This window comes from Leopardus geoffroyi, chromosome C1 (genome assembly GCF_018350155.1).
Source record: "Leopardus geoffroyi isolate Oge1 chromosome C1, O.geoffroyi_Oge1_pat1.0, whole genome shotgun sequence".
Lineage (NCBI taxonomy): Eukaryota > Metazoa > Chordata > Mammalia > Carnivora > Felidae > Leopardus > Leopardus geoffroyi.
Window position 1 is genome coordinate 194,578,471 of NC_059328.1, and position 72,089 is coordinate 194,650,559.

General features: G+C 39.0%; 1 protein-coding gene and 1 long non-coding RNA gene across 2 annotated transcripts; one reads left to right on the forward strand and one right to left on the reverse strand.

Annotated features, from left to right (window-relative positions):
- Window positions 1-45,859: 45,859 nt before the first annotated feature.
- On the forward strand, window positions 45,860-48,480 carry LOC123599391 (gamma-crystallin F). Its single transcript, XM_045481012.1, has 3 exons — window positions 45,860-45,971; window positions 46,063-46,305; window positions 48,141-48,480. The coding sequence occupies exons 1-3, from the start codon at window positions 45,963-45,965 to the stop codon at window positions 48,411-48,413; spliced, it is 525 nt and encodes a 174-aa protein (XP_045336968.1). The 5' UTR covers window positions 45,860-45,962; the 3' UTR covers window positions 48,414-48,480.
- A 249-nt stretch (window positions 48,481-48,729) lies between these two features.
- On the reverse strand, window positions 48,730-57,552 carry LOC123599392. The gene is made up of 5 exons (XR_006713130.1): window positions 57,429-57,552; window positions 51,937-52,231; window positions 51,538-51,673; window positions 50,167-50,311; window positions 48,730-48,910 (listed from the first exon to the last, which is right to left on the reverse strand). It is a non-coding gene; the product is annotated as an uncharacterized LOC123599392 (long non-coding RNA).
- Between the last annotated feature and the right edge of the window lie 14,537 nt (window positions 57,553-72,089).

The following is a 72,089-nucleotide window of genomic DNA, read 5'->3' on the forward strand; positions in this document are numbered from 1 at the left end:
TGACACAGCACATCTTCACAAGGTCAAAACCCATAACTGGAAATTTCCTCAACAGACGTGGAAGTTGCATATTGACCAGCCAGAAGAATGACAGAATGTTTACCACTGATCACATTCAAAATTCTCTTAGGGAAATTCATCAAATCATTATCAAAACAAATACTATAAATAATAAAGTTAAATTAATAGGACATTTTGGGGAGGGAGGCTGACTTTCAAGCAAGAGCTGAAAAACTCAGGACATTAGGTATGCAATCTAGCCCCTAATAGGGTCAGACCCAAGAGCTGGGTGTCTTTGCTCATTCAGTCTGTGCTGAACAGAGGGAATTGTGGCTCTGAGCGACTGTCCCCCCGAAAAGAACCACCTTCCTTCTGTGTTGTCCCAGGGGACTCATGAATGCTATGCCCAGCGTCAGCGAGAACTAGGTGATTTGGGAGCCAGTCCCTCCAGTGGCAGCTGTAACACTCGGGGTGCTGGACAAGTGGAGGCTCTGCTTCCAGGAAGAAGCTGGAGGCTTGGTTTTGCTGTTAGAGCAAGCGGTGTGGGCTTGGGGGAGACAGCAAGGAAGCTGCCTGCCAACTCCCGGGAGAAGCCCTGTCAGCTCCCACATGCAGGCTGATTAGAAGCTGGAATCCCAGCAGCAGCTGGAAGGACTGTAGTCGACTCCCATCAGGGAGCACCTCAGAAATGGATGATTTCGCTTGCTCTCTCTGTCCTGGGCCCGGGGTGGACAGCTGAGGCAAGGGCTTGCACGCCCGTTTGAAAATGACCTTTTTTTTTGTTTAACATGGTCCTGTGGGACTTGTAAATGCTGAGCCCCACTGGATCCTGAGCTAGGTAATTTGAGGGTTCATTCCTCAGGTGACAGCTTCAAACATTGGGGTGCTAGGTGTGCGAACAAGCTTCTTTCAGGGAGAAACTGGAGACTTGGTTTCACCTTTGGTGTAAGCCAGGGGAGACAGCGGGGGAAGAGCCTCCTGGCTCCCATAGGCTCCCAGCAGGATCCCATTGGGCACCTAGATGTAGGCTACTTAGAAGCTGGTCCCTCCTGCAGCGGCTGGGAAAATACGCAGTCGAAGCCCTTCCAGGGAGAAACTGGGCGACGAGTGTTCTTGCCTGCTCCTCTGTGGTGAGCCCTGGTTTACGGCCAGGTGGGGTTCTGGTGTGCCTATTTGAAACCTGCTTCTGTGTTTACTATAAAGTCCTGTGGGCCTTGTGAATACAAGCCCCACTGGCTACCAGAGCTTGATGATTCGGAGGCCCATTTCGCGTTTCTTGGGTGGCAGACGCTGGGGTGCTCGATGTGCAGACAAGCGGTTCCGGGGGGGTGCTGGCAAGTTGGCTTTATCACTGGAGTGAACGAGAGGGAGAAAGAGGGAGAACTGTGCACTATGTACACTAGTTCCTTCGGACTCTCGGGAGGACCCCACTCAACGTAAAACGCAGGCTGATTCGAGGCTGGACCCTCAGGCAGCGGCTGGGAGAGAATACAGTGCCCCCGCCAGGGAAAAAAAAAACTGGAGATGGGTGTTTTTGCCTGTTTCCTCTGCCCCGAGGCCAGCCGTAGAGAGTGCGCATGTGCCCACTCAACAGCTGCTTCTATATTTGCCATAGTTCTATGGGATCATTATGGCAAGTCCCCGTGGCTCTCACAGCTAGGTGATTTGGGGGCCATCCCTCAGGTGGCAGCCTTAAAAGTTGGGGTGCTATATGTGTGGTCCAAACCCTCCTCTCCTCCAGGAGAAGCTGGGACTTGGCGGGGAGTCCCTCCTGACTGTAAGGCACTGTGCCTTGGATGGGGTTTATGGGGAGCAGGTGTCTCAGCCTTTACCGGTTTTGATGACTCAGTGCAGCAGTCGCTCAACCGGTTTCTGGATTTCTCTTTGTGTATGAATTTTTGGCGCATCTGTGGGTGGAGAGAAATTCAGGAGCCTCCTATATCATCATTGTGGTGACATTTTCTAAAATTTCTTTTTAATATCACCAAAATAGAATGTAAAATCACAAATTAAAAGGCAAAACTTTTTTTTCCTTGAGAACTCATCAAGTTAGTGTTGTAAGTACAGATGGCCTGTTTTTTCTTCACTGAGTTAATAAAAATATAATCAATTATTAAATGATACAAAGGCAACTTTGTTTAGGAGGTAATTCTATTCCCAACCTCGCTGGCATTTAACAAGACTTTCTTAAAGTACTGACAAAAAGACACCCTGTGTTTCATAGATACTTCGTATCAAAACTTTCATCTCATATTTTCTCTTAAATTGAACAGGTATGACTGTAATAAAACTCTTATCAACAGATAAAGTCAAATTACAACTGTCCCCAAAATAACCAGGGTTAAACCCTGATTAACTTTTGTGCTATATTACTCATTTACAGAGGTTAAATTTAAATGAATTATTGATCAGTTAAATGAATTATGCATTTATCTTTGAAATCAAATGCTCAATTATGTATGTTTAAACTTTATAATTCTATTTTTTTTCTAAAAATATTTTCTTATGACAAATTTAGGACAAAATATGATAAATTTAAGCTGATGAGAACATGATTGGTTTTCTAAGAGAATTAACCCCAATATTCAAAAAACATTTAAAAAAAATTTTTTTATCGTTTATTTATTTTTGAGACAGAGAGAGACAGAGCATGAACAGGGGAGGGTCAGGGAGAGAGGGAGACACAGAATCTGAAACAGGCTCCAGGCTCTGAGCGGTCAGCACAGAGCCCGACACGGGGCTCGAACTCACGGACCGTGAGATCATGACCTGAGCCGAAGTCGGACGCTTAACCGACCGAGCCACCCAGGCGCCCCTAATATTCAAAAAATTTAAAAAAACCCATCATTCAAACACAAAGGTAAAGGAAGAAGTAATTGTAAAAGATAAATCACTTAAATTCTCTTCCTTAAATAAGATTATTTTCTTCTAAGTAGGTTTCTGAGATAATATGAGTCAACTTACTCCCATTTTTTCTCTGAAAACTAATCATCCAGACTTTATCTTTTATTCACACAGGTAGAGGTGTGCATAATGTGTGCATAATGTGTGCACAATGTGACTCGGTAGCCTAATGCACCTGCTTATGACATTTGGCAGTTCAGTACCAAGTGATAAAAATCCATTTAAGGTCAAAAGAAATTCAGGATCCATTAGCAATACCTCTCTATAAGCATTTGAATCTCTCTCTAAAGCTCTTTACATGCTTAGTCTTAATAATTTATCCTCAGATTTTTGGAGTGTGTATCACTATCTAAAAATGTGTTAGCACATGGATGCCTTCCCAGGAACCGCTTCCCATTTTTTTGGTCGTATTAACTTTCTGTCTCCTGGTATCATCTCTCACGCATTTTCTGTTGCCAGGGCTGTCACAGACTGAATGCCACCTGGAAGTGCAGAAGTTCTCACCCTGGAGACATGAGTTCCCATCATATTAGAAGTGATTTGGTTTGTAACGAGACCGTCAATCCATAGTCACAATCTGTGAGCAACTTTTTGAATCCATGGGGATGAATACGTTTTCTGATGAATAAATCATAAATATTAAAGTTTTCTCAAAAATTCTCCAATCGGAAAACCACTAGCGAGCTATTAAGCCACGCAGACTACGAAGACGTGATTGAATCTTTTTTTTTTTTTTTCAGTGCCACTGCTGTTTTTCTTTTAATTGTGATAAGGACTTTCAACATGAGATTATCTACTTAAAATTTTAACTGTAGAATACAATACTGTTAACTATAGACAGTTGTATAGCAGTTCTCTAAAACTTACTGGTTTTGCATAACTGAAACTTTATACCTATTGAACAATGTCCCTGTTTCCCCCTCCCCATCACCACCTAGCAACCACCATTCTCTCTGCTGCTATGAGTTCGACTATTTCAGATACCCTCATTTAAGTGAAATTAGTATATTTCTATCTGTGACTGGCTTATTTCACTTAGCATTATGTTGTCCAACATGTTATTGTATATGCCAGGATTTCTTTCTTTTTTAAGCAGAATATTATTCCATCGTGTATACAGTTAACCCTTGAACAATGTGAGGATTAGGGGCACAGACTCCTCGTGCAGTTAAAAATTGGCTTATGTTGGGGTGCCTGGGTGGCTCAGTTGGTTCAGCTTCCAACTTCAGCTCAAGTCATGATCACATGGTTTGTGGGTTCAAGCCCTGCATTGGGCTCTGTGCTGACAGCTCAGAGCCTGGAGCCTGCTTTGGATTCTGTGTCTCCCTCTTTCTCTCTGACCCTCCCCTGCTTGTGTTCTCTCTCAAAAATAAATAAACATTAAAAAAAAAGTTGGCGTATAACTTTTGACTCCCTCAAAATGTAAATATTAATAGCCTACTATTGACTAGACGCCTTACTGGTAACACAGCCGATTAACACATACCTTATGTTATATGCATTATATACTGTAGTCTTACAACAGAGTAAGCTGGAGAAAAGAAAATGTTATTAACGAAATCATAAGGAAAGCAAAATCCATTTACAGTACTGTATTTATCGAAAAAAATCCACATGTAAGTGGACCTGAACAATTCAAACCTGTGTTGTTCCAAGCTCAATCTTCTGTTTCTTTTATCTGTTGGTAGACATTTAGGTTGTTTCCATGTCTTGGCTCTTATGAGTAATGTTGCAGTGAATATGGGCGTGCAGATATATCTTCTAGAGCCTGATCAATCCTTCTGGATATATATCTGGAAGTGAGATGGCTAGATCATGCAGTAGTTCTATTTGTAATTTCTTGAGTTACCTCCAAACTGTAGCTACACCATTAGCAGCTACACCATTTTACATTCCCATCAACAATGTGCAAGGGTTCTAATTTCTCCACCTGAAAGGCATATCTCTAAGTGAAAACGGGCAGTTTGAAAAGGCTACATACTTTATGATTCAACTTATATGATATTCTAGAAAAGTCAAAACTGCAGGGACAATAAGCAAATCTGTGGTTGTTGGGGTTTTAGGGGAGGCGGGGGGGGGGGTTGGGTGGGAGGGGCAGGGGGGTAGGGAATGGTTTAGGATGGCGGAACTATTCTTCATGACACTACACATGTCAAACCCCACAGAAGAGAACTTTACAGCACAAAGGGTAAATCTTAATGTATGCAAAATTTAAAAATGTTTAGGAGGTGGGGGAACCCCCATAGTGAACGCGGACTGTGACAGAAAAGTCTAACTATATTAAAAACGTATGAAACAGTTTCACTAAAGAAAGTGATGGGAAAATGTGCTGACATAAGCAACTTTGGCAATGAGAGGAAATCTGTAAGACTCAAAGCAAAAAGTACCTTACCACTTCAGTTGAAAAAGTTATTTCGCATGGGGTACAGTTTAATAATTCTGATCATGCATCACATATATATTTTAATTGAACAATAAAGTAAATAGATGGAGGTTGGGGGGAGCCAGATTTCTCATTGTTGCAGAGGGAGGTCATAGGAAGAAGCAAAGGAAGAAGGCTCAGAGTTGGGAAAATCAGTAGGAATTCATATTCGGCATAATGCAGATAAGGATGGACATATATCTAGAAATATTTAGAGCTATGTGTTTATAAAGAGGTTAGTATAAAACTGTATGTATCTTTTTCTGTTGGGTAATGTCATAAAAGATGTGACCCCTGAACTGACATGCGAGTTGGACCCAGGCACTCGGAGGTTCCTTATTCTCTCCCCTGTCCTCGGAATGTGGGTTCCACTTGTCTTTCCTGCCCCAGAGGTTTCTCCAGGGACACAGACTGCAGATGGTGATGTGGTGTCGAAAACATCTGCATGGTATACATGACTGAGCCCAGTTAGGGCCTCTTTATAAGCTTCTATGATTTGGAGGGCAGGTGTGGGTATCCATTTGTCTTGCTGGCACCCAAGAAAAGCCTCAGATGTAAGTTCCCTTTGCTGATTAACCCTGCCACCTGCCAACATAGAGTGGCCTGCCTCTTCTGTCTCTGGAAGCCAGTTTCAGATTACACCTGAGAAGCTCCTAAGAGAGTTGAGAACCAACACTTCCTCTGTCAGCTGAGAGGCCAAGCAACAATATCCCAGTGACAGTGAACAGGATAACCTCCAGATCTTGGTTTCTAATGGCATTTCCCAATCAAATGAACCAATGCTCCTTATAGAAATAAATGATTCTATGGAAGGGTAAGGAATATATAAGATGAGCCTGGAGTATCTTCTAGCCTGACAGAAAGGAGGTACTTTGAGATTAAAAAGGAAAAACAACAACAACAAGAACAACAACAACCACCACCCACAAGACCAGTGGTATGCCATAGGAACTCAGGTGCCAACTGAAAGAGCTTCCAATGGCCAAAGCTAGAATAATTCAAGTAATAAGATAAATTAAATAGCATTGGATTATAACCCAAAGTATAAAATAAATATCCATGAGCCTTACTGGTATAAACAAATGATTAAATAAACAAACACACTGAGGAGAAGAGACAAACCTCCTAAACAGAAGTATTCCAAATAATTTATGTAAAAATACTACCCTCAAAGAGATGGAGTATAACTCTCAACTCCCTAAGAGTAGGATTCCCATATGACGTCCACACTAAAAGTACAATATGGAAAGGGGAAAAGGAAAGAAAGGGCAACAGTATAGTGGAGAATCTTGACAAACACTACCTCAGCCAGAGGACCAAGATTCATAGGAAGAGTGGTAGGTCATATTAATTATATGTACCCTATCAAGGGTGGTATCTCTGTGGTCTGCCTTCCAAACACTTATAAACCCAATACAATCACAAGAAAACCATCAACAATTCCCAACTGAGGGGCATTCTACAAAATACCTGACCACTATTTCTCAAAGCTGTCAAGGTCATCAAAACCAGAAAAATCTGAGAAACTATCCCAGCCCAGGAGGAAGCCAAGGAGATATGAAGACCTACTGTAACCTGGTGTCCTGGATGGCATCTTGGAATAGAAAGAGGACAGATGGGGCGCCTGGCTGGCTCAGGCATTGGAACATGCGACTCTTGATCTTGGGGTTTTAAATTCGAGCTCCATGTTGGGTGTAGAGATTACTTAAAAACAAAACTTTTTTTTAAAAAAAAATGTTTAATGTTTTTATTCATTTTTAAATATAATTTGTTGTCAAATTGGCTTACATACAACACCCAGTGCTCATCCCAAGTGCCCTCCTCAATGCCAACCACCCATTTTCCCCTCTCCCCCACTCTCCCCGTCCCCCTCAGTTTGTTCTCTGTATTAAAATCTTTCTTTTTAAGAAAGAGGACAGATGTAAACTAAGGAAATCTGAATAAGGCATGGGCTTTAGTTAATAATAATGTACTAATACTGCTTTATTCGTTGTGACAAACGTACCACACAAATGTAAGATGTTAGTAATAAGAGAAATTGAGTTGGTGGTATAGCAGAGAGTACTGCCCATACTGTCATCACTTCTGTGTAAACCTAAACCTGAATATTTATTTAAAAAATAAGACTCAAAAAAAGGTTAATGTAAGAATGATAAATTGCCTATGAATCATTCAGCAAAATAAATTACTTTTCCTTTGAATTCTGCTGAGTAGGTTATTTCCTGGATTCAAGTGCAGTGGCCTGACAATCACTTTCTAGAATTTATTCTGAGAACAAGAATTATATAAAGGGAAAATCTTCAGGGGATCAAAAGGAAACAAATCTAAGCAATACAAATGGGTGAACCAATTTAGAACCAAGAAGGGCTGACTTCTGTACTTAGAATTCAAATTAGCTCTCTAAGAGTCAGTCAAGAAAAACAGCGATGAAAAATAACTGTGATTTTTATATGCCTGAAAAGTCAAGAAATAGTATTGAGGTGATTAGAATATACCAGTGGTACAATATTGCTGAAGAGGTAAAAAGTATATGAATTTAGCTAAGAATTAGAGTTTGGAAGGAGAGTACCGAAGAATTAAAATATGAAGTTAGGAGAAATTAAGCAGAGTAGATGCTAAAAATGGAGGATTTTATTGTGAACTCTGAGTAGCAACTTACATGCTCTTACATCTAAAAACGCTATTTGAGGATATGAGGGCAATCTGGCTGTGACATCTGTCACCCCATTGATTGCCAGGGTTGATTTGGCTGATCTGGCTGGCTAGGCAGGTGTCTCCTTCCTCCCTCACCTCTCCATGTGCGTCCCTCCCAAAGCTGTGCGTGCTCAGTCGAAGAGGACAACCTTCCCCGATAGAGGAGGACTGTTCTTCCTTCAAGGGTATACGAATAGCTGTACTCCCCTCCTAGAACCTCCAAACAAGCTTTCAAGGTCCATTTGTAAGAGAGGGTAGGGTAGACAAGCTTCCAAGACTTCAGACACTTCCAAATGAGGTGCTGCACGTGGCAGTCTGCCTTTCTTTATAAATAAATAAATACATTATTTGAGCCCAATCAATCAATCAATCAGAATGGTACTTGTTTACCTTATCTTTTGGTCAACACCAGGATCAGAAAGTATCATTATGCTGGGGAACGAATAAAAAGAAGAAAAAAAAAAAAAAAAGAAGAAGAAAAGAGATCAAGAGAAAAGACATAAGAAAAAAGGAAGATATTGAGGATATGAAAAGGAAACTGTAAAACCAGAAGACAGATCACAGAATTCTTTGGCATTTTCAGAAGAGTACACAACTTTTCAGATGTGGGGGAAAAATAAAGAGAACTATAATCCCTAGGTAAGGGACAAAAATGACATAGAAGGAGACTGGATGGAATAAAAAGGTGATAGAATGTGGGGGGAGCAATGGCAAATGAAATAAAATAAAAATTTTAAAGAAACATTGAATTTACTTACACTGCAAAAGAAAATGTGCAAAAAAAGTGTAGCATAGAAATTAAAATACTGGTATAGAACATACACTTAAACATATATTAGGGTAAAGGACAAAGAAAGGAAAACAGAAAAAAAAACACTAGTTATAGACAGCGAATAATGCAAAAGCAACAACAGATACAACTAGTCTTTGAGAAAGATCAAGAACATGTTAGAGAAAAGAAAAAGTTTTTATAATTTATGGAGAAATTCATGGGAAGTTTACCCTTCCCCCCTAATTATTATTGTCAATTTTTAAATGTTCTGATTTCAAGAAATAGTTTAAACTCATTTTTAAAAGCAGCGTAGGTATACTAAATTACTATGACTTATACAACATATATACTCACATAGAGTGTACACACAATATACAGTAAAATCTTGGTTTGTGAGCATAATTCATTCGAGAAACATGCTTGTAATCCAAAGCACCTGTATATCAAAGCAAATTTCCCCATAAGTAATGGAAACTCAGATGATTCGTTCCACAACCCAAAAATATTCATATAAAAATGATTACAATACTATAATATAATATAAAATAATCAACAAAATACAAAATATAAAGCAAAATAAACAAATTAAGCTGCACTTACCTTTGAAAACCTTTGTGCCTGGTGTGAGGGAGACAAGAGAGAAGGGTTATTGTGTAGGACGACTTTCACTATCACTAATGGAATCACTGCTATCTATCTATTGGCTCAATGGAATCTTTATCTTTTCATGCAACTTTAACAAGGAACCTATCCAATGACACTTGCTTTTGCCTCCTTTTGAGGATTTTGCAGAAATGCGACATTGCATTACCGTTAAACAGATTCATTGCTCGTGCAGCTACAACCTTATTCGGGTGGTGTTTTCTACAGAATTTTTCACTGTTTCCCACATTTTACACATCTCTCTAATCTCATTTAAGTGAGGGATTCCTCCACCCTTTTCTCCTCTTCCTCTGCAGACCAGCTGCAGACATAGACTTCTTATAAAATCTTGCAATTTCAGCCACTCGGATACCTTGTTTGTACTTCTCAATGATTTCCTTCTGAACTTCTACTGTAATCATCTCCTTCTTACTACCTTTGTTTTCAACCTTTTTCTGCATGGGGGCCATTGTATATGTTCAAATGGATGTTGACTATAGTACAGTATAATAAACTCTTGTCATATACTATATTGAATGTAATTGGCAATAAGGAGCAGAGGAAAGGGTCTATGTCTGCAGGCAGCCTGACCTAGAATGAAGCAAAGCATTCCTAAGCTTACTCTTGTATGGAAAAGCAAAGGACTGTCCAGAGGTGCTTTGACATGACAAAAAAATACACTTCCAACGAAAAATCATTGATTTATGCCAAACACCGCAGCCTGAGAGCAAGCATCTGAGCATGGGAGAGATCACCCACAATCTCACAGAGAGAGATAGAGAGAGAAGAGACAGAAGAACCATTGACTCAGTTGTGATGTTCGGCATCACGTACTACTCATATTGCAAGATATCATTCATTTATCAAATTAAAATTTATTAGAAATTTTTGCTTGTCTTGTGGAACACTCACAGAACAAGTTACTCGCAATCCAAGGTTTTACTATATACATGCTTGGTTTGTTTTATTTGTATAATATATTATATATGTGTGTGTAAATATATATACACATTCCAACATAAAACATTAGCAGATTTATTACAATAATAAAATAACATATCATTCCAGCAATAGCTAATTGGCTGGTTTAAGACTAATATTTTTTTTCAATCAAGGAAAATTAGAATATCTAGGAGAAAACCTGAAAAGAAATGTTTGAAGTCAAGGGAAACCTTGAGGGCCTGGAATCCTACAGTGAATGGAAACCCAGAGGGCACAGTGAAGTATTCAGCATTGCTTTTCTTCTTGAGGAATTTAGTGCCGTGAAATTAGCAACTTAGAGACCAAGAGTGTGAACAGGACTTTTAGTGGCCTTATAGAGCTGCTGGTAAAAATAGGAGGTTCAAAACTGCTAACTGGGAGGTTCTGTGATAAAGATGTCAGGCTTCCAGTAAGGACTCCCAAGGAATTGTGTGCTTAGAATAAGGGAGAAAGTGAAATAGATGAGCCCTCAAGACCGAAGTTAATGTTCAGCTCCCTTCCATCAATGATTGGCTTAGATCGGTTTTACCCTATCCTGATTGCACTTGGTTTCCAGAAACAAAAGGAAATCCTGTCTGAAGGAAGATAACACCCATTGTCTCAATTTATCTCCATAATTTTTCATAAACATGATGTGGTATTCTGTAAAAAACGCTCAGGCATGCAAAAAAAGAAAGAAAAAAAAGAAAGAAAGAAAAGAAAAAGAATCATATCCTGTTTCCCTCTGCACGGTGGTGATGGAGTTGGGTCACCCTGATCTCCTCTTGAGAGCAATCTGCAGAAAACAGAGCTGACTGACAGCATCCATCAGCCATGTCTGTAGAGACACTGAAGTGTCATGCCTAGGTTACACTTTCCCCAGGCTGTTCCCAATGAAAACTGCACATGGCAGGTATATCAGAGCTGGGACATTTCTGCCTGGTGCACAGGACAACTTTTGCACTCAAACTTTTTTCAAAATCAAGAATTGATGGATGAGCAAAAGATTTCCAGGCACAAAAGGAAAATACTGCATTATCATCCCATTAGTCTTCTTACAATGAGCACTTTTTCACACAATGTTTTGTGACAAAAACCTAGACCTCCCAATTTGGTAAAAGATCCTGTTTGTAGATGGTCAAAGGCTAAAAGTGGGCACACATACAAAGATGACGGGAAGGACATTGAAGATGCAGTAACTTAAAAACAATTATTGGATTCACCATTCTACCTAGGGATTCTAAATCTGAAAATGAAAACATTTTGTAATTACAGAGCAAGAAATGGTTATCATCTTTTCAACCAAATTATGAGTCGACAATTTCAAAGGTGTTGAATTTTGATAATACAAGTACAAGAAAAATTTGAGATGAATGGAAACCAGAACCTATTAGAGATTCATTTGAAATCTGAAGTCAATATTCATAAGATGGATGTATTCCAATTGAAAAGCGTTCATTACATTGAAGTCATCTTGTTAAAACAAGATGATGCAGGAAAAAACTGGATGCTATGACTAATTCTTATTACAATTTCCAGTAAAGTTGGTTACACTCTTTATTCTTACTTTCGTAAATTACTCTAGAATAACTTAAAGTACAAAATCAAAAGGTCCTTTGCATCTAAGTAGTAAATGTTGATGGCTACTTTTACTGACATAATTGAAGGTCAATACATCCATCCGTAGTCAACTAATTGCCCTACTCTTTTTGGCAACATTTCATCCAGAGATGCTTCATCAAAATATACATTCCATTTCCAAGCAGGCTGAAATAATGTTCATTATGTTCGGGTAAATTGTAGTGGAATATCCACATTCTGATAATTCTCGGTACATTTATTCTATTTCTGAGTTTCCTGGAAATTGTGTAAGTGGGTTTCAATCTCAACTACCGAATATCAGATATCCTACAAGGATTAATTGGAACATTCCAGCCAAATTTTAAAATCTTGCTGGTTCCTGTGAATTGGTGACAGATGATGTAGACAAGGCTGACAGGAAACTTCCTTAGTATTCATGCAGCATAGCATTGATGAGGCCTGAATTTCACCCCTTAAAGGAGAGAAATATAATAGAATCATCCTCATATTTTGTGTATGTATTCAAAACTTTAATATTGGGGGAATCTTTTAATTCATCTCTGAATGAATCTTTGAATGCAAACACACACACACACACACACACACACACACACACACAGAACAGGGATTGGAATAGAGTTTAACATATTAAGATTTTCTGCATTTGACATTCTAGCAAGGGTGGACCATTTTATTAAGACCAATTTTCTCACCAAGAACAATTAGAAAATTTAGGTTGAAAAAATGCAAAAAAAAAAAAAAAAAAAAAGTCTATTTGAAATCAAGCCAAGACTTGAATGGCAAAGACCCTGGAGCATAGGAACCCAGAATGGTTAGACATATTTACAAAAATTGACACAAATCTTTTATCTAAGAAGGAAATTGAATTGGTAATTAGAAATCTTCCCACAGAGAAAACTTCAGGCCAAGATTACTCCACTAGTGAATTCTATAAACAATTTGAAGTATAAATAATATTCAAATTATAACTCCTTCAGAATGTGAAAAAAGAGGGACATCCTTTACTCATTTTATGAGAACAGCCTAAATTTGTGATCGACTCTTTATAAGGGCATTCTTAAGAAGGCAAAATGTAAACCAACACCCCTCATAAATATTGACACAAAAAGTCCTCAACAAAATATAAGTAAATTAAGTACAATAATATGTAAAAAAAATAATGTAACATGGCCAAGTAAAGATTTTCCTGAAGCTAAAGTTTTATTTTACATTCCAACATCAATTATTTAATTCTAGTTTTCATCTGGGAATGTAGGGATAAGCAAAAGAATGTTGTTCTCCTACTTATAAAAACAAAAATCTGGACAGCCAGCAAGTCTGTGATTTTTCTTGAAATTATCCGACAGCAGAGGTTGGAAGGCAAGCAGCAAAACTGAAACCTAAGGAGAGCCAGAAGTCTGCAGGCAGAAAGAGGGGGCCAAACCCCTAATAACCAGGAGCAGGTGCAGCTTGACACCAGCAAGAATTCAGTTAGAACAGTTCATCTGGAGGCCTGGTATGTGATGTTGGGAGAGGATAGAGCCTCTGAGGGTGAAAACCTATGAAGGAGAGTATGCAAGTGGTCCCCCAGTTAGCAAGAATCATGAGAAAACATCCCCTCGTGGTGCAGGTCTGGGAGAGGAGAACAATACTTAATGCAAAAATGCCATAAAACTCCACTGGTAATCTCCCCTATGGCACAAAATGACTCTGTCAATGGACAATTTCTTTCCCTCCTGGGGTCTCTGAAAGTGGACTTTGGTAATCTCTAAACTAGATAATAAAAAACAATATTAACTTCTGCAGGAAAAGAAAGTGTACATTTTTTGAATTTATGTTGCACGTGTAATAAATAAGAACAAAACATGAGATATTGTTATATTTCTTCTCGATTCTTTTCCTCTAAAATGTGTGGCTATGTCTCTGTGCTAATAATGAACTGTATGACAGTAAGTTGTTAACCCCATTATTCTTCTTGCTGGAAACTTCCTGAGGAAAGCCTTACCTCTGTGAAGTGGTATTTTGTACCAGCAGGAAATAGCAGCACTGGTTAATTCAGACCAGTATAAACCTAGGGACATCTGTCTTACTATGATATTTTCCAATTATTAATTTCTTCTTTCAACAAATATTTATTTAGTGCCACTTATGTGTCAGTCACTCTCATATAATAAGGATTCATGGACCTTATATATCTATTGGGAGAGAGAGAACTTATCAAATAACAAAAAGAGCAAGGTTATCATACCCGAAATTACTATTAAACAGGAGACAATGGTTGTTCTCTGACAGCTTATTACAAAAGACTGTCTAGACCGGGATGTTGCAGAGGGCTTCTCTGAGGAACCATGTCAGTGAGCTCAAAGAATAAACAGAGGAAGGATGGGGAACAGAAGATGATTGGGGAATGTGCTACATACAAAGTGCCTAAGGCCTGTACAGATGTCTGTACAATAGTCCTGGGGCAGAAGGGCCATGAGATCAAGATGCTGAAAGAAGACAAGAGACTAGAACCAAGAAACAAAGACTTGAGAAGGCTGCGATAAGCCAGGAAGAGAGGGAGCCTGACCTGCAGAAACCTAGCAGCTCTGTGAAGGAACTTGGTCTTTGTGCCAAAGGAAATGAAAAGCTACTACAGAGGTTTAAATTAAGCTAGGCCAAACTGGCAACGGCTTTGCATTTTGAGTAGCGCCTCTTAGTGGCCATGCTAGGAACAGCTGTGAGGAAAGCCAGATGATGACAGAACTGTTCAGAGACCTTTGCCGTCACCCAGGCCGGACTTCATGCAGCCTTGCTGTCTGAGCCCACGTGGTTGCAGTTGCTGTTGTCCCTTGGCTTGTTTGACTGCATTTCTCAGATCCAACTGACTTGAAAACAGTGTTGTTGCTGGTGTTTTTTTTTTTTTTTCTTCTATTTCAGGAGATATATATATGCAAAGAAAAGTGATGTATAAGAACGATGTGAGCTTGGCTGTGAGAAGCTATCCAATGTTAATCCCTAACAATGGAAATATTAATAAGCAAAATCATTGCTTTTCCTTAAAGGAACTTACAATCATTCATTTTATTATCACAGCAGAGACACTTGATTCTCTAACACTGAAGCACAGTCAAGAGATACACTTGGTGAGTTCTTTAGGACTACTTTCCTCACACGGAAACAGCTCATACTGTGATGCCGCAGCTTAGGCAATGGCCTTAGAACTAAATTGTTGAGACCTTCATTCCTACATTCAGGGTTTTGCAAACGCCACAGTTCTTAATCCATAATCTCTTCTGTGATCATAAAGCAATATAATGGTAAAATTCAAACACATTTTCAGAATGACTTATCAAATACATAATCAAAAGAATAGCTCCATAACCTTTAAGTTGTGATTTCTCTTTTTTAATTTTTTATTATTTATTTATTTAAAATTTTTTTTAATGTTTATTTATTACTGAGAGACAGAGACAGAGCACGAGCACGGGAGGGGCGGAGAGAAGGGGAGACGCAGAATCCAAAGCAGGCTCCAGGCTCTGAGCTGTCAGCACAGAGCCTGATGCGGGGCTCGAACTCACAAACCATGTGCTCATGACCTGAGTAAAAGTTGGACACTTAACCGACTCAGCCACCCAGGCACCCCTCTCTCTTTTCTTTAGAAGTCTGATATGATTTGGACTACTTCAAAAGAACTTCATGTCATGGTTACTTCATGGTATGGAGGATGTGGAAAACAGATCATTGACTTGTAATAATATTCAATTACATAGTAACATTTTAATACACAGGTCATGGCTTATGCCACTGGGAGTCAAGAATGTGAGTGATCTTGGAGAGTGTCTTGCCCGTGTTCCCAATAGGATGAATGTTGGCCTCTCCTATACTTTATTTTTTTAATTCTTTGTTTTACGTTTATTCATTTTGAGAGAGAGAGAGAGACAGAGACAGAGAGCGGAAGGGGCAAAGAGAAAGAGACAGAGAGAGAGAGAGAGAGAGAGAGAATGCCAAGCAGGCTCCACACTGTCAGTGAAGAGCCCAATTCAGGGCTTGAATTCATATACCGTGAGATCATGACTGAGCCAAAATCAAGAGTCAGATGCTTAACTGACTGAAACACCCAGGCGCCCCAGCCTCTCCTTCACTTTCTAAGTAACATGGAAGATACAGGGGCAATTGCTCTCCTCAGAGAGATGGTGTGGTCACTTTGGGTCACTCTAAGGGCAGAGGTTCTTAACATTGGTGTCAATCCATATTTTCTTGCAGTAAACAAAGTATGTTTTAAAGCATTTATGGCATCATAGTCTTCTTACTCCCAAGAAAGCTTCTTTTCCCACTGATCAGAAAGATGGATGTTACAACTGCAAGAATAAAAATAAATAACTTTTTAAATGAGGGTTGACGAGCGTACCAGCAAAGAATAACTAAAAGGCTAAAAAGACAAAAGAGAACTCACTTCCTGAAAGTCACAGGACCACAGGCAAGGGCAGCTGCAATCGACCTGTGAGGTCAGTGAGCTGGAGGGAGGTTAGGATGGACAGAGAGCTGAAAAAAGGCCCTGAGACAACATGATTTCCAGGTCAGGGCTTGTGAAATCACAGTTCATGAACTGACCCTGGAAATCAACAGTCATCAATGCTTTTCTCTTTGCATCACTTCGCTATCTGCGCGTTACACTTTATTTGGAAGCAAAGTAGAATCAATAAAATATTTTTTCGGGCAATCCACGAACTTCAGAAAACTCGGCCTTCCACTTGGCCAAAGTTTATTTTAGAGCAGAAAGACAGATTTCATGATCACGCTGATAGTCGAGGAGCCTGTAGGTCTCTGATAACCTCAAACCAACTCTGCTTCCCTGTATCAGGTGCACCTGCTCTGGCAGCAAATACTGTCAGGGCTTTCGCTGCTTCTTCCTTACCCATCAGTGATGAGCTTGTACTAATTTGATAAGAAAAGAAAAAGTATTCCTTGGTGAATGCTTTTATATCAGTGGATTTTTAAGTACCTCTAAAAAGACTTCTGAACAGGAACTATGGTCAAGGGAAGTAGGTTTAATTTTTCTCCTTGCTCCCAATGTGGTCATACCTGAATCTAAGCCAAGATATTCTGATTTACTGTCACTCAAGGTAACTATGGAGCATTGCAGCCCCTTCAAATTGTTGGGAAAGGTTTTTTTTTAAACACATTTTCATATGATGGGCTATTTCCTCCTTTTCCTTTTTATCTGACTCTTTTGTAGTTTTTTTTTTTTTCTTTAGCATGAGTTAAACATACAATAAAAATGTCCTTTGAATTAACCTTTTGATGCTAACCTTTAGTAAAGTATTTTAGAAATGCCACTGCATAGGTGAAAACATATCAGGAATGGCGGGGTCCATCTACATGTGGAGATAAACAAGTTCCATCAGGTGTAGAACCATGTCGGTAGACCAGTGCTGGCCACTCAGGTAGCAAATGGTCTCATACAAAAACAAGACAGATGCAAAACATCAAAATACATTGAGCAGTTCTTTCTTCCACTGTGGGATGAGAGCAAATTAGCTTAACAAATATTTACTGAGACACCTTTTGTCTTCACTGATGGCTAGTGCCCAGTAAAAATATTCAATGAGGCTTAATAAAGTAACAATATGAAAAACAGGTTGAAATTGTATTTAATTTGCACAAAAATGTATTATTTGCTTATTTATTTATAGTGAAGCAATCCCCTCTAAGAGTTAACCAATTTGCCAGTTGGATTGAAAGATCACTATCTGTTAGCAGATCTTTAGATGGTCTGTGAAAGCACCCTGGTGATAAGACTACTTTAGAAAACCTCCTTAGCATTTAGATTTTGAGGGGGCACGTGGGTTTCCCTGTGATGAAGGTGTGACTTCCGGAAATCTCATGCCTCAGTCCAGATAAGAGACATATCACATGGCCTGAGGTGTTGAATAGAGAGCACTGTGCAAGCCCTATATGCGGGGAAATGAGTGAGTCTGTCAGCCATCTTTATTTTTAAAGACTCATTTACTAGATCTGAATTTCTAGAAAAAAAAAAAAATATCCACCCTCGGTTTTTTGTTTATTTTTCTTTAGGGAGACAACCCTGAAATTGGAGGAGAAAAATGTAAACAAAAAAACCTCTGGCTAAGATATTAGTTGATATTTTCTGAAGACTGACTGCCAGGCTTTTTATTGGCGTCCACCTGAATGCTAAACTAGCTTTTCTTACTATCCTCCGGCAAGAAATCTTCCTTAGAATTCTGCCTATCCAGTAGCTCAGGCTTTGTCCCCACTTTAGAGAATGTAGCCAGTCAGCATGCCTTAAACAAAACCCAGCTCCCTTGCTTTTTACTCGTCCTTGGAGTTTATGCTAAAATTTGTATGACATTATAGACGTTTTTTCCCCTCTTAGTATATTTCTTTTTTTTTTTTTTTAATATATGAAATTTATTGTCAAATTGGTTTCCATACAACACCCAGTGCTCATCCCAAAAGGTGCCCTCCTCAATTCCCACCACCCACCCTCCCCTCCCTCCCACCCCCCATCAACCCCCAGTTTGTTCTCAGTTTTTAACAGTCTCTTATGCTTTGGCTCTCTCCCACTCTAACCTCTTTTTTTTTTTTTTTTTCTTTTTTCCTCCTCCTCCCCCATGGGTTCCTGTCAAGTTTCTCAGGATCCACATAAGAGTGAAACCATATGGTATCTGTCTTTCTCTGTATGGCTTATTTCACTTAGCATCACACTCTCCAGTTCCATCCACGTTGCTACAAAAGGCCATATTTCATTTTTTCTCATTGCCACGTAGTATATTTCTTTTAAAGTATCTCTCACTGTACTTCACTTTTTAAAGAATTCTGCCCTAAAATGTGTATTTAAAAACGATTCTTCTTTTAAAGGCAATAAATACCAAAATAATTTTAGTTTTTCCTGTTCAATTTTATTCTGAGGCAAAGAGAAGAATTCTTTCAGATATAAGCCCTGCTAAGAATGAAGTCAAATTTGGCAGCAGTCTTATTCATTTCGAGAAGCTTGGTCATTAGAACTTATCCAAATGTCTTACTTTCATTGTTTCTCAAAATCTCTGGTCCAGGTCACATCCCTGATCTGCTGAATCAAAATCTTTGATGTTAGGGCCTTTATTTCAAAGCACCCACAAGTGATTTGCTGGGCACTTCTGGTTAGAGACTTAAATTTTATATCTGGCATCCTTTCAGGGAGATCAATGTTTAATATGCTAATCAATTGGCTTACCTAATGACACTTGGGGAAATCATTAACTAACCTTACATGTAAAAGTCACTTTCATTTTTATTCATTTTGGACTGTACCACATGGAGCTATCATGACAAAGAGATTGATTAGGAATCAACACCAGCCATCCAAAGCCTTCTGACCTTGTAAGTTATTTTGGTAGGTCAAAAAAAAAAAAAAAAAAAAAACACAAAAACAACAAAACCAAAAACCCACTGGTTTTTGTTTGGTCTGGTTTTGGTCCTCCCTACAGCATGTGACTACTGAATGGTATACGACTGTTCCTTAATTTCTACAGGTTAGAGGGATCACTACTGATCCATACGAGGTGTTGATTCACTAGGACTTCTTGAAGTGAGCTTGCTGTACGTCATAGGGCCAATTTTAAGTGATATCACAACAAGAATATTCTTCACATTTTCGGATACTCTGACCTCAGTAGTGAATGTCCTAAAACTGTCTGTCTCAAGATGTCCTGATTGAATTTTGAGTCTATCCACACATGCAGACATTATTACATAAGACCATTCCAAACATACCTTCCAAATTTTGTCGATTTTTTTTGTCCAGTCATTTTTGTGGAATGTGGTAGTAGACAAACAGTTCAGAAACTTTATTTGTAAAACTGGGTAAGAAAGCTGGATTGTTAATGCACAGGGCAATGAAAGGGTAAAATAATGTTTTAGGAAGACTGTCTTAGAGGTAACATGCAAATGAAATTAGGATTTGAAATAGACAGGAATCAGGGACATAGAACAATAAGGTAGGTGTGATTTCAAACTGACAGACAGATTAGGGAAGGTGAAGATGTGAATCCCGGGTGGGAATGAGCAGAGCTGGAGGCGCTGTGAAGGAGTCTATTCTACAGGAACAGATATAACACCTAAGGGCTGGCCAGACTATACAGTTATAGCTCTTGTATGCATGCAACAATGCATGCAACCTGAACAGTAGATACTACCTGCAGGATTGTATACATAAAGCATTTAAGAAGATAGCGGGCTGATACCATTGCACAAATCTGGTTATCAGCACAGACAGGATTTGAATTGTAAAGCCTTTGACTCTTTTGTTCTGCTGCCATTCAAGGAAGCAGCTGGTGTTGAAAGCTCACTACACAGTTTCCAACAATAAAGGCAGATGAAGGAAGCATTGCGCAGGAAAGCCACAGCCAAGAAAGCAACTGACAAAGAGGAGTATGTCACAGTTTAGGAGACAACATTGGATGAAACAAACCAACCCAATAATCAGAGCACAGTGAAAGTAACAATGTATTACAAGGTAAAACTCTTCCAGGCTTCATTATGTGCTGCTTCCTTTTCTAAGCATTGCATATCTTTTAAGGCATTTTTCTCCTTGTAACCGCCATGTGAGCTGAGAATCATTATCCTTATTCTGCAGAGAAGTTAAGTGACTTGCACAAGGTTTCCATAGCTAGAAAGTGAAGAAGCTGGAATTTAAACAGACTCTTTTTTATTATAGATAGGCACTTAAAACGAAGAGAATTATTCAGATTGCACAGACCGGCTACACAGCCAAGCCTAGCATCTATTGTAATGAAGTTCAAGGAATCTCTACAGAATGAGGGCATGGATAGATGCATGAGTAAAAGAGGACGGGAAGTGAAAAGTAAGTAAAACATGGAAGGAGCCCACGAGGAAGTGGTGAAAAGAAAGCAGGTCTGAGAAGCCTGGGGCATGTATGAGTTCTAATCAGTCTAGTGGAGCGATCTCGCAATGATTTGGAAACAGAGAACTAAATAAGAGGTGACAGAGTTGGATGAGAGTGGTTTTTGCACTGTTTAAAAACTTCCAGACATGATAAAATATTTAGAAAATACCTGAAAATGTAATAAAGCATAAAATTCCAAATTCCTCTACCTGCAGATAAACACTGTTAACGTTTTCTATGCCCATGTGTAAAAAAAAAAAAAAAATCTTTGTCAGAGAAAAATTGGTATTTTCAACCAAACTTGCTTGTGACTCCTTTTGTTCTACAGTAAAGCACGTGGTTTGTATTCATGGGCAATGTAAGTCGCTTTCCTATTGAAAAGGTGGGCCTACGCCGGCCGACTCCATCTTGTTCTGTGTCCTTCACCTAGACCACGCCTCCTCCCCTTGAGTAACCTCCCGCTCACCCGTTCAAACTTCCTGATCAAAACATGCCCAGCGACCTGCGTAACAGGACTCCGACCCTTCCCCAGCCAATCAGCTGAGGCCACAGCCATTACCTCACCAACTGCCCCTAGACCCCTATAAAACCTTTGTGCTTTTGAAACTCGCTCTCTCTCCCCGGTATCTCACTGCTGCATCGGTGCAGGTAGGGGATTGAGCTCGAGCTAGCTCGAATAAAGGCTCTTTGCTTTTGCATCGGACTCGGCTCCCTGGTGGTCTTTGGGGATCACAAATTCTGGGCATAACACTATAGGCACCGGTGAGAGAATATGAAAATTTCTAAACCTCTTCCAGTTTTATTTTATTTTTTTCCTAAAAGTCAGAAACCTGGACAACAGGACACAGTAGAGCCTTTCGGTGTACAGTTAGGCTTGTAGATGAGAAGGGGCTTCAGAGCTGAATTGCCCAGTAAAATAAAGTGGAAAGATTGGCATTTGGACGAAGCCAAAAGAACTTTCCTAAAGAAGATAAGTAAAGGTCCTAGAAAGCAATGAAACACGATGGTAGGATGAGCCGAAAGATATTTTACGATATTATATTTTACAAAACATTTTCTTTACAAGTGTTTCTGTTGAGCACTGTAAACCACACACACCCATCTCCCTGAAGTTTCAGGAAAGCCTGTATTCTGAGAGTCTATGTCTGTGAAAATCAAGTACACAGGCAATTTTCCTATCTCTAGTAAGATGGTATACAAGAGGGACACTATTGGATGATGAGATAATTTACTTACTGAACTAAAATAATGAGTGTTGTGGCTTATACTAGGAAGGACCATTAAAAACAGGAGCCACCCTCCCACAGAGGCTCTTTCTCCCTAGGCTCTACTACTTGTTAGAGCAGTGATTACATTATGAGCTGTGAAAGGACTGTCTCGCTTAACAATAAAATTGATTTAAACTATCAGTATGGAGACCTTTGCCAGTGTTGCTCGACCCTGCCTGTATATTACAATCCCTTGGATAGCTTTTAAAATATATCGTGCTCAGGCCCCACCCAAAGATTCTCATTTAGTTGCTTGGTAACTGGTTTAATTGCAGCTGGTAGAAATGTAGATACGGGGAAGATCAAGTCAGGAGAACATGCAGAAGTGAAACTATAGAGACAAATGCCCAGGGCAAAGGAGAGAGCATTTGAAAGTACCTACAGTGAGGAAGCGGAAAAAGAAAAAAACAAAACAAAACAGAAAAATTGAAATTAGAAGAAAAGAAACAAATACCCAGGAGAGGACAGCTTATGATACAGCCTCTGGATGAAGAGTCAAGAGCGATGAGGAAGGCGTACTGTCACATGCTGCTGAAGTTAACTCGATGATAAATCCCCTGGATTTGGTAAGCAGAAGGTCATAGGGAGTGACAGATGAGGCTATGTAAGTGTTGGGGGTGGGGGTGTATTCAAGGGAGGAGTGGACAGGATCTGTCAGGTGGGAGATGGGGGAAGGGAGGGGTAAGGAGTGGATGCAGCAGGTGAGGAAGACATATCTTCAGCAAGGTATGCACTTGAAGGAAAGAGAGCCATAAGGGGCCGACCACATAGAAGTGGTGGGCTCAAGGGAACATTCTTTTGAAGACTGGAGAGAACTGAGACTGTCTGAGAGCAAACAGGAAGCAACGCTTGGAAAGATGGCTTGAAAATATTGTAGAGAAAAGGGGTATTTTAAAAAGCGACAATGAGGAGAAAGCATGAACCCCAGAGTCTAGGAGCAAAGAGCACAGTATCTGGAGGTGGATTGCTCAGGGTGACCCCTGGCCACGCCACCTCCCAGGTGGCATTTTGTAAGTGCCACACGGCGTGTGATTTTGCGTGAAGGAAATGTGGGATTTTGATTAAATTCTTTAACCTTCCCGTGTGTCGATTTCCACTTCTATAAAATGAGCATAATATCTTAAAGAGTTATTGCGAGGAATATATGAGTACGTACAAAAAAAGACATTAAGGCAGTGTAGCAGTGTTGGTTTGCTGTTATTAATGATATCTTTGACCCATACTAGCTTTATGTTCATAGAAAACCAAAATAAATCCCTACTATTCCTAAGAGCATTTTTCTAAAGAAAAAACTGGGGTATCTGGAGCCCCCACGAATTGAACCTGGTTTTTGAATGAAGGAGGAAGAAAGCCAGGCCAGTGGAGAATCCAAGTGCCTATGGAAACATAAGAATGCCCTTCTTTTCAATCTAAGTTGAATAGCTGTTGGAATTGATGACTGCAGGGAATCATTTCCTTCCTTTGATAACTTCTTTGCCTCCTTTAAATCAGATTCAGTTATTATCCTGTGGGTATAATGATCTTTAAAATACAGAGCATCTCACACAAAAATGCAGAGGGACCTGAAGCCATTAATGTTTCCAGTACGAGACAGGAAGCAGGGATTATGGAAGGCTATTTTCCTCATGTTTTGATAGCAAGCTATTAATATAAGGCACCTCCCTCAATTTCCAGGCGAGTCTTTTATTTTCCCTTTTTCCAAGTAATAACTTGGGGTATTATAGATGGGAGTGCCATTATTTTCCCAGTTTGGTTGTTCTGAAATTGCACAGCCTGCTCATAACCTCTCACTTCTATTTCTTGCTGGACCCTAGTGATTATTTTTCCCTGACGACTCCTCCGTTGGCCATCTCTGGGTAGTCACCAATTGTGCATTGATCGCATTTCTCTCCTGCTCACAGAGATTCATCCCTGTTCCCGTAACTTAGTAAATAATAGAGCTTTGTATTCATAGGTTTTTAATACCTCCAAGCTCCTTGCACTGGACTCTGCTCTTATTGTTTGACTTCCAAGATTTTTATTATAATTTCAAATCCAAAATGTTTACTATGAAGACAGATCTGTAAGGCTCCTGTTAATCAAACGTGGTTGCTTTTTCTTTTTTTTTTAATTAAAAAAAATTTTTGTTTTAATGTTTATTTATTTTTGAGAGAGAGACAGAGGGACAGAGAGACAGAGACAGAGTGCAAGCCGGGAAGGGGCAGAGAGAAAGAAGGAGACACAGAATCCGAAGCAGGCTTCAGGTTCTGAGCTGTCAGCACAGAGCCTGATGCAGGGCTCGAACCCACAAAGCATGAGATCAAGACCTGAACTGAAGTTGGACGCCCAACCAGCGGAGCCACCCAGGTGCCCCTGTGGTTGCTTTTTCTAAATTATGGCTGAAGATGGCTGCTAGCTTGGAACCGCCTGGCAATATTGTTTTCTCCTTCCATTAAAAGCCTTCTAATCACACCGTGGAGGTAGATGAACAGCCTACCAAGGCCCTACTAGGAAAAAAGAATTGAAAGCAAAATTGAGGTCTAGTGATGTATGTACTGCAGAGGTATATCAGGTATTGACAGGAAGGCCACTGGGCTGGAGGCCAATGGGATAGAAGTCACTAGCTGGTCAACAAAAGCAAAAAGTAGGAAGAAAAAGGACAAAGATGCTGAACAACAGCCAAGGAACCGAATGACCTTTTTCTGGCAACCCTGGAGAGGATTCTTAAAATTCTCCAGCCTATAAGGGCAGCTGGGTGGCTCAGTCTAGATTTCACCTCAGGTCATGATCTCGCAGTTCGTGACTTCCGGTCTCGAAATGGGCTCTACACGAACAGTGCAGATCCTGCATGGGATTGTCTCTCTCCCCCTCTCTCTCTGCCCCTCCTGTGCTCCCTCCCTCTCTCTCTCTCTTTCAAAATAAATAAATAAACTTAAAAAAAGAAAACTCTCCAGCCTAGAAATTAAAATGTGCAAAGATTTTATTAGAAGAAATTCCTGGGGAGAGAAGATGGGGAATAAGCTAACAAAGACCAGGGGACCTTTCAGATTATGAAGCAAGTGTGACCCTAACTGAAGGAAATAGGGAGAGAAAGATGAATGGAAACATCCAAAGTGGCGTGTAGATTCTTACACTGCCATCCAGTCTAAGGAAGGTTTAGCAAGACCACCGAGGAGTCCATGAGCCAAATTCAGTCATCACAGGAGTCCTGTGTCTTCCATGAATGGGCTTGCCTGAGTGGCCCTGTTGCATTCAATCAGCAGGTGGAAAATGTGGTTTCCACAGAACTTAGGGGAAAATTTCAGAGTGTAGCAGCTGGGCCCTTGGCCAATGACTCAAAATTTAGTATCTGTAAGGCGCATTCTCATGACAACCGCAAGATCCGTACGAAGTTTACACACTTGGTATCTAAATACGTGTGTTTTTAGAATTATGCCTCATATAGCTTATGGCAACAACATATTTCCAGAATTTCTGATGTTTTTCAGGAATGAGGTAAGACTGGAATGAGCCCCTGGCTATACTCCACTGGAGATATAACGAAAACTTGTGGTCATGGCACTACATACGTTATGTGTCTACCGTGGCTTCTCTAGGCTTTCTTTTTGTAAATAGTGATCTCCAGAAGGGCAGAGTGCATGCCTGAGTCCGTGTGATTTGCCAAAAAACACATCAAAGAGGGGGTAGATACATACTGACCACCAGCCCTGACTAGATCACATAGTAATGGTGAGACATTGGAAAAGTCAGGTCGCTTCTTGGGCTTTGAGTTTCTCCTTAATGAAATACTGGGACTAGGTTACATTACTTTTGAGATCTCTTTGGGCTCAAAAATGTTTAGTTTTGAATGCTCCCACTTGGAGTATCAAACAATACCTTTCTTACAATTTGGAGAAGCATGAAACATTTTTTTAAAAGTATGTGGCGAAAATGCAACATGTTTCCTTAATTATGCAGGAAGCCTACATAATTATGTAGGGTCTGAAAGGAAAAGTGGAAATAAAGATTACTGCAAATAGTCAAAATGTGTTTCCACTTAGAGTGTCCCAAGCCCCGAGCTGCACAGCAACAAACCACAAGTTCTCACACCCCCAAGATCCTTGCAGACTGTATATAGGCTACGTTGTCTTTCAATCTTTGATCTGTTACTACTGAGCACATCATGAGTAGAGAGGACATTTTGTTGTTTTTACTAGAACAATTTTTTTAAAAATATGCCCCACATTTGAGGATTTTTGCCTGACACATTTTTGAATCTAATATGGGTAGATGGTTCTGAGGCTTTCTTGTTTAAAGAAATTGTTATGAAATCATCCAGAATCAATAGTTGAAGGTCTGTAGCCTTTTTAAGTCATCAAAGTTGATCAAATTTTAAATGGCATTAATTAAATCAAAACACATTTACAGTTCTAGTTTTAAATACTCTCAGTGTTCTTTAGAAATAAGCATAATGCAACTTCTCAGAGAATTAAATTCTTCAGAGAAGAATGAATGAACAGTGCAACAAGAAAGAACACGCTTAAGTAATGGAAAGAGTTTTGTTCTTAGAAAATGTACATGCTTTGAGACTAGTGCTTAAAACTTTTAGTCACAAATCTTATAACATAGTGGTAACTGGTGTAAGAAAATCTAATCAACATTCATCAATGACACAAAAAACACCTTCATCATGAATTCGAAGGAGAGATAGCTCAATTAAATGGGGACATATACAATATAACAAAAAGCTTTTTAATTCTTTGGATCTTGCAATTCTGCCACAAATAGAGGAAGAAAGCATAATATTAAATCAAAACCATACCTGTGATTTAAAAATATCATTAATCTAGGCAATGGAGATAAAGCTTTAATAGCATTAAATTTAATAGCACTGAGATAAATTTAATAGCACTGAAAACCTTTCCATGAATTAGACTGGATAATATAAAAACTGCAGAAACCCTTGGAAGTCCGGATGACAAGTATTTCTGGAGGTTGTCTGAAATTGGCTAAAATGTCAGGGGTGTACTATTTCCCTAATGCATCAAGAAACAATTAAGAAGTTAAAAAGAGGCACCTGGGTGGCTCAGTTGGTTAAGCATCTGACTCTCAATTTCGGTTCAGGTCATGATCTCGTGGTTCGTGGGTTCAAGCTGCATCGGGCTCTGTGCTGACAGCAGAGAGCATGCTTAGGATTCTCTCTCTCCCTTTCTCTCTGACCCTCCCTTGCTCATGTTCTCTCTCGCTCTCAGAATAAATAAATATTTTTTAAAATTAAAAAATAATAAGTTAAAAACAAAAGAAAAAGTCATCTCCCTGTTTTCTGGCATTCACCAAAATTGCCAACTGGTTCTTTTTTTTTTCCCTTCCAAGATTTTATTTAAATGCAAGTTAGTTAACACATAGCATATAGTGTAATATTGGTTTCAGGAGTAGAATTTAGTGATTCATCACTTGCATACAATACTCACCATAACAAGTGCCCTCCTTAATGCCCATCCCCCATTTAGCCCATCCCCCCACCCACCTCCCATCCAGAAACCCTCAGTTTGTTCTTCAGAGTTAAAAGTCTCTTATGGTTTGCCTCCATCTGTTTTTATCTTATTTCATTTTTCCTTCCCTTCCCCTGTGTTATGTTTTTTTCCTTAAATTCCACATATGAGTGAAATCATATGGTATTTGTCTTTCTCTGACTGACTTCCCTTAGCATAATACCTTCTAGCTCCATTCACGTTGTTGCAAATGGCAAGATTTCATTCTTTTGCATGGCTGAACAATATTTCATGGTATTTATATACCGCATCTATTTTATCCACCTGGTTCTCATCTAATGTCCTGGTCCTATTGTCAACAGACTGAATGAAATTTTAATTCCAAGCAGCTGTCAGCAAGGAAGCCATCTTACGCGGTAACCAAAAGGGATGGGACTTTCATAGACATTCACTTGCTCAAAGTGAGTTTCTTTTTGGTAGAAAGAAAAGCAAGAGTAAATTTATATTCCAACCTCTAATATCAAATAACAAGCTATTTTGAGACACATGATAACTAGCTTCTGGACCTGGGCCTGCTATGGCCTCACTAAAGTGCCTTGCACATGACAGTTAGGGTCACATAGGCTGGAGCTCCAGCAGAATGTGTAGAAGTGAAGACCTCACACGTGGAGTTGTGTGGCCCACATATTCCCACATCCCCTCCGGCTGTAACACTCCAAGACCATCACCGCACAGTCCAGGGCACACGATCATGAACTATTGGAACAGCTATATGGAGAAAGCCACAGGAGCTCATTTAGCCTCTTAATTAACAGCCATTTTTGTTGAGGATTTTTTGCTATTTCTCCACCTTTGTGAACCTTAGCCAATTTTTCTTGCTAGGCAGTTTCCTATTTCATTTCTGGTAAGAAACAAATATTAGAAAACTTCTTGTTGCAAACCAGTGACACTTAGGTTAACCAGCCTTGAGAGCTATTTAGTTTAGTCCTATAGACCTCTATAGTGTTTGAAAGGCAAGGTCACTAGGCAGGTGCTTTGTGATGCAGGCAGCTTAGCGGCTGGTGATTTTACAGTCAACCTCCTTCATGTATTGATGTTTTATGCTTGACCACTATAGACCTGAGTTTGCACTGAGATAAACTTTGCTTTTATACAAGACAGGAAAAGTAGACTGATGCACAGAATTATTTTTAAAGATTATTTAATGATTTAAAGATTATTTAATGTTTATTTTTGAGAGAGAGAGTAAGAACACGAGCAGGGGAGGGGCAGACAGAGGGAGGCAGAGGATCTGAAGCAGGCTCCGTGCTGTCAGCACAGAGCCTGACATGGGGTTTGAACTCACAAACCACGAGATCGTGACCTGAGCTGAAGTCAGACATTTAACCAACTGAGCCACCCAGGTGCCCGTAAAGATTATGTTAAATAATTAGTACTTGTCTTTTTCTCTCACAAAACCTCAAGGTATCATGTGCTACTTAGGGAAGCTGCTAAGAAGACACAGACACACACACTCATACACACACGCACACACAAGAACAATTCAACTTTGATAAATTTATCCAGAGTTCTGTAGTTAGAAATATTTTTTTTAAACATTTATTTATTTTTGAGACAGAGAGAGACAGAGCATGAACAGGGGAGGGGCAGAGAGAGAGGGAGACACAGAATCTGAAACAGGCTCCAGGCTCTGAGCGGTCAGCACAGAGCCCGAGGCGGGGCTCGAACTCACGGACCGTGAGATCATGACCTGAGCCGAAGTCAGATGCTTAACCGACCGAGCCACCCAGGTGCCCCAGAAATATTTCTTTTAAAAGCTCTTGATTTCTCTCCTCCAGTTGCACTTGCTGGTTTGGAGGGTTGACCATACTGTTTCATCACTGGCCCCCACCCCCAAGCCTTCCACACCTGACTCCTCTCATTCAAACATGCTGTACATTTTCTGACAACTTTGTGTGCAGGTGTGAGGTCTGGGGCTGTATCTGGTAGGTTTGGATTTGGATTCACTGCTTATAGGTTATTTAAAATAAGTAATCTACTTTCTTTCCCAGCTGGGCTAAGGCATGGCCGGTGGAAGGTTTTATTTGCTCTCGTTTTTTATTTGTACATATTTAAAACTGTGTGAAAATGTTGAAATTTAGGTGGCACCATATAGCAAACTGAAGTTCAAAATGAGAATTTTGAAAAACAAAAATAATATAAGGAAGGAAAAGTTAGAAAATATAGTCATTCAAGATAATTTATTGATTCTTCCCTCTTTACCTTCTTACCTCATGATTCTGTTGTACTTTCTGAGTGAGGTCTACAATTTCCCAGAGCCCTCCCCACAGAAAAGAGAAGCTGTGTCTGAAGGCTATGTCTCCTGTTTCTGGCTTGGGAATAAAAGCATAATTGGTCCATTTGAACAGGGGTTGGGGGGAAGGAATAAAAGTGATAAACACTAATGTGGGAATAACTAAATAACAGCTCGCTAGACAGCAAAACTTCAGTCAAAAAAACTCACTCATAAAATGTTATTTCCAAAAGCAGTTCTGAATTTGAACTCTTCCCTGGTGATCCATACAACCCTAAGTAGTGGGCTGCCCACTGGGACCTTTCTTGTCCCTCCCTCTTTGCTCCTAGGCTACCCATATGCCCAGTAAGGTCACCGTTTTTAGAAGGGTCAAGATAATGAAGTGTCTGATCTGTTTAATAAGGGTCAAGTTTGGCAAAACAGAATTCACTTCTTCAACTGCTTTATATAGGCTGTAAATGTAATTTTCCATACTTCCATAGGTAATATTTTCCAGCAGTTTTTCAAGGAAAATTAAAACTAGATAAAGAGGGGAACCCGGGTGGCTCAGTCGGTTAAGTGTCCGAGTTCAACTCAGGTCATGATCTCACAGTTTGTGGGTTTGGGCCCAGCATCAGGCTCTGGGCAGACAGCTCAGAACCTGTGCCTGCTTCGGATTCTGTGTCTCCTTCTCTCTCTGCCCCTTCCCAGCTCGTGCTCTGTTTCACTTTCTCTCAAAATAAATAAATGTAATAAAAAAATTTTAATAAAAAAAAACTAGATAAAAGAGTGATCATAACATATTCTAATGGATTTCATTAGCCTCTTCCCCTATGATAATCAGAAATTATAAATAATCAGAAATATGTAATGTTGTAAGATACTAACATAGTATATCATATATATCTGGTATAATAAATAATCAGAAATTATTGCATAACTGTAGGTGACTCTCACAATAGCCCATCCCTGTGTCATTTAGGTAATTTCATGTTACCTTATTCTCATTAGCTTTTCAGTTAAGCTTGACAAAGAGAAACAAATTTTGAGGAAAAACAAAAATCACAAATCTTACTTTTTAATTTTTAATTTAACAAATATAGGTTATTACCTGTACAATATTTTAACCAGAACAAATAAATTAAAAATTAATTAATTAATACTGAGAGAAAGGCAATGGAACAATAAGTAACTGTCATTGTATGGGAGGTTGACATCCAGAGGATTTAAATGTAAAATTATGGAACTGGACGGTATTATGTTGAGTGAAATAAGTCAGTCAAAGAAGGACAGATATCATATGTTTTCACTCATATGTGGATCTTGAGAAACTTAACAGAAGACCATGGGGGAAGGGAAGGGGAAAAAAAAGTAGATACAGAGAGGGAGGGAGGCAAACCACAAGAGACTCTTAAATACTGAGAACAAACTGAGGGTGGGTGCGGGTGGGGGAGAGGGGAAAATGGGTGGTGGGCATTGAGGAGGGCATTTGTTGGGATGAGCACTGGTGTTTGTATATAAGTCAATTTGACAATACATTATATTCATTTTAAAAATGTAAAATTATGTTTTTGAAAGGATATTATTTCTTTGGTATGTTAATTCAACTATCTACCAGGAACAGCTCAAGGAAGATTCAAATTAAATTTGCCAATGTTTTATAAAATATCCATAAATGTAGGGGCGCCTGGGTGGTGCAGTCGGTTAAGCGTCCGATCTCACAGTTCATGAGTTCCCAGGTCATGATCTTGCAGTTCTTGAGTTCAAGCCCTGCGTCGGGCTCTGGGCTGACAGCTCAGAGCCTGGAGCCTGCTTCAGATTCTGTGTGTCCCTTACTTTCTGCCCCTTCCCTGCTCATGCTTTCAATCTCTCTCTCTCAAAAAATAAACATTAAAATTTTTTTAATATCCATAAATTTTATTATCTCTTATTACTTGTAATGGCATAGACACACTTACAATGGACATAAACTAGCAGGTGCTCAACCTTGCTTTTTCTGAACCAAGTAATGATGAGATGTAGGTGTCCACCCCTCTCTAATGAAATCGATGTGACTAAGGAAAAGATGATTCTCATCTCAACCAGTTTCATGGTAATTTCATTACCTTGTGCCCCAGAGCCTTGGCTAACGCTAATTAAAGCATGGTATTTCCCTAAGGGTACCATTGTTCTAGATTGCCCTACATTTATGTAAAGATAAATGTCATTATTTATTCCAGTGTGAGTCAGGTATTTACTTGTATTCAAATGTACCCTACCTGAAATCTTTTTGTCAACAATTTTTGATATCACATCACCACATTTATTTTATAGTTAATGAAACTGAGATACCCAGTGTCCATAGGATGAAACTTACAATTCTAGAACTGCCTGTTTTCTTCAAAACACAAGATCTGCCCCTGATAGGGGCTTTCTCCTGTTCCGAGGAATACTCAATAATTATGTCTGTGTTTATTTTCTTCCTGTTAATTAGCTTTTTTTGTACGGGGGTACCCACTGAAGATACAGTAATTATTTTTTGGACCAGAAGTTTAGATAATATGGAGCCTTCAGAACTTCATATTCCTTTGATAATTATAAAGCTTCTTTCATTTATTTATTTATTTTTTGTATGGAAGAGAACATCTATGACATTAATGGACTGATGATTGAAACACTAAGAAGCTACTCTTTTACTTTGAGAAAACATTTTATTCATTTTCTTAAATGCATGTGGACCCATGTCAGGATGGTTCATTTGTCCAGCATTTTTTTTTTTTTGACATTGTAACACTATTGATGGTAACACTGAGTACTCTAGAAACTTTATGAAAGTTCCCTAGAAAATATACAAATGTGCCACTGTTCATACTATGAATGGAGATAGACTGGGGCCTTTGGAGCCCTGTTTAGCTACAAGGAGACAGAATAACATAATAGAAAGAGCATTGAACTAACACTAAAGAAAATCAACTTCTGGTCTAGATTCTGATGCAAATTCTCTGAACCTCATCTGCAAAACAGAACATTCATCCAAATAACTTCCAAAGTCCTTTCTAGTCTGAAATGGCACATATTAACAGGGTCTTTTTCTACTGAACATGGAGAAGATAAGTTTTAATCTCAAGGAGGCATTCCTTGACCTAAACTGTTATGTATGGGGCATGAAATTTTTTGCCACATGAAATTGAGATTCTTCTTCACAAGACTTCAAAAACAAGAAAATCATCTCCTCAGACTAAGGTTTGTGCACATTTCCAAAAAGGCATGAGGGTGAGGCACTAGAGGAACTTTCAAGGTATCTGATCAGAAGATTCTCAATTCCATTTGCAACAGTTCACAGTAACAAACGAAAATCATAGTCTAGAACACTGGGTCTGCTGGGCTATAAATGTTGCTTAGTGTAGTGAACTCCATTGACAATTGGGAGACTCTCTGTGTTCTGCCTGATGCTCTCCAGGCAATGTGTCTACATTTGGATAGTTACCAAAATCATGGAAGCCACTTCTCTAAATTGCCTGCATGGCCATTAACTTGGATAATTAATGACACTCAATAGAAGTTTGTGAGCAATTACGAGTTAGGCAATTTACTAGATTATTTTCACATCTAATCCTTAGAACAACTATATGAAGTAATATAGTGATTTTAAAAATCTTTATTTATTTTGAGAGAGAGAGAGAGAGGGAGAGAGACAGAATCCCAAGCAGGTTCTGTGCTGGTAGTGTGGAACTGTGAGATCATGACTGAAATCAAGAGTCAGACAGTTAACTGACTGAACCACCCAGGTGCCTCATAGTGATGTTTTAGTCTTATCCATAAAATATAAAAGAAAAAAAAAATTGTGAAGTTTTGAGGGAATCAGGGAAATAATACACATAATGCATCTTAATATTTTTGGTTTGTGCTGAGCCCTACACAAATTCAAATTTCTATGTAAGCACTTTGCCACTAAGAGCCAACAGGATTCCAAAGATCACACCAGCATAGTTATAGTTCCTGTTCCTATAAGACAAAACAAACAAACAAAAAAAGGCGTAATATAGAGTAATGGTATAGTCCACAGAGAACTTAAAAGTAATCCTTTAAAATTCTAACTGACCTGACTCATGTAACATAACTGTATCACAGAACAAAGAGCAGGATTATTTAAATGAATTCAAAAAACAGAGGCGCCTGGGTGGCTCAGCCGGTTAAGCATTCCACTCTTGATTTCGGCTCAGGTCATGACCTCACGGTTCCTGAATTCGAGCTCCACATTGGACTCTGCTCTGACAGCAAGGGGCCTGCTTGGAATTATCTGTCTCCCTCTCTCTCTCTCTGCCCTTGTCTCCTCATGCTTTTTCTCAAAAATAAATAAATAAACATTAAAAAACAATAAAACAAAGATATGCAGAAGACAAAAACAAACATACACAAAAAAATCCCCCAGCACCAAAATGTAAAATTCACAATGTCTGGCATCCAATCAAGAATTATCAGCTATGGTATGAAGCAGAAAAATATGATTTATAATTATAATAAAAATCAGTAAATAGACACAGACCTAGAAATGATAGCACTGATGGAATTGCAGGCACAGACACTTAAGACAGAGATACTATAAATGTGTCCTGTAAATTAAAGACAGTACAAAAAAAAAATGAACATAAAGAGTAGAAAAGTTTAAGTTATAAAAAAGACTCAAGGGAACCTCTAGAGATATATAGCACATTGTATCTGAAATGAAAATTACACTGGATGGGAACTAAGCATATTAGATACTTCAGAAGAAAAGATCAATGAACTCAAAAGACAGCAATATAAAGTACGCTAAAATAAAGGACAAGGAGGCAAAAGACTGAAAAAACATAGAGCCTCAGTAATTTGGGGGACAATATCAAGCAGTCTGATAAGTATGTACATGGGATCCCAAAAGGTGATGCGAGGAATAAAAATATTAGAAAAAATAATGACTTAAAACTTTCAATTTAATGAAAACTATTAAAACGCAGATCCAAGAAGATCAATAACCCTGAAGCAGAATAAACAGAAGTAAAACCACTCCAAAGCATAAAATAATTGAAATGCTGAAACCAAATAATAAAGTGAAAATGTTAAATGCCATCAGAGAAAAGAGACACATTTTATACAAGGGAATAAACACAGGAATGATAGTAGCCTTTTCATTAGAAATTAGGGAAGTGAGGGGCACATGGTTCAGTTGGTTAAACATCCGACTCTTGGTTTCAGCTCAGGTCATGATCTTGCTACTCAGGAGTTCAAGCCCTGCATCCAGTTCTGTACTGACAGCATAGAGCCTGCTTGGGATTCTCTGTCTCCCTATCTTTCTGCCTTTTCCCCCCACTCATACTTTCTCTCTGTCTCAAAAATAAATAAGCATTAAAAAAAAAAGAAATTAAGGAAGTGAAAAGACAACAGAGTGGCATCTTTAAAGTGCTTTTTTTTAAAAAAAAAATTTTTTAACGTTTATTTATTTTTGAGAAAGAGAGAGACAGAGCATGAACGGGGGAGGGTCAGAGAGAGGGAGACAGAATCTGAAACAGGCTCCAGGCTCTGAGCTGTCAGCACAGAGCTCGACTCGGGGCTCGAACTCACAGACCGTGAGATCATGACCTGAGCCGAAGTCGGATGTTTATCGGATGCTTAACCGACCAAGCCACCCAGGCGCCCCTTTAAAGTGCCTTTTAAAAGGACTGTCAATTTGCAAATGCTGTATATAATGACGGTGGTGGTCGTTATAGAACAGTATGTGTTTTTCAAAAATCATGTAATTGAGCACCCAAAAGGGGTAAAGGTTAAGAAGTGCAAATTCAAACTCAATCAAATGAATTTAAAACAATATATACATATATATTGTTATTTTTTAATGTTTTTTTTATTTTTGAAACAGAGAGAGACAGACCACGAGCAGAGGAGGAGCAAAGAGAGAGGGAGACACAGAATCTGAAGCAGGCTCCAGGTTCTGAGCTGTCAGCACAGAGCGCGACATAGAGCTTGAACCCACAAACAGCGAGATCATGACCTGAGCCAAAGTCAGATGCTTCACTGCTTAACCATCTGAGCCATCTAGGTGCCCCTAAAACAATATATTTAATGATCATGAACAGCATTGGAAAACTGAAGGTATATTGCTCATTACTTATTGAAAATTGAGAACATTATTTCTATAGGTAGTTGTTGAGTTTACAGTGGCTTTTCTGAAAAGGTACGTTAATGGGACCACCATTAATTTTTAGTATCAGCAATTCATAACTGTCAAAGCCTCTGATGAAAGCTTCTCTATGTAGAAATGATTCTAAATGCATATGATAACATTTTCTTTTCATTGTGTGAGGTTCTTGGCTTGGTTGCCTGCGGTCCATCCACATGTTCAAGTTGAGAATCCCTTGTCTATTTACAGAATTTAACCATTTTAAAACTACCAGGCTCTGAGCCATGTGAAGGTAGCCAGACACTGTGACCATCTTGTGATTGTGCAGGACTTATTAGTATGCACATTTATAGTGCACACAGAAGGGATAGAGTCAAGCCATCACTATTGATGGGCATCCAAAGCTTATACCCTCCTCTGCTTTTTGAGTGATCTTGTTTCTGTGATGACCAGTCAGTAATCAGTCATAAATGTAACCAGTCATAGATGAATCTATTGGCAAGTACACTTGAGCATGTGGGTTCTCTGCATTCTCATTCTTTCTCCCTTTTTGGAAAGTATTCATATGAATGTAACAAAATTTATTTCTTTATTCTTCTCTTGAGGGACATTTATGCTGTTTTCAGTTTGGAGCCATTAAGAAGAAAACTTCTCCGAATCTTGGTGGATAGGTGTTTTCATTTCTCTTACATTTAATATATACCCATATAGAACGGGTATACCCATAATGTGACCCATATAGAATGGGTCATAGGGCAGGAGTAAGATAAACTCTATGAGAAACTTCAAATGGTTTCCCCAATTGGTTATAAATACTACCTCCCACTAGAAATGTTCAGCTTTTAAAATATGTTCCCTCTAATAAAGAGTATTAACAATGACTTATGGGTATTATTTGTGTTTCCTTAAGAATTAAGAGTTTAAGCACTTTTTGTTGTGACTGTTGGATTGTATTACATCGTTTGTGAAGAGTTTATTCATGTTTTATGCATATTTTTAATTGATTTATTTGACTTTTGGTTGTTTATTTGTAAGAGTTCTTTGAATATTTTGATACAAGTTCTTTTTCAGATACAAATGAAATGAAATGCAAATCCTGCACTATCTTGTGCCCCCCCTCCAACTACCTTTCCCAACTTTCTCTTCCTTTGGGGATAATTTCCATGAAATAAATTAAAAACATAACATCTAATCTGTGTTGAGGTTTAGAACAAAATATATCTATGATAAAATCTGCTTCATATAAATAGAATCCATCCCTTCCTCTCAAATGTTGTGCTGTTGCTATTTTATCACATAATAATTAAAAGCTAATTATTTCAAGTATGTCTATCAAAATAATAACTTTCAAATATCAGTTGATCTTTCAGTATCTATTAATCACACGATGAAAAGACCTAAAAATTAAATTAGTTATAAACATATAGGTGTTTAATTTAAAAGTTACAGTGAATAGTATAAAATGTGCAATTTCTAAGATTGGATGGAGTTTTTGCCTCAGTTTTCCCTAATTTAGTGCCATAAATAAGAGACTTATAAGTGAGAAAGTAACTAATATAAGTAAAACATATAAAAATATTTTATTTATATATTTAATTTGAATATTTAAATATTCACCATTTATATTTTTATTACACTTTTATATATAACAAGAATTTTCACTTGGAGAAGACTTCCAATCATCCTTCCCAGATAAAAATTAACTAGGCAACCAGAATCTTCCATATGGAAGATGGAATCTAATACTTTGTTCCTTACAAAATTGAAAAGAAACTTTATTTTTTTATGCTATATTATTAAATGTAATTTTTGATGATGCATTACAATGTGATTTAGAATGTAAAGTAGACAAATTAAAAAAAAAAAGAAATGGGTGTGCCTGGGTGGCTCAGTCGGTGAGCATCCGACTTCGGCTCATATCATGATCTCATGATTCACAGGTTCAAGCCCCGCATTGGGCTCTGTGCTGACAGCTTGGAGTCTGGAGACTGCTTTGGATTCTGTGTGTGTCTCTCTCTCTGCCCTTCCCCCACTTGCGCTCTGTCTCTGTCTTAAAAATAAATAAATGTTAAAAAAAAAAAAAAGAAATCATTATAAAATAAAACTTTCTACATTCCCACCAACTTATTTACATGAGCACTCATTCTCAATCTTTACAATCAGGAAGTTTAAAAAATAAGAAAAAATATGTTTTTAAATACTTTAAAATTTGGTTTGCCTGCCACTGACTGAATGTTAGCCTGCCTATCTTCCTTCCAAAAACAGAACACTTTTTTGTTTTGTCTAACATACTCTTGTCTCAGCTTCCAGATAAGACATTTCAGACTATAAATTCCATGAGGGCACATATCTTGTATGATTTGGTTTACCAATAATCTAAATCTAAATTTTAATTTGCATTTTTTTCTAATCAAGACATTGCCACAACCACGGTCTTTCTACTTTAGCTTCTTGTTTTCATGTTACACCTATGTGAAAAGTCCCAGAACCCATGAATTACTAGTTTTCTGTGATGAATTTTATAAAATGCAGTTTGCATCTTTTCTGGTCCCATTAAAATCACTAAGTAAGTTCTAATGACTCCCTGAGTTTACCTTAAATAGCCAGGATTTGTTTGCTTTTTTCTTTTTATTCATTCATTACTTTTTTGCTTATAGATTGTTCCACTTTACCCATAACATTAATCCAGGTAAAATATGAAATGATAGCAGTTGTGTAGATCTTCCTTCTTCCCATGAACATCACCACCAGTTTGCCAAAAGAAGAGCCTTTATAATTACCAAAGGATTATAAATGAATTTATTGTGTCCACTGGAGATGGGATGTATTATTTTTTGCATCAGCTAAGATAAGACATTTTTTTCCACCAGAAAGGACCTCTCCCTTCAGACTATTTGGAAAGAAACATTATCCACTAAGGACATTTGAGAGGCGTACATATAGAAAGGTCTGTTAACCATTAACCCCACAAAATGCATTCAAGGATCAATTAAATTAGTCTCACTATAAACAGATCGAGAGAGCTGAATTATGGACAGGGATTGTCCCTAGGGAAAGCCAAATTGAGAAAAGATTTTTTTATCAATACAAGGAAAAATAATAGGCTAAATCATAAAAATTTAAGTAGTAATGAGGGAAATGATGACAAAAGGGATAACAAACTATGAAAAGGAAAGGTGTGACAATAAAGGGATACAGCGTCAAGGGGAATACAATCCTAATGTCTTTGATGGAAGCAATTTTGCAATTGTCCTCTTTTCCTGAGAATCATGAATTAGCAGTCACTTGACTCTATATCTAGAGTGGAGAGTGAATTAAGAATGATGGAGATAGTGAATTTTCTATGTAAGAAGAAAATCCGTATATAATTCAGTAATAATCATCTAAGAAAATGCATTACCTATCATTGAGTATGTAAATCAGAATGAACAAGTAGGGATAAAGAATTCAATATATTTTTAGCCATTTTGAAAAAGGTATGCTTTAATCCATACAGATAATAAACACAGGGTTTCAAGTATATATTGGTAAGTCACAGAAAAAGACAATTGCATAAAGTCTACCTGGAGATGCTCAAAGACTACCATAGGACAACATTCTAGTCTGTGACCCACAGTTAGAACTCTTCCCAAATTATATGTTACAAATGCAGAATGAATTGCCACATCCTCTGTTCTCCTAGAAAAGTTTAAGCATTTAATAACCCAGCAGAGATATTTCATTGAGGATTTTGGCAAGAATCTGCTTGAGCTTATCTGGGGCCATTAGTTGACTGGTCTGGTTTTCCCCAATCTCATCCTCATAAACCTTTTAAACTGATTGGCTGCCATTTTGTGATATTTTATGCACTTACGATAGAAATATTAAGCTCTCCATAGATTTGTCTTCAAGTTTTACAAAGCTCTTTAGTTAAGCACCATGTTTAGCTTTTGATCTACTAAGGAATTCCTATACCTTCTAAAGTAACTCTCTTAATTCATGAATTGTTTACTTTCTGAAGAGTTGACAGAGGAGTTAAAAAGAAAAACCTCTTTATTTCCTTAGCATTCCAAAGTCAGGAGTCACTAAAAATACACTGGCCATCAGTATATATGTTTAGTCTTAATATTTAATACAATGAATGCTTTATAGTATGACACAAGTTTGGCTAAATTGAACAAAATACGCCTTTCGTAAAGAATTGTCTAAGAAAGTCTGTAAGAGTTATTGTGTATTAACCTGTTACTGACTTTTCCTCTTTATGATAAATCCTGTCAATAAACAATATTAATTTGGAATTTGGTAAGGGAATATTCAAAAGATCTGTTTTTTGAATGAACATATATTAAACAAACATAATGATGATATTCTCTTTTATTGGATAAGATTGATAAAGAAGCAGGGTTGATTGTTACACCAGTAAATAGTTATATGGAAAGGGAAATGTAAGAATATTTCATCATGCTGAATCAACTGTAGAAAAAAGCAGGTTAAATGGTTCTAGGAGCTCCCAGAGGGCTAAAATCAGTTCATGATCCCACTATCCAGTGTGGGAAAACCTCCTTTCTTTCCAGCTTTTACATGGCTTACCACATTTAAAAATAAAACTTAGTTATTTGTCTACTTTCAGGATCCACTTCCTTCGGTTAGACTAAAATTCAAGCGGCACCTGGATGGCTCAGTTCCTCAAGCTTCTACTTTGGCTCAGGTCATGATCTCATGGTTTGTGAGTTTGAGCCTCACCTCAGGCTCTTCTGCTGTCAGCATGGAGCCTGCTTTGGATCCTCTGTCCCCTGTCTCTCTGCCTCTCCCTCCCGCCCCCTCCTCTCTCTCTCTCTAAAATAAATAAACACTTAAAAAATAATTTTAAAAAAGAACAAAATTCAAAAATGTGGAAATCTCTGCCTGTTTTGTGTGCGGATATATTCCCATCACCTAGAACGGAATTGCACAAAGAGTAGCATAAACATTGAGTAAGAGTAAACTTTTCTTTCTGAATCATAATTAAAAGAATAAAGCTTAACTTCTCTTTTGAAGAGGGTTTATAATGATGATGATTTAATTCCAGTTTAGATAGTTGAGGTGTACTTTGTTCTGATGGAAATGATTTAAAAATAATAGAAAGAAAATAGTGTTTAAGGCAAATTTTAGAAATTAGATATTAGCTAGAGTGGGACTGTGGAAAGAAATAATCAGTTATTTTAGCTGCTGCTTTATGTTCTTGAAGACAAGGTGAATTAATGGTCTCAACATTAAGATGATAATGAAATAAATTTCTCTAAGGATCAGTAGGTCTCTGCTAAGGTAATTTGCATATAAATAAACAATTAATTTATCTGTTAAATTAAATAATAAGCTGAGAAAACAACAGGGAGTCTATCACATCTTTTGTTTGGTAACCTAATTTTCAGTTTAAAATAAAAAAAGGATCAAAAAACTAGTCCTGCTCTTTTGCCCCTGCTTACACTTTTTTCTCCTTGTGTCGTGATGAATAGAACTTTATGTGTTAAAGATGACCTCGAACGTCTCCAGAATCTCTAAATTGAACACCCTCATTTGGTAGTAAAAGGAAACCACAGAGGTTTTGTGAGTTACTTACTACCGTAGAGCTGAAAATATACAAAATATATTTTAGTCATACATTATATTATTATATATCACAATCTCTATGTTTTCAAGTATAGTATCACACATTCTGTTGTGGGGTTTTAGTAACCAACATTGCTTAATTTTACAATTTAGTATTAATTTTTTGTTCTAGCAGCCAATATGTTTTGAATTTTCCTATTATAAACAACAACAAAAAACCACTCTGCTATTTTTTAGATACCTAGACCAACCATACAAGTATCTTTTTTTCACTTTCCTTCTAAGAAAAAAAAATGCAGACTTTATTGAGGTTTGATCTACATAACTACTTATTTAATGTTGATATACAAAAAGCTCTTAGGGAAAAAAGAAAACAATTTACAAAGATTTTCTCTGGGCAACAGTATTATTAGATTCTCTTATTTATATTCCATCAAAGGGATGATGCTTCTTACACATTAGTAACAACAGCACAAAGAAATGGAAGGCAAGAGACGAATCATCACTTTTTGCAATGTTTATTGGCTTATGTTTTTATTTTGCTTAAACCTTATTATTTTTTTTTTTTTTTCACTTAGAAGTGTGCTATCATTCCTAGTTTAACTGTTAGTGACTATTTGATAAAGAAAGGTAATGGCTAAAATTTTTCCAGTAAAAAAAAAATTCAGCAATCTTGCTCCCTGAGTATTTTTAAAATTTCTTTTCTCGTGGTTTTATTGATATACTTGAAATTAGATATTTAAAATGTATTACATTTTAATCCTTTGACAAAAAAAAATAGGTTAGCCACTTCAAATAGGAAAAATAATCTCATATCTTTAATTGTAACTTTATTTTCTCATCTGGCATTTTGGGGTCAGAGTTCTTTTTCATTATTTAAATATATATTATATACATAATCACAGATGTAGTTAGAATTTGAATTTCTTAAAATCCATAGGATGCAATGTACCTCTTCTTTCCTCTTTTTCTTATTGACCTGAAATTGGAAATTTAACTTTATTTTTAGCATCTCTTTTAGCATGCTAACACGAGGGGTGGATTTTTTACCCGCGTTTTGTATGGTTTGCATTTCACAAACTGATCAAGCATGAATTGCCTTTATTTTCTGCTATCTGCAAGAATGCTGCAAATTCAAAAAAAGCAAATAACTATATTAAATATGCAGACGGTTTGTAAGACTTTGATAAAAGACATTTGTGATGGACAGAGTCACTCCTGCCTCAACTGATTAATGATCAGGCTAATAACACTTTGTATTTCTCTGCATGGCTCATTTGAGAACCTTGGTACTTCTCTGTGATCAGTGTTGGGGGAGGGCAGCGCCTCTTACTGAAACAAAACCCAATTACAGAATGTCATTGTATAGCCTGTGATTTGGAGTAGAAACATAATTTGTTGGCTGTAATATTTAATCCCCAAGATGCCTTTAAAATACTTCAGGAAAAAATACAATTACTTGGAAATTCATTATTTGATACTTGTTTAGGGAAAATAAACACTGATCAAAAGGCTTAAATAATAGAGCAGTCAGTTGGAAGAAAGTTTACTACAGCCTTTTGGGAAAACATGTCATCTTCAGAAGAAAGACCCTGGTGATTCAAGTTTTTCATATTCTCTTGCCAACATACTTAGTATCACATGCTTTCTTTTGCAGGGCTTCAATTCCCATTTTACTCTGCATTATTTTCTAAAGGACTGTTTCTCGTGCTTTGCTTTTTTCCCTCAAGAGCTTGGAGATAAAGCTTAAGTGCCTTAGTAGTACTTTCGGAGGAGATGAGATGAAAACATATTCCTGTTAAGCTATGTGCCCGTGTCTCCACGCTATTTATCCTTTTCTGTTCATACAGTTATAAAGTCTTTCACCAGATTTCCTAATATAGAAATTGGTGTTATTCATTTTCAGTGTCCTGGAAAGTTTTAGTTAAGAAGGCAACTACTCAAGGGCACCGGGGTGACTCAGTCGGTTGAGCGTCCAACTCTTGATATTGGCTCAGGTCATGATCCCAGGGTTGTGATCCCAGGTCATGATCCCAGGGTTGTGAATTGAGCCATGCATTGGGCTCCACACTGAGTGTGGAGATTGCTTAAGATTCTCTCTCTCTCCTGGTGCACCTGGGTGGCACAGTAGGGTAAGTGTCTGACTTCAGCTCAGGTCACAATCTCACAGTTCCTGCGTTTGAGCCCTGCATTGGGCTTGCAAAATTGTGGTATTTAAAATTTTGTTATATGTGCACATTAACTAGCAGCTAGATCCAGATTCAGATTCTGTGTCTCCCTCTCTCTCTGCCCCTCCCCTGCTCACACTCTGTCTCTCCTTCTCTAAAGAAACCAACCAAACAAAAAAGGAATCTACTCAGTACTAAAGTCGAAATTTAAAAAGCATCATGAATAACTGAACTAATCCTTAGTGAGTTAAAAAAAAAAGTAAACAAACCAATAAATCCCTAATTTCATCTTCAGATACTGACCATAAAGGATATTTTGAAATCTTCAAAACAGAGCCCCAAACTAAAATCAGCTTCTGGACCAGACTGAATTTGTTTGAGCCCAGTTTTAGCACATTCTCTCTGCCAGCTCTTCCAACCCTTTTTCCTGTGCCCACTGTTCATAAGCTAATCTCTGGTTGTCCAGAACATTCCACGTGGAATCCACCTCATTCTTGTTCTCTTTGGCAAGATGCCATGATCCAATGTTTCCAGACTTTATCACAACGAAATCTATCAGGCTTATGTCTGATTCTCTCAAGATCTTTTCATGAGGAACTAGCTAGCCGTCCTGGGAAATGCATTTACACTGATACAAAAAAGGATGACAATTTTATCATGTGCTGTGGTCAGTAGGCATTGTGAGAGTCACAGTACCTAAAATCAATGGTTTTCAAATATTTATTTTTTAAAAATTATTCTTAGCTAGTGATAAAACTCTGTTGTCAAATAAAGTTTATATAAAACAGATCCAAGTGAAGATGCTCAGTTTGCAGTGGAAGGATAAGATCAGGGGCACTCTGCCTTTCCCTCCTACTTGCTGTCTGAGTGGCTCCAGAGCATCTCTGAGGAATTTCTACAGTTCCCGACCGTCTACAGACCATCCTATTAAGGCAGTGGAGTAGCTAATGGGAGAACTTTAGGTATATGGTTCGCACCTTTAGATCAGTACTTTTCAAGGGGGGGGGGTGTCCCCCCCCTCCCCCAGGGATGTTTGGTAATATCCGAAGACATTTTTTTGGTTGTCATAACTTGGGGAAGCAGAACAGGATGCTTCTGGCATCCAGTGTGTAATAGACAGGGATGTTGTTAAATACCCTACCTACCATGTACAGGACAGCCACCCACACAGAAAGTTTTTCAGTCTAAAATGTCAAATAGTGCTGAGGTTGAGAAAGTCTGCTCTAAAGAGAGTAGGGCACCAGGAACTGCTAGGGGAGGGTGGGTTGGTCTTGCTGCAGAGGAAAGAAGACTCCAGCCCCTGGAGCCAGAGCCTTAACTACCTAGCAACCATGGCTTGCCCAGGGCTGGGAGAGGTAGAGAAGACAAAAGCCTTGCAAAATTGTGGTATTTAAAATTTTGTTATATTTGCACATTAACTAGCAGCTAGATCCAAACAAATAAGCTTAGCACTTAGCAAAATTATTAAATAGAAAGCTACAGAGTAAGAACAACAAACTTGCACCTCATGAATTCCAAAGGTGAGGGTTTTCTGGCCAGAGGTACCCCAGCTGAGGCTCCAGAGATGGCCCTGGTCCCGCCCAGGCCCAGCGTCCAGGGAGCAGAGCAGAGGCCAGGTGCCTACACAGCACGCTTCCTTGGGGTCCAAGCCCCTGTCACCCCTCCTCAAGTGTGTCATCATATCTGCTGTAGCCACTTGCCAGCCTGTAGGTTCAGAGAGGGGACCTCTTGGAGGGAAATCCCATCTAATTTCAAATGTATTGTGGAGAAGGCGGTTCTTGTCCCTGCTCAGACCCTCACACCAAGGAAATGCTCTCTAATCCAGATGCCTCATGCTGGGGCCTATGCTGACCTCGGTCTCAGTCACTGCCCGGCCCCGGTAGTCAAGAAGGAGATCATTTTGAAACTGTAAAAGATAACCCAAATACCTCATTACAATTATTAACTGGCTAAGGGCCTTTGCTCAGTTCCAAATTCCTAAACAGGCTTCATTTAAAGGCCCCAGAGGCACCAAGTGACAGGTTTAACGCGGGTCATCAGTTCGAAAGCACTGGAGAGTCTAAGAGGAAACATACAATAAGTCCCCCACCCCACCCCCGCCGTCATTATGTAGAAAAGAGCGAGAGAAAATCCCCTCCTCACCCCGCGGGCCCCTTTTGTGTTGTTCTTGCCAACGCAGCAGCCCTCGTGCTATATAGACCCGCGCGCCGGCGGCCCATCACTGACCTCCATCCACCAGCCATGGGGAAGGTGAGCCCAGCGCAGCCGCAGGCCGGGAGGGGCCCCCGCGCCCCGGGGCTGGGGGCCAGGCCTCTGAGCCTTTCCTCCCCTTGCCTTGCAGATCACCTTCTACGAGGACCGGGGCTTCCAGGGCCGCCACTACGAGTGCAGCAGTGACCACCCGAACCTGCAGCCCTATTTCAGCCGCTGCAACTCCATCCGCGTGGACAGCGGCTGCTGGATGCTCTACGAGCAGCCCAACTACTCGGGCTGCCAGTACTTCCTGCGGCGCGGGGACTACCCGGACTACCAGCAGTGGATGGGCCTCAGCGACGCGGTCCGCTCCTGCCGCCTCATCCCCCACGTGAGTCCGGCCCCGCGGGCCCCGCCGGGCCCCGGAGCCACATGGGTGCTCCAGAGGGGGCATTCGTCGTGCAGGGTGGCGGCCTCCTTTGGCTGCCTCTCGCCAGGGTCTCCTCTCCTTTGCCAACATCTCTAAGCTTTCCTTCCACTGCAGAAGTATGCGAGGGGACGCTTCTCTTTTAAAAGTTCATTCTGCTCTGCTACAAGTAAACTCACCTCTACTGGGAGGAAGTAGGGCACCCGGTCCGTTCAGAGAGTCTATGCCCCGGGGGGCGAATAAGCAGCACGTTAGCACCTTAGCATCAGGTGGCCTGGGCTACTTCCTGGGGCTCTCTCTCTCTTCTTCTGTAGAATGGGGCTCGCGGCTAGCTCACAGGGCCGGAACGAGGGTGAGAGGTGGGCACCTGGCACCTGGCAAGCCTCCCCTCCCCCAGCCACCACTGGTAGCAGGAGCCTCCCGCCCTGCTTCCCGATCAGGCAAAACAAGTGGCCGACAGTGTGATTCCAGCCGCTCCGGCAAAGCCCGCCGTTACCCAAATAAAGCCCCAGCGGCCTGGAATTCTGCAGTTAGGGATTCTCTAACCTGACTGCGACCCAGTCCTGTGGAAAAGGTACCGCTCCGGCCACGTCTGAAACCCCCTCGGAGGGTTTAACGCCTTGATAAGACCCAGCCCAGCACGAGGAGCCTGAAAACCTGGGTTTCCACGTGCCTGCCCCGACCTTCCACGTGACACGCTGAGAGCTCTAGTCACGAGCTTCTCCTAAAAGAAGAAACAGGTGTGGGGCTGTTGTGGCGACCAAATCACGTGGTGTACACGTGGGTCCTTGACGACCATGGACTAGCAGCCCTTAATGCTGCAGGATGATTGCTCGGGAGAATTTCCTGTGTATTACCTAAAGCAGATTTGCAGGAGCATATCCTAGAGCTGAGAATTGAAGCTAATCTTTGTGATGGCTCTTGCTTTTCAGGATCTTAGAGAAGCAGGGCTTAAAGGAGAAGGGAAGGGTCTAAGGATTGCCTGGACTGGACTCTCTTCTTGAATTGCCACCAGTCTGTGACTTCCCCTGAAGGAAAAGCAACTTGACTTCCTTTCCCACTAGCTTCTTCTAATACTGTTGAGATTCAAAATTATAACTTTTTTTTCCAGGGGTCATTTAAAAAAATTTATTTAAATAAATATATATAAATTATTACTTATATATAAATAGTATATAATATATAAATTTATAATATATGAATAATAAATTTAATTAATAAATTTAATAAATATATAAAATAAACAAATTTAAAATGTATATGATATATATAAAATATACATAAATTATTACTTAAGAATGATACGAACTAAGGGTGCCTAGGTGGCTCAGTCAGTTGAGCATCCGACTTCAGCTCAGGTCAGTGGGTTCGAGCCCCGTGTCGGGCTCTGTGCTGATAGCTCAGAGTCTGAAGTCTACTTTGGATTCTGTGTCTCCGTCTCTCTCTCTCTGCCCCTTCCCCACTCAGGATCTGTCACTCTCTTTCAAAAATAAATAAACATTAAAAAAAAAAAAAAAAGAATGATACTAACTAGGGCCAGTATGTATGGTTCATATAGGTTGTGGTCTTAGCTCTAGGGAGCACCATGCGTCTCTTTACGCGAATGACACCTTCTTCAGTTCTGCAGTATACGGTCTATTCAATTGCACACAGCTGCCCTGGTGTTGGCTATCTTTTAAGTTTGTCATCTTTGATGTAGAAAAGAGAAGGGAACGTCCAGTCCCCTGGGGGATGTGTCCCTGGTTGCTAAGGGCTAGATTTTCTGACTTTTCCTCATCTGCTAATTGCTGAACCCACAGACCAGCTCCCACAGGATCAGGATTTATGAGCGAGAGGACTACAGGGGCCAGATGGTAGAGATCACCGAGGACTGCTCCTCGCTTCATGACCGCTTCCACTTCAGTGAGATCCACTCCTTCCAAGTGCTGGAGGGCTACTGGGTCCTCTACGAGATGCCCAACTACCGGGGGCGGCAGTACCTGCTGAGACCGGGGGACTACAGGCGCTACCACGACTGGGGGGCCACGAGTGCCCGAGTGGGCTCTTTGAGGAGAGCCATGGATTTCTACTGAAATATTTTTACTCCACCTTATTCTCCATCTGGAACCTAATAAAATATTTCCTGCGTGTTTGATGCAATCATGTGGTCCTCTTTTCCTTTTAGGCTCAGGAGAAAGAAAGCTGGGAATAATGTAAATTTGCTTATACTTACCAGTGGCAAGGGTGGTATGGGATAGCAGTTAAAAGAGCAGCCTCTGGGAACTAAATGCCTGGTCCAAACCCTTACTAGCTATAGGTGATGGGGCAAATTCCTTAGCATTTCTGGGCTTCGGTTTCCCAACTTGTAAAACTCGGGGTGATAACACTCTTCATCTCATAAGGTTGTGATGTGATTCCATGAGTTTTTATTTTAAAGTCACTGACACAGTTGAGCTTTGCATATAGTAGTTTCTAAGAAGCTGTTCTGTGAGCTTGCTGGTGAAACATCTGGCCACCTTCTTGCTAGTCTTTCTTAGTAGAATTCACTTTTGGAGATTGCATTAAGTGGGACAGCTAAGTGAAGTTGCATCTGAGGGAGACAGAGATAGATAAGTTTGTTAAGGTAACTACATCTGACATGTCTTAGGTCTAAAAATATGTGACTTGGCTGAATAGATTTATTATTTATGTATCCAGAGCATAAATGTAAGAACAAAGTGTCACCTAAATAAACAGCCCAAAGGACTCTTCCAGATATTTTTCTACTTACGGGAGGTACAGAGCCCTCAGGTATTATGCTCTGCTAAAATGAACACAGAGTGACAAAGTAAAGGCAGAAGGTACACATGATCAGGAAAATGAAATGTAATCATGCAAAGTTCGTAAACCTATTATTGGCCAGGCTGACATGGCCAATCTTCATTACATCTAATTCATGAATCAGCATTTGATAATAATAATAATAACAGCACTAAGAAAGAAAAAAAAGAAACTTATGGACACTATTCATTTAATTAAGTTCAACATTTCTTTGCAGGCAGATGAATTTCCTCAAATGAAATCTAAGTAGGTATTCTATGACAGTACTTCTCAATTTCAGATGTTTACATGTAATTGAGAAAAAAAAACAAATTTCTTTCCAATTAGGAGTTTGCCTTAATTGTGAGAATGACAACCTATTGTTGAAATAGGGTCTTGATGAGCTGAGCAGCCACAATTATGTAGGAACCATTGAAAATGATTTTCTACTTGGAGAAAAAAAAAAGGGAATATGTTCAGCTAGGAAATACATTGCTTCTCAAACCTCCAACATTAGAGGAATAACGTAGTCATATTCTTTTTTTTTTTTTTAACGTTTATTTATTATTAAGAGACAGAGTGTGAACAGGGGAGGGGCAGAGAGAGAGAGGGAGACACAGCATTGGAAGCAGGCTCCAGGCTCTGAGCTGTCAGCACAGAGCCCGATGCGGGGCTGGAACTCACAAACCACAAAATCATGACCTGAGCCGAAGTCGGACGCTTAACCAACTGAGCCACCCAGGCGCCCCTGTAGTCATATTCTTTATGCATTTTACTTCCCTAACACACATGCACGCTCCTAGGTGTGTGAAGAAGCATTAACAGCATTTAGATCTGCACTGCCCAAGGCAACAGCCGTCATCACATGACATTACCAGACCATTGAAATGAGATGAACCCAAGCAAAGTTGTCCTAAGTATAAAACACACACCGGATGTCAAAGGCTTGTACAAAAAGTAGAATGCCAAAGATCTCATTATTTTTCATATGAATTTAAATGAAATTATAGTATTTTTATATATTCACTTAAATGAAATCTATTTTACCTGTTTCTTTCAATCATTTTCATGAAAATTTGAGATTCCATTTGTGTTTCTCATTCTGTGCCTATTGAGCAGACACCCAGGCTGAAGGATGAGTTGTAATTTGTATTCAGATACAGCTCAGCCTGAATACTGAATAATATAAAACCTGAAAATGAAAAGGTGGCAGAGGTCATGTTTGAGTTTTATATAGTCATCAAACATCCATTCCGTTATGAGGAGGTACTCAGTGAAGTTATCATGGTCACCTCCCATGGACTGAGGCAGTGAGGAATGGGTCCCTGCCTTGTCTCATCACGTGGATTTTCCACTAACTACACTGAACTTAAGTTATGACAACAAATAGGAATGATCCTCCACTGTAGAGGGCAAGCTCCTTCTTTCCTCAGCTAGTTTTTCCCATCCCCTTTCCCCGTTCAGTGGTGGCCATTCAATTACAGTGTTTTTATTCTGGAAGCTGACATGATTGCCTCCCCTACCAAATTTAAAACTTCTAGAGCTAGGAATAATATCTCAAACACATTTATATCTTCTGAAGGATCTAGCAGAGTGTGCCCAATACAAAGCAGGTCCAGTGATGTTGAATGAACACATTCAACAAAGGAGAAAGTATATGTGAGTCCGTGGTTTCTGAAGATTGGATAAAAGAGTTTAATGCGTTCTTTTCTGGAAACAGTATCTTGACCTAAGTGAGGTAAAAGGGGTAAGTCTAAATGCCTTGGGTGGCCAAGAAGGTAATGGGAATGTGAGAAGCTGTTGGTAGATACTCATAGGGTGGTGAGGTTTATGACTAACTGGAAAGTATGCGTCCTACTTAATGGCATTATGACTCAACAAGTTTAAAACACTTGGAAAATATGATCCATCTGAACCTAAGGGCTGCTCCTTTGCCACCTCTGCACAGACACAATCTACTCTAAAAAGAATGCTTTAGGCAAAAAGAGACAGGTTTTCATACAGGACAGTTTTTGGGAACCAGACCTTTAAATCCCACCCAGTCTGGTGACCATGGGACATCCCTTCACATAGCTGATTTCTCATGTGTTCAATTCATTATCCACAGAGACCAAATAGAACCATGTCCTCCAAGTTAAAAGGAAATTTTTCAGGGCACCTGGATGTCTCAGTTGGTTAAATGTCCGACTCTTGGTTTCAGCTCAGGTCATGATTTCACGGTTTGTGAGATCGAGACCTGAGTCGGGTTCTCCGCTGATAGCTGCTTGGGATTTCTTACTCTCTCCCTCTCTTTCTGCCCCTACCCAGGTTGCTCTCTCTCTGTCTGTCTCTCAAAAAATAAATAAACATTAAAAAAACATTTAAAGCAAAACTTTGCACTAAGAGCTATAGGTAGACAGGCAGGAAATGGCCACTTACCAGCCTGAAGCTGGGCTGCTCCCTCAATGCACTTTCTTACATGGCCTTGTTCAGCCTGCAGTTTACATTCTCACATGATGGTAGCAGAAAACACTTCAGTTATCTTTTCTCTGTGGGCCTTCTGTTTATCTCCACCCTGTTTCATGAAAGAAAACAGAATTGTCATTTCCCCGTTGAGCCCATTAGTAACAGGAAGTGAATTCATGCTGGAGTTTCCAAAGATCTGCCCCATTGTGCCACATTCTCTACCCTCCTGGCCTCTCAGCCTCTGCTGTTCTTCTCTCTGTACAGCATCAAAAAAGAGCCTACAGCTTTCAGCACCACTGAGGTATAATTTTACATTCTCATTTTTCACTTTCCTCCCAGTATTGCTGAAAATAGTTTGCATCCTTGAGTCACCTTTTCACTTTTGTAAGATGCATATGAGGAGAAGAAAACTGTCTTGTGCCACATATTCACACTAAACTTTTGTCTTGCAGTGGGACATAAAATGGGGAGATGTGCTCAAGGTCAAGGTGGGGAGTTGATCATCTGAACAGAGCCGTCGTGAAAAGTCCTTGATGATTACATCCAGCGCTATAGACTTGGGAGATATCTTCATGGAGATGATGGGCGAACCCATAGAATTGTCTGACATACACAAGAACAGTGTAGGAGAGATGAAGAAGCCCAGATGAGAGAAATTCCTAGTAAGCTGGTGAAAAACACATTGTTTAAGACAATGAGTTAAAAGAAACCAGTTGGAAAATCAAGATTGCCAGTACTGCTTTGCTCAACCGTTTGGAAATTTGTTAAACCAAGGATTAGGTTTCACACTTTTATGCTTTAAAATAACTTTTGTCTGTTCTTCGAGATTTTTTTTAGTTTTTTTTTTTTAATTTTAATTTCAAATTCATTTTCATTCAATCATGGCTGCCCTGAATTATTTATAAGAGAGACACATTTTAGGTAATATGCAGACCAACAATAAAGTATTGTCTAAGTGATGACTATACATTTATAAATTAAAAACTATGGAGTCATTTAAAAATATTGTATAAAACGGATCTTACAGTCAAAGATAAATCTTTAAAATACAATTCGATATATTACAATTACGTGTGTTTTCACACAAATGTGTATAGAAATTGATCTGAAATTATATATGCATATATGTGTGTATAGAAGGAAATCTGACCAAAATATACCATATGATATTAAAGTGGTTGTCTCCATATAGATGAGATTACGTATGTCTTATTTTGTCAGTTTACTTGTATATATTTTCTGATTCTTCTCTTAAATTATTCATTGTTTGTACAAAAAATGAAGCAAATCAAATAAACTGAAGGAGAGAAACAATCAAACTCTAAAAGAAAAAAAAAAAGATTTTTAATACATCCCTTAACTTTTCAAACACTGTTGACATTGTTATAGATTTTATAAAAAGCATGAAAAATCACTGTCTAAAATATATTTATCTTTGACTTTATCCTGGCCAGATCAGTACCTTAGCCATTTCTGAACAGGAACACTTGCTAGTACTTAGGGGAAGAACCAGATTTTATAGAAGTTGTAATGATGAGAAAAACTGCAATCTGCTAAAAAGGTAAAAGTGGTACATATAGTGGAACGTAAGAAAGAGGAGTGGAACCTCCTGGAAGCCACTGTCACTGATGCTGGAATGTCCCTCTATTTATTTCCATTCCCCTCTATTTATTCAGTCTACTTTTCCAACTACTGGGAAAAAAATCAGATAAGATGGAGTCCAGTTTGACAGTCCCTGAAATTGGAATCTAGTCTGGGAGGAAGCATAACTAAACAAGAGGGACCTAGATGCTTCTAACTTATCAATGGTCCTGACACATCTATAAGATTTTGAATAAGTTCTTGTTCCAAATATGGGATGACAGCGAAATCCTGTATTTCAGTTATAGAGGAGTTCAAAGAGAGATTTTTTTTTTCCCTTCAAAATGCAGGCTCTGATATTTTGCAGAAATAGTTGAAAATGTTTGTCAAATAGCGGGATGAGAGTAGCTATATGTGGAATATAATGTGAAAAATAAAACCCAGAAAACCTAACTATTCATTAACGTGCCCAGCCAAAAACCTGGACATTGCATACTGTTCTATTTGAATAAATGTTGATAGATCAAAGGCAAAGAAAATGCCATATCAAAAAGGGACATTTTTTTTTTTTTCAAATTATATGCTGGTCTTCAAAACTCAATTCAAGTACGTTTTTGACAAGATGAGGGCAATGGAAAGTTTCTGTTTGTTCTGACATGCAATTATTTTCACCCAGCCACATTTGTAGCAATAAAGAAAGATGCTATCAGGCTGACTGACTGAAGGAATTCTCCCCAGTGGAGGAAACTAGAGTTTTGATAAAAGACTCTGAGTAACAAAGTGATAAACTGTACACAGCCCCGAAGAGGTAAAAAGTTACTTCAGTAAGAGTTACGTGTACTGATTAGTCTCATGAAGAACCTTTACTCTAGCCAGGAGAGGAGCTCAGGGTCATACTTACTAATTAAATGGAAAGAGAAAAACTGAAAACTTTGATTCATAACAAATACACATTGATAGTAGTTCAGCCTTACAAGTAGTGTGCATTTCACCCAAGAGGACCACGCGCAATCCATAGCTATTGGTTATGTTCACTCACAAGCTTATGCCAGATGTGAGCCAAATCAAACCCGCTATCAGATCACAGAGGGAAATAAGAGAATGCAGAAAAAAGTATGTCTGTCTGCAGGATTCAGAGTTTGTTTTCTATTTTGTTGTCCACATATCTCCTTTGTGAAAATGTAGGCAATGGAGCACTTTGGAAACTAATTTCCCAGAGAGTCTCAGGCTACACGCCCACCACCCTCGGAACACGCATTATCGGAGGACAAGACATCACACATTCCTCAATTTATATAAAAATGTGTGCCTTGCCCATGTTCTTGTCTTTAATCGTGCCCTTGTGCCTTGTATTTTTTTAAATGGCACTCCTAATTACTAATAGCTTAGCTCCAGTAGGAACACGTCCACGTTAGTCTAACGGGTTTTAGTGCAAGTTGTTTCGTGGCATAGTGAATTGGGGATGGTCTTGGAGTCAAAGCATTGGCATTGGCTTCTTGCTCTTCCAGGCACAGACGTGTGCCTTTGGGCATACTATCAAACCTTTATAAGTCTTGATTATTTTGTCTGTCAAGTAGAGAGAGTGAAATATTGCATTGTATTTGCCTTGCCTGGGGCCAAGTGCAGACTGGGTGTTCAATGATTGTGCTTGTTTTTTCCTTTCCTCACCAAAACTGATGGCTCTATTTGCCTGGTAATTCATGGTGGAACACTTTGCTTTGTTGAAGATAGTAGGAAAAGCATGAATTTCAGTCAAATGGAGGTATAAAGAAAAATGAAAATACTACCTATCCGACAAGTAATAAATGCCAGTTTGATTTTCTTTCTTTTCTAATATTAAAGGGACTGTATTTGAGATTAAAGTTGACAATATTAGATTTACAAATTATACCAATCTAATCTTTCCGCTATTGGATTGGTTTTATCCAGTGAGTTGCCATCACTAAACAACAAAACAATAGAGCAATAAGTTAGAACAGAAAATCTTGGTTCCCTGAATTCCAATGTCTCTGTTACATATTGACGAGATTACACTTAATGCCTTCCAATGCTTCCTCTGTCTCTGTCCCTCCCCTGCTTGTGCTCTCTCTCCCTCTCTCCCTCTCAAAATAAATAAATAAACCTTAAACAAATTTAAAAAACATTATACTCAATGATTTCCTACACTAACTCCATTAGTAAATTAGGTCAGTCTATAAAATATTCACAGGACAATCAGGGTTTATCATCCTTTTGTAAGGTTTTCCTATTCTGAAACTGTTTTTCCTTTGAAACTCATCAATGGAGAAAGGGAGTGTCCCAGGAACAGGACGGTGAACTTCTGAACTGAAATCTGCTCTGATTTGAGAAATAATAAATAAAGAAGTAAGTAAATAAATAAATAAATAAATAAATAATTTTGTCTTCTTTGCTTCAGGATGTATTGTGTTAGATCTCTCTTGTTTGCAGGGGATGGGTTCCCTCTCACCCCCAGTGGATGCCCAAAAGTGGATAGCACCAAACCCTATATATATTATGTGTTTTTCCTATACTTATACACCTATGTTAAAGTTTAATTTATAAATTAGGCACAGAAGAGATTAAATTAATAACTAAAATAATATAGAGCGATCATAACTATGTACTGTAATAAAACTTATGTGAATGTGGTCTCTCTCTCAAGATATCTTATTGTGCTGCGCTCACCCTTCTTGGGTCGATGTGAGACAATAAAGTGCCAATGTGGTGAGATGAAGTGAGGGGAATGATGTAGGCATGGCACGGATCATCAGGCTACTATTGACCTTCTGACATATTGTCAGATCATCTGCTTCTAAACTGTGGTTGACCTTGGGTAACTGAGGCCCTGGATAAAGGGAGACTACTGTATTTCCAGTCGGTGCCTGGTGATATGAAACAGGTGCTCGTGTGAACTGGAAGCTTCATTTTTAAGAACCAGAAAATAAACTGGATAAGAGAATGCTCATCCAGAATGGGCATCAGTGCTGACTGAATGCGGGGAAACGAGATTTACTCAGAGGTTTTTGGTATTCAAAAAAAAAAAAAAAATCACTCAGTGTCCTCAGGATTCTCAAATTCTGTCCCAGTGTCCCTTGTCAGGAATCATCAGAATTAAGGAAAAGAAGTGACAAGATGAGGGTCTGCCCCTTCTTTCATCTGATTCATTTATTTATCCTCATTTTATCATAGTGTTCCAAAAGGCGAAAGATGGTCACTCGTGAGAACAAGGTTTTGATATTATAGGCTCAGTAATGATACTGCTGATAATGATTACAGTACAAAAATAATAATTCAAATGATTATATTGTTACTAACTTTAAGGACCATAATGCACATGTAGTTAATGGATTCAACTCCTATTTCCATTTCATCTCTCCTTTCCCTCCTGGATGATGCATCACAGTACTGTTTCCACCAGACCCAAGCTCAAAATTGAAATCGGGTCAGTGGTGGTTCCTTTGAATATTTTCTGAAATTGAAATCTAATTACTTCTAGAGTGCTACTTCTGAGTTACCATGTTTTACCCGGGCAAGGTTTTATTCACATTACCAGTCAAATGTTAAAAGGAGAAAACAACATTACCAGGGGGATAATTTTTCCTTGTATCTCCTGTCAGTCACTCTCTCTTCTTCTCCGAGTTTCCTGACCGTGTGGTGTGGATGTGGACCAACCACTGTTGACTGGATATCCACCGTCTATTCTTCCTTCTCTTGGAAAATCCAAATTGTGCTCAAGTGTTCAGCCTTCTCCATGTGCTCTGTGATTCTCAGGGGAGGCAACCCCAGCCCCAGCTCAGAAGCGGTTATGAATTCTAAACCAATTGTGTTAATCCTGCCTGCCTGCCCATCCAATTAAAGAATTCAGCTTTAAGCCGGACAGATCAAGACATTCTCCTGATGACTGATATCAGATGAGAGTTGACATATGACCTAAACTGGCTTCCCCATACTAAAGAAAAGCCAGTTGTTACATGTTGGAGTCAAAGCTTTCTCTTTGTCCTGCTGGGTTACTTTAGCTATCTGGAAACGTCATGGGTAGGTTTGCAGTACTTAAAAAGTTCAGAAACAACCTCATTTTAGTAAAGCCAATTCATGGGGGAAGGCAGAGCCAAGGAAATTGCAGAGAAGCCAGAATCCCATTTTGACCATGCTTGGAGACTGTCCTCTCTTTAAACTTCCTATTATGTGAAATACTAAATATCTTTATAGTTTAAGCTAATTTGAGATGGAGTTTCCATTACAAGTAGCCCAAAGCATCGTAACGGAGGCAGGGAAGAACACACTGTACCTGGAGCTCCTGAGAAGGCCCTCCTAGACTTAATCCAATTACATTTTTCCAAACTCCACACTTGGTGGCTGAGATTTGGGCACATGACCAGGTCTGTCCCATCAGGGTGGAAGAGCTTCAGATCTGCAAATGGAAAATTTGGAGGAACTGAACTTTCTTTTGATTCCCCAGTGGATAAGAATGAGACCGGATATAGCTCTGGTATCTACACTAAACCAGTGAGCTTCCTTTTCCCTTATGCCATTTTAGATTGAATTTTCTGTGCCTTACAACTGAAAGCATCCTACATGAGAGTTAAGCCTCTAAAAAAATACTAGTGTGGGTATATTTCTATTGGAGTTTTCATTTTTTTGTGCATGATCTACATTCGACGACTGCAATTATTTTCCAAAAGGATTTGCAGGTTTGAAAGGGCCAGAAACCCACTCATTTAACGTTTATTTTTGAGACAGAGAGAGATAGAGCATGAATGGGGGAGGTTCAGAGAGAGAGGGAGACACAGAATCTGAAACAGGCTCCAGGCTCTGAGCTGTCAGCACAGAGCCCGACGCGGGGTTCGAACCCACGAACTGCGAGATCGTGACCTGAGCTGAAGTCGGACGCTTAGCTGACTGAGCCACCCAGGCGCCCCCAGAAACCCACTCATTAAAAAATAATAATAATAGGGGCGCCTGGGTGGCGCAGTCGGTTAAGCGTCCGACTTCAGCCAGGTCACGATCTCGCTGTCCGTGAGTTTGAGCCCCGCGTCGGGCTCTGGGCTGATGGCTCAGAGCCTGGAGCCTGTTTCCGATTCTGTGTCTCCCTCTCTCTCTGCCCCTCCCCCGTTCATGCTCTGTCTCTCTCTGTCCCAAAAATAAATAAACGTTGAAAAAAAATTAAAAAAAAATAAAAATAAAAATAATAATAATAAATCTTCAACTGGGAAATTAAGCCAATGTGAAGACAACATATCTTTTCCTTTAAAAAGTTTATAGTCGGTGGAGAACCTGTATTAGAGTTCCTCCCTTTATGCAATTCATGCGCAGAGAATAGCAGATTGGTCAGCTGCGGTTTTCCAAGAGGCCATGAGACAAGCTGCAGAACATAAGAGATCATCTTCATTAAAGCTGCCGTGGCGTGTTTTCACTTGTCTCAGGGCAGGCACAAACACTCCATGTTCCACATTAGGAAAATAACGAAAGTTGATGCCTACACCACTTTTACCATAATAACACAACTCGTACTTTAAACACATAGTTAAACACTAACATTAGTGCCAGAGTGTTCAATGTGGTCTTGCTGAGAAGTTATTCACATTGCTATGGCTCAGGAAAATTTGGTGGCTTATTCTTGTTTTGAAACCCTGCTATAGCATTCGACATATTCTTTCGACAATTGTCCGTGACAGCAAATCTCCTATTAAGTGTGGAAGCAGCTTGTGCATCAGCACCAGTGATGTAGCAGGACGAATTAGGTGAGGGATTCAACCAGCAAGGCAGCTTTTGATCAAAACAATGAAGTGAGGTTATGAAAAACCTAGGCTCGCAAGCAAGTGCAGAATATTTTTGCCTCTGATTTCAGTGGGACCATGAAAAATACCTGCTACCATCTTTTGAAAAACAGAAAAATGTTCAACAGGTCAACCAAAATTTTCCTAGAATACTAGTCTACTATGAGGATGTATTCCCCCAGTTAGAAGAGCATTTTCCTCTTTTAGAATGTTCTCTGAGCATGCAAACATCTCTGGGTGGGACAGATGGAGGATAAGCTGTTGATCTAATACTTAGTCAAAAATGATATGAATATGGTGGGGTAGGGGCCCCTGGGTGGCTCAGTCGGCTAAGCATCAGACTCCTGGTTTTGGTTTAAGTCATAACCTGATGGCTTCATGGGTTCGAGCTCCACATCAGGCTCTGCACTGGCAGTGTGGAACCTGCTTAGGATTCTCTCTCTCCCTCTCCCTCTCCCTGTCCCTACCCCACTCACACTGTCTCTGTCTCTCTCAAAATAAATAAACTTAAAAAAAAAAAACAACATGGTGAGGAAAGTGGGAACTGGAAGAGATAGTGTTAAATCCATGGTTATTGAAAGGGGCAGAGAGGATGTTGACTTGAAACAACAATCTGTATCTCCTGTGAAGTTCTGCCTAGGCCTTACCTATGGGATAGGGAAAGAATGGGTACTGTGTGATGTTCCCATATCACAAAAGGCCCCGGCAGGTATTGGGGAAGAGATACTGCCCCAGGTCCTATGAATGATAGAATTTATTGCATCTGACTTTCAGTAATTCAAAAGCTTCACCCACCCATTACCTTCTCACACTCTGAAAGACTTTATGACTTCTTTGTGTTGGTGAAGACAGTTGGACCTCGATGATTTCACACACCCCAGGTAGCTTTAGACTTCATTCTCAGGGACACTGCTCACTTTCCATGGCATGAAGAGAACAAAAAGTGACTTTTTTTCTTTAATAGATAAAGAACTGTAAGTACCTTTTTCATTTCTCCCAGTATTTTTATTTCAAAGTTTTGCCATGTCTGTTTCTGAAAGGAATGGAGATGACTTAGAGATTAAAATGGACAGGGAAAGAGCCATTTACATCTGAAACAAACCAGATCCCATTTCAAGCTAACAAAATGCACTTTAGTTGAGTAGACCTAAAGCACTTTGTGACAGTGAAGTAACTATCTCCAAGTTCTCTGGCATCTACTGCAAATAGGGGAAGCATAATGGTCTGCATAGCTTTTATTTTCTGGCAATTTCAAGTGGGTCCATTCATCTCTAGATATAAATTTTTGTTTAGACTGAAACCTCAGGTTATATTTACCATGGGGACCCTTGTTTATAAATGGAGGGGAGGGACTTTGTGCTGGAAAATGTACAGCCAGGAGAAGGTGGCTTGATGGGAACAAGGGGGTGGTTTCCTTCATCAAATAAAACCAACTCTGCTGAGAGTTACAGGACATGTAAACTTGGAAAAACATAGAGTAGCTACTACAATTCAATAATAAAAAGATAAATAACTGAAATAAAATAGGTAAAAGGATCTGAATAGATATTTCTCCAAAGAAGATATGAAAAGATATTCAACACTAGTAGCCATCAGGGAAATGCAAACCCAAACCCCCACGAGATAACACTTCATACTCACTTGGGTGGCTCTAAAACAAACAAAGAAACAAACAAACAAACAAAAAACGTAAGTGTTAGAGAGGACGTGGAGAAATTGGAACCCTCATACACTGCTGGTAGGAGCATAAATGGTACAGCCGCTCTGGAAAACAGTCTGGAAGTTTCTCAAATAGTTAAATGTTATATATTTACCCAAGAGAAATGAAAGCATATGTTCATATACAAACTTGTTTATAGCAGCATTATTCATAACAGCCCAAGATGGAAACAACACAAATGTCCACCAACTGATCAACAGACAGGCAGAATGTGATATATTCATACAGTGGAATATTATTCAACAATAAAAAGAAGTAAAGTACATGCCACAACATGGGTCAGCCTCAAAAGCATAATGCTGAGCAAAGAAGCCAGTCATAGGAATTGCATACTGTACGGTTCCATTAATAGAAAATTTCCAGAATAGACAAAGCTACAAAGATAGGAAGTAAGTTGGTGGTTGCCTAGGGATAGGGTGAATGATTGGGTTGAATGTGAATTATATCTTAAAACATTTCAAAAACATAGAGGACGGCTTCAGGGTGTTGGGCTCACAATGTCACAGACAAAATAATCTTAGAATTTTTAAGCCTTTTTTTTTCTCTTGTTAAAGTTCTTGCTCTACAATAAAATTTTATATTTGATGCTTTAACCAGAAAGTTGATGAAAAGATAATTTTTCTGAACTAAAGGATGTGCAGGACGTATAAGTGGTTTCCACAAAGTCCTATGCAATCAGTAACAGATGTGCAAACAGAAGCCTGGTTTTCTGACTTCAACCTAGGACTTGGTCTCTTAGCAACACAGCCCTTCAAATTGCTGGTTTCAAATACTCAAGCCCAGAAAATGGAATTGTATTAAACAGCAAGGAAATATGGTCACAGGGAAGTGACTTCTATTTTATTCATTATTTAAGCTTATTTTATTAAAATTAATTGGCTATTTTATTCGATGAAAATAAAAATGTACAGATTTTGACCCCAGACCTTTAGAAAATACAGTACAAACAAGTTGGAGTTAATTCAAGCCAAAGTTAAAAGGAATCATTTCTCACCTCCAATTGTGATTTTTGAAAAGAGTGTCTCATTCTTCCTTGAAAGAGTGGTTTCTTAGAGAGAAGGCGCAGTCCGTGGTTGAGGTCAATTTTTTCCCCTCTCACTCACTGATCTTCGAATTGTATTTAGTGCTCAGTGTATTAGTGAGATGAAAAATACTGGTGAAAACTAGGAGTATAGAAAGAACAGAGTGTTCTCAGACAGACTAGGAGGGGCTGAAAGAGGTCTTTTTGGTGACCCATTGAAACTCTTATTTCAGTTGGCTCTGTCCTATTTAATAGCTCAAATCAAATGAATTCTTAATGCCATCTATGCCCTGCAGATGAAATGGAAAACTGTCTGCTTGAAAGGAATGCAGAAACACAAGCAGTTTCCTAAAAGTTCCCTGAGTCTGGTGTGCTGTACCATTAACTTCTTATTTTTCTTGTTCCTGTTAACATTTCTGTCATTTTACCTTCCCTTAAAGGCTTGGAGCTGTTTTAGACTTTTGGTCTCTCTGGTATCTACATGAGTTTCCTCTACAGAATAGGGACTCACAAATGTCTTAGTTGAAGGTGCTGATCTCCATTTTGGTGACCATTTTTTGTTTTCCTGCTTTCATGTTGTCGGCACCTAAAAATCCCACCTTTTCCAGACCCACATCTTTGTCTTCCTTACGCCTCTTCACCAAATGAATTACATTTCTAGGAATGAGGACTCACGTCCAGTCTGGGACCATGGTTAGGGTTTCATTAAAATCAACCTAAGAGAAGTACAGAGGTCGCCCTGTGGTTGTGGAGCTGGAATGCTCTGACTGATGACAGGTAACCAATAGGAGGGGCAGTCACTAAGGTTTCAGAAGAAAATGCTGCACTCCAAATTATATTTGCTTACAAGTTGTTTCAATTGGTTATGTCTTTGTTGGATGCTCACTTCCCGGTTTGGCTGATCGACAATGTCAAATAGTGTTGGCCTCTGGCGACTGGAATGAAAAGGAAGCTATATGGAGCCTCTTCCCAACCCCAAATCTCTACCATTTGGTAAGGAGGTAAAATTTGGCTAAACATAAATATTGATTAGCAAGCAAAGAGAAGAAGGGGCCAATAACTGAGTCCGAGTAGAAATCAAGGCATGCCATTGGCAGGCAGTAAAGCCTCTCCTGGTTCCTATCTTTGGACAAAATTAGCATCTCGTGGTGAAATAGTTGGCTATATATACCTCTGTTCTTGAATCACCTTTTCAAAAAACTTGATTCTTGTCTTTCTTGCTTTCGTGGTGTCTGTGCTTTTTAGGTATTTACAGTTTCGCTTCAGTTTTGGAAGTAGAGTATAAAAAGCGTAAAAACAGGTATTATGTGAGGTCCCATACGGCGACAAATTGCTTTAAAAAACTTTAAAAAACTTTTTAAAAAACTCTTTAAAAAACTGCTACGCCCGTTTAAACCTCACCTAGATGCTCTAATCGATGTTTTGAGTTATTTTCACTTGTTACTACTAACTTAAATATCCTTCACCTGCCAGGCTGCCAAACTGTGTCACTTCCCCCTTCAAAACCTGGTTTTGAATTCATATCCCTTATCTTTTCAGTTACTCAAAATTAAAAAGAAAACATTTGGGTTATGCTTGACTCCTCTTTAGTATTCCACATGTAACCCACCTGTCAGCTTTTTCTTCAGTGCATCTCTGTAACCCTATCCCTTCTCCTTAGGTCCGCGACTTGCACGCTGGACTAACTGCGCCATCATCTGTTGCCTGGGTTTACGACAATAAATAGTCTTGTGGAAGGCCCTCGGCATCTCCTTTTCTTCCACGGTCTACTTTCAACAAAGGAGCCGGTATGATCCTTTTATAACAAGTTATGTTATGTTACTTTTCTGCTAAAACTCTGGCACCGTGTTTCCATCAATTAAAGTAAAAGCTGAAGCCTTTATTTTAGCCTGAAAGTCCCTATGATCTGACAGTTATCTCACTGGCTTCCTTCCCTATTACTCTTCTGTTTGCTATTTTACTTTGAAACACTTAGATGGAGCAAGCCAGCAGGCTCTCACGTTAGAGGTTTTTCTTTAGTTATACCCTCTGCCTGATGTGTTCTTCTCCAGATACCTTCCTGACTAGCAATTTCCTAACCTTCAAGTTTGCTCAAAGGGCTCTTGTGGATCATCCCATTCCATACTACAAACCTTCCAATTCACTGCCTGCTCCAGTGTGACTAGTCACCATTACTCTACTTTTCCTTTTGATGACCCGTAGAAACTGCCTCCCTTGAACATATTCTAAATTAGTTTTTACTGTAGTCTGTCTCCATCCACTAGAGTTAAGCTCCATAGGGACATAAACTTTTGCTGTGTTACTTGATGATTTCCTTGTCCACTGAACTGCACTTGGCACATGATAATTTACTCAACAAATGTATCTCTTTATGTTAAGACAGTGAGTCACTGAAACGGAGATTTGAGTTGCGATGGCTCATTTGAGTCCATTTTGTTGGAATATGTGTTTGTCATGGAACCACACGGAGACCAGGATGTTGGGCAGTTGACATGTTTATCATCCCCAGTATCTCAGCTTAAATGGAATGTCTAATAGAGGTTCACTTATGAACCACTGGGTTTTTAAATAAAAATATCTAACTCATGACAACCGTTTGTCATTCACTTTACCAAATCCTGATGCAAAACAAGAGCGATGGATAAGTCAGCTCCATGATTCATCTGTATTTTTTCCTTATCTGCTGATCTGTCTCTTTCACTCTTTGATCTCTTCCTATTCCATAAATCATTTCTTTTTTTGCAGTTCCCTGATTTCTTTCCTTTCTTTTCCCTCTAATTCAAACTTCAATAAAAATAATAAATATATAGCAAATAAGATAAATGTATCAGTGAAACAAATCAAAACAAAAAAGCCTTGATGCCATGGCTTAGATTTTGTATGAAATATTGTCTTATGTTACCCTTTTTTGTTTATATCCATAATGTAGGGATTTTTGATATCTCCATCAGTACATTGTTGGTTTTATGTTTGTGTGCATATATGTGTGTGTGTTGGTAGGTGACATTTCATTTTCATACATATGTAATATATATATGGGTTTTTTTTTTTTTGAGAGAGAGAGAGAGAGACAGAGCGTGAGCAGGGAAGAGGGGCAAGAGGTAGAGAGAGAGAAAATCTTAAGCAGTTTCCATGCTTAGCGAGGAGCCCAACACAGGCCTTGATCTCACTACCCTGGGACATGACCTGAGCCGAAATCAGGAGTCAGATACTTAACCAACTGAGCCACCCAGGTCCCTCTATACATATATATATATATATATATATATTTTTAACTCCAGTATCATCTGTTATAGAAACTGGGAAAAATAAGGGAAAATATAAATAAGAAATTATGGTCACAAAAATCGCACCACTGAGAGGCAATCACTGGTTACATTATATTAGAGATCATCACTATTTACATATCTGTGTCTTAAAAATATGTTAGCTATTTCCTCCTTAATTAAAAAAAAACCCAAAATTGTAGTTTTAACTAGAGCTGTGTATTATCTTTGGGGATTTTATACATTTGCATTCATTATATATGCGTTATATAAAATGGTATCATTACCGTCAAACAATATAGAAAAGAGCAAAGGAAACAGTTTCAAATCCATTAAGAGTAATAATTTTTAAATCACTAGAGCTTTTTTCAAACAAGTGTCTATACTGGAAATAGGATAAAGAGAAGTAAGGTTTTTTTTTTTTTTTTTTTTTTTTTTTTACTTTACATCATTTTCCCATTCTATTTTTGTTAAAAAGGAAGAAAGAAAATGTACTTGAATTTCTCAAAAGAAAATTGAAATGAATATATGAAATTATTTTCACAGCAAGATATTTTAGGAACTAAAGTATCTAAGTTGATTTTTTTTTAAAGTGGCCTGTACTAACATATTTCAACTTCCCATGTTAACTATTGAACTCCTACTATAAAACACTAAGGCAGTTACTGTACTTACAATTTCTTCCATATCCCATTTTCTATAATTTCATGATTTTTATATTTCCAAAAAAACTTAATATGGAGGTAGAGTCAGTATTCGCATCCATCCTTTACTGTAGTTTCTCCATAACTGACATGGTAGGCAGGATAATGGCTCCCAAAGATATCCACCCTATAATCCCCAGGACCAGTGAATACACTACCTTACATTGCAGAAAAGACATCGTAAATATGATTAAGTTAAGGACCCTGAGATGGGAGATGATCCGGGATTATCTGGGTGGGTCCAATATCATCACAACACAAGGTTTAATATAAAGAATCCTTAGAAGTAACGGGCGGGGGGGGGGGGGAGGGGGCAGGCACGTGAGAGTCAGAAAGAGATTTGAAAATGCTGTTCTGCTGGATTTGAAGAGAGAAAATGGCTATGAGCCAAGGAGAGTAGGCAACTTCTAGTCTCTGGAAAAGGCAAGGAAACTGATTTTTTTCTACAGTCTCTAGAAGTTTCACCCACTCTTGATTTTAGCCCAGGAAGGCTCATTTTGGACTTCTGACCCACAGAACTGGAAGATAAGAAACTTGTGCTGTTTTAAATTTACAAAGTTGGTGTTATTTATTATAGCAGCAATAGGAAACAAATATACCTGAGTTTTTTGTTCTGATTTGTGTCTTTAATATTTGGGTTTGGTCCAATAGGCTTTCAAGAGTGTTCAAGATGCTGTATTCCCTGAGTTCTTAAATGTTTGAGAATATACACCTCTTGTGTTTATGTCAAAAACATACCAGCGTATCTTGCTACTCAGATCCTTTTTTTTTTTTAATATTTACTTATTTTTGAGGGAGAGAATGTGAGTATGGGAGGGGCAGAGAGAGAGGAGGACAGAGGATGTGAAGCAGGCCCTGTGCTGACAGCAGCGAGCACGATGTGAGGCTCAAAGTCACAATCTGTGAGATCATGACATGAGATGAAGTTGGATGCTCCCCGTACTTAGATCTTTTTGTAAACATCACTCCACTCTCTTCTCATATTATGATTATTCCTAGAGAAGTTTTTTTCTCCTTTCTTCAAGACTAAGTTTTCCTGCCTTGATATTCTAAGATTCTTGAATTGTAGTAAACTTTACAAGTCTGCCTCTTGGTATTGATTATTTTCTGTCTATATTTTCACTCTGGAAAGTTTTTTGATCTACAGAGTGCGTGTTTATTTTGGGGAAAGGTTTCTCCCATATATCCTTGGTTTGTAATTCTACATGCTTCTATCTTAGGAAAACTCAGTTAGGTTAATGCTGAACTTTCTTTATCTTTTACATACATAATCTTTATAATTTATATTTTGCATATGTTCTTTACCTTACTGAGTTTTGAAATTTCTTCAATCCTGAATACTATCACCCTGACTACAATTTCACTCTAAAGTACTTCTTCCTGTGGCTTCTAATATGACTTTGCCTCTGGAGTGTTTTTGCTTTACATCCTTTCCTCCTCACTGTCATCTAGTTTGTTTTTCTTCTTTTTGTGTGTGTGTGTGTGTGTGTGTGTGTGTGTGTGTGTGTGTCTTCTAATCTTTCTTTTAAACCTCACTGTGCCTTTGTGGAGATTTTTCTAGATAATATTTCACTTGGGACTGACTATGGAGAATTATTTACCAGATGTCTTGCTCTTCTCCATTTAGTGAGTCTCTTGCAATTCATTGTTTTCACTTGCCTTTTGCTCCAGTTTCTTCAGAGATGTTTTCATTGATTCCACACATTTCTTTATACTATTGATTTTCTTTGAATGGGGCGACCTATTTGTGAGATGTGAGCTTGGGCAGTGGCAGCTTTTGTTTGGTTTTTGATTTTTAAGAGACCCTCTTTCACTGGAGGAACATGTTTCCTTTCAGTTTTCAACATTCTTACAGGGAATCAACTACTTGACATCTAAGGATGTCTAATCTAAATCTTGAAGTTAACAGCTTACAAATTGAGCAATCTTTGCCTGTCGATTAACAACATTATTCTTCTGGTTTTTAAGTCAAAAACCTTGGGTCGTCCATGATGCTTCTATTTCTCTTTCTCCCTCCAATCCAACCCACAGAAAATCCTTACATTCAAAATATATCCAGGATCCATTCACTTCATGCCTTGCTGTAGACTTCTCTTTGATCTCACCACTTGGAACTAGCAACCTTAATGTCTTTTCTGCAGACAGCCACAGAGCACTACAGGTAAGTAGGTTAGATCATGGTAATCCTTAACTCAAAACTCTCCAGTGTTGTCTGTATCATGCAGAATAGAAGCCAAAGTCCTCTTGTGATCTAATTTCCCTCTTGATCTGGGCCCAGTCTTATCACTGATTCCCTACAACTCTCTTGCTCATTCTACTCCAACCACTGGCTTCCTCTCTGCTGTTCTAGAATACTAGGTAAGTTTGTACCCCATTCCTTGGCTTGCTGTTCCTTTGTCTAGAGTGCCTTCCCCAGGTCTCCACGTGATTTGCTATCTTTCCTATTTCAGGCTTGCCCAACTGCCATTTTCTCAAGTAGAACATCCCTGGACACTCTTAACTGAAATTTCGAACTTTCCTCCTGCCCCCCCCCCCAATCTTGCTATCTATTTTCCTACTTTATTTTACCCTATGGCATTTATCATAATCTAAAATACCATATATTTGTTGAATAACTATATTTTCCCCATGAAACTAATATAACAGTATGCTAACTAAATGAAATTAAAATTTTAAACAAGAAAAAAGAGAGAGAAAATGCCATATATTTTTCACACTAATCTTGTGTGTTGCCAGTTTCCCCTGTAGAATATAAGGTTCATGTCATAGGGCTGGTCTAGGGTGAGGTAAAGAGATGCTCAGGGTCATGCTAGTGCAGGCACCCCAGCCCCAGCCTTGCTTTCTTAAAGGCAGAGATTTTTATCCATTTGTTGGTGGACACCTCCAATATGCCCACAGTAGTACCTGGCATCTAGCAAATGTTGGACAAATGTTTACTGGTTGAAAATCACTCATATACTTAATAATTTCAGAAAACCCAACATATCCCAAATAGTATCTGCTGGTCAGTATTGGAGCTTAATAACAAGTTCATCTCCAGTGACCTATTTTAATTCCAATAAGTAGTTTCCCATTAACAAGGTATAAAACGCTTGATAGAATATTCAACCTCACCCATATAGGCATATTTTCACACCTGATTCAGAGATGGGGTTAGTGAGAAATAGTTCTTTATCCATGGGTAGGTATTTAAAATCCTCTCCCACATGCCAGAGGTTATAAAATGCACACCTGTATTGTGCACATGTACATTTATTTGCATATTATACTTGCCTTAACATGCAAAATAAAATACATTGGCCTTAAAACACTTTGTATTTTAAACAGCTAAAGCTACTCTTGTTTTGATTCGTTTTGGTTAGTTAGTTCCCTGCTATGGAGATCTACAGTCTGAGGATCATCTTATATTCCTCTAGTTTTTTCACCGCATTGCTTTGCAATTTATGTGAGAACAGAGTGGGGCAGAAGGAGAGAGCACAGCATTTATCGCAAGGCTACCACGCTATAAGTGCCCTAATCCTATGCTGAGAACATTCGGCGACATTTATCGACCAGTTGAGTCAAGAAAATTCCATTAGAGCTGGATGGTAGAGAAAATGTCTAGGGATAAAACTTAGGTTATGCCTTATATTCTAGTTGCAAAAAAGGCAAGCATCCATTATAGTTGAAATTCAAATTTGTAACATGTGGATTAGAAAACAGGCTAAAATACTGAATTCTAATATCACAAAGAGTTATTTTCTAAAACAGTTTTCTGGGATTCAACACGAGGTGACTTTTCTTTCTTTTTTTCTTTCTTTATTTCTTTTTTTTTTTTTTAGCTTTTAATTAAACCTTAATTTGGTCATGACATTTTGAGAGATTTAGACAATTTTCAACCTTCCCACAGTGATTCATCATTCTCCCCTTTTGACAGTGAGTTCTTCCCACACAGAGAATTTCAGCTGAACAAATATAATTAGTAGCAATATTGCATTCAATTCCATGTTTAAACACAAGCACAAGAATTATTAATGATTTTGAAATAATTAAAGAAGTGGAAAGAAATTACTTTTTATTACGAAGCAGAGAACATCAAAACATTTCAGTCCAGTCTTTGGGAAAAGTGAAACAAGGAGAAAATGTGGGAAGGAGAGTGGGGAGGAGGCAAAAAGATAAAACTTATTCAGAGTTTTTAACCCTTGTGTAGAAATGTCTGTTGTAGGGATCCCATTTTCACTCTTTTCCCTTTTCCAACCTCATTTCTTTCAAGCATGTTTAGAACACTTTAGAAAGGGAAAAGCATTTGTCACCCACCTATTGTCCAATCTATTTTTAAGTCTTTCTAGGTCAAGGAGGTGAGAACAAAATACAGAAATTTCTGATACTCTGAGCATTCTTCAAAGAACCATTCCTCCAGCTATCTGGTTTTCAGCTACTCCTGAGTTACAGGTATGGTATGGTAATATGTGCAGTGTCAATAGTGATCAATGAAATGCATAAAAAGGCAGAATTAGTAGATATTGTTAGATCAGTATTCACATTGCAAAATTGTAAAACAACCGTAAAGGTATGAGTATACTTTTATTATTTTCTTAACTAGGTACAAATATCAAGGGATATTTTTACATAGAGAACATTATTCAAATTTAATCTTGCATTAATTTACTTATTTACTCACGCAAATACTGGAGAAAAGAAATGCGGGAAGATAAATGTCATTTGAAATGTTTTTATGTCAGAATCAAACTTCAAAATATTGAAGTGGGGTTATCTGCTTCAGAAAGGTATATGCCTCGCTGGTTAATTTTCATACAGAAACGTGATGGTGTAATTTCCAGGTTTTGCTTGGGGGTTGAAAAGAACTAGAAAGAACATGGCTCCTACCTTTAAAATAAAAATAAATTCAGGCCAATTGCAAGTTCATGAATTTCTGTGACCCCACAAGAGAGCTGAGGAAGCAGAGCACCCAACTAACCCTAATTCTAGGGGGAGACAGGGACCTGTAGGGAGAGACTAGATGAAAAGGGATGCTTCTTACCTGGAGCCCCGCTGGTCAAGGGGTAAAAATAATTCAGCTAAAACTGGTGGTGAACTGGTGGAAGCTGAATGCGGCTGGCAAGGACTCGTGAGTGATGTGGGAAGGGGGTTCCATCACTCTTGCAAACCTTACTCTCTGCACTTTCCACCTGAAGGGGCACAGTCCTGGGAATAAAGATGCCCCAGAATGAGAAGAAACACTACTTGGAATCTTCACCTTTATCTTCTTTATAAAGCAAAAGAATCTAAGTGGGAAGAAGGTGAAAAGAAAAACAAATAATAATACAACTGTAGCCCTTAAGGACTTAATGAAAACCCATTTCAGCTAAGAGACGGCAACAGAAATAAAGAAACCTAAAAATCCCTCTACGCTCTAGGGAAGTTTCTCAACTTTGACACTATTTGACACTCTGAGGCAGAGAAATCTTTGCTGGCGGAATGCTGTACTCTGGAATGCAAGATATTAAAAGCACTGCCCAGTTTTGGCAGACAAAAATGTCTTTAAAAAAATTTTTTTTTTTTTTAAATTTTTTTTTTTTCAACGTTTATTTATTTTTGGGACAGAGAGAGACAGAGCATGAACGGGGGAGGGGCAGAGAGAGAGGGACACACAGAATCGGAAACAGGCTCCAGGCTCTGAGCCATCAGCCCAGAGCCTGACGCGGGGCTCGAACTCACGGACCGCGAGATCGTGACCTGGCTGAAGTCGGACGCTTAACCGACTGCGCCACCCAGGCGCCCCAAAAAAATTTTTTTTTTAATGTTTATTTTATCTTTGAGACAGAGAGACAGAGCATGAGCGGGGGAGGGGGAGGGGCAGGGAGAGAGAGAGAGAGACAGACAGACAGACAGACAGAATCCCAAGCAGGCTCCAGGCTCTGAGCTGTTGTCACAGAACCCGATGCAGGGCTCAAACTCATCAACCGCAAGATCACGACCTGAGCCGAAGTCAGAGGTTCAACCAACTGAGCCACCCAGGTGCCCTGACAAAAATGTCTTTTGACATCCCCTAGCTACTTTCCAGCATTATGCTAATAAGTCTGGAGTATAAGTAATAATCGAATACTGTTCAAAAGCTGCAAAAGGACTTATAGTCTCTGAGGCACAGAACAAGCAAAGAACTAAAACTGAGGGAAAAGCATCATTTGAGAAAAATCCTCCAGTAAATCAGCCCCCACCCTAAACACCAGGTGCCGGCAGAGAATTATGAAGCTTGTGCACCAAGGATAAGTACAGCGAAAAGAAATGGGAATCACACTGCAACTAGGCTAACAAGATCTCACGCTAAATGCCTACCAGAAAGAGGCTCAGGCCCATTTCCAAACTAAGCATTTACCTCACTCCACTGTTCTACATGACATGGAAAATGCAAGAAAACCAATTTTTGCTAAGAGAAAATTAATCAACAACCAGACTCAATTAACACACAGGTATTAG

What these genes read in the sequence shown, in the direction of transcription:
- LOC123599391 (XM_045481012.1), top strand. An exon ending in CCTGCCGCCTCATCCCCCAC is followed by an intron (nt 46,306 to 48,140) that starts GTGAGTCCGGCC and finishes CTGAACCCACAG; the next exon opens with ACCAGCTCCCACAGGATCAG.